Source organism: Triticum aestivum, chromosome 3A, assembly GCF_018294505.1.
Source record: "Triticum aestivum cultivar Chinese Spring chromosome 3A, IWGSC CS RefSeq v2.1, whole genome shotgun sequence".
Classification (NCBI taxonomy): Eukaryota; Viridiplantae; Streptophyta; class Magnoliopsida; order Poales; family Poaceae; genus Triticum; species Triticum aestivum.
This window is the reverse complement of record NC_057800.1, coordinates 129422853-129494941: the sequence shown is the minus strand read 5'-3', so window position 1 is coordinate 129494941 and position 72089 is coordinate 129422853.

The window sequence follows — 72089 nt, the reverse complement described above, 5'->3', positions numbered from 1 at the left end:
CGCGACAGAACATATAAGATGTTCCAAGAGTTGAAATTTGTATTCCAGACTCATGCCCGAGTCAAGAGGTATGAGACCTCTGATAGTACTTTGCCTACAAGATGGAGGAGAATAGCTCAACTAGTGAGCATGTGCTCAAATTGTCTGGGTACTACAATTGCTTGAATCAAGTGGGAGTTAATCTTCCAGATAAGATAGTAATTGATAAAGTTCTCTAGTCACTACCACCAAGTTACTAGAACATAGTGCTGAACTATAATATGCAAGGGATGACGAAAGTACTTCCCAAGCTCTTCACGATGCTGAAATCGGTGAAGGTAGAAATCAAGAAATAGCATCAAGTGTTGCTGGTTAACAAGACCACTAGTTTCGAGTAAAAGGGCAAGGGAAAGAAAGGGAACTTCAAGAAGAATGGCAAGCAAGCTGCCACTCCCATGCAGAAGCCCAAAGCTAGACCCAAGCCTGAAACTGAGTGCTTCTACTGCGAAGGAAATGGTCATTGGAAGCGGAACTACCCCAAATACTTGGCAGATAAGAAGGATGGCAAAGTGAACAAAAGTATATATGATATACATGTTATTGATGTGTACTTTACTAGTGTTCATAGTAGCCCCTGGGTATTTCATACTGGTTGAGTTGCTATGATTAGTAACTTGAAATAGGAGTTACAAAATGAACAAAGACTAGTTGAGGGCAAGGTGACGATGTGTGTTGGAAGTGATTCCAAGGTTGATAAGATCACCATCACACTCCCTTTACCTTTGGGATTAGTGTTGAACCTAAAATAAATGTTATTTGGTGTTTGTGTTGAACATAATATGATTGGATCATATCTATTGCAATACGGTTATTCATTTAAGTCAAAGAATAATTGTTTTCTATTTACATGAATAAAAACCTTTTATGGTCATACACTCAATGTTAATGGTTTATTGAATCTCCATCGTAGGGATACACATATTCATAAATATTGAAGCCAAAAGATGCAAAGTTAATAATGATAGTGCAACTTATTTGTGGCACTGCCGTTTAGGTCATATTGGTGTAAAGCGCATGAAGAAACTCCATGCGATGGACTTTTGGATCACTTGATTACGAATCATTTGATGCTTGCAAACCATGCCTCATGGGCAAGTTGACTAAGACTCCGTTCTCCGGAACAATGGAGCGAGCCACTGACTTATTGGAAATAATACGTACCAATGTATGCGGTTCAATGAATGTTGAGGCTCACGACGGGTATCATTGTTTTCTGACATTCACAGATGATTTGAGCAGATATGTGTATATATACTTGATGAAACACATGTCTGAAACACTTGAAAAGTTCAAAGATTTTCAGAGTGAAGTAGAGAATCATCGTACCAAGAAAATAAAGTTTCTACGATCTGATTGTAGAGGAAAATATTTGAGTTACGAGTTTGGCCTTCAATTAAAACAATGTGGAATAGTTTCACAAACTCATGCCACCTGGAACACCACAGCATAATGGTGTGTCCGAACGTCATAACCGTACTTTATTGGATATAACGCAATCTATGGTGTCTCTTACCGATTTACCACTATCGTTTTGGGGTTATGCATTAGAGACAGCTGCATTCACGTTAAATAGGGCACCATCTAAATCCGTTGAGTCGACACCTTATGAACTATGGTTTGGCAAGAAACCCAAGTTGTCTTTTCTTAAAGTTTGAGGCTGCGATGCTTATGTGAAAAAGCTTCAACCTGATAAGCTCGAACCCAAATCAGAGAAATGTGTCTTCATAGGATACCCAAAAGAGACTATTGGGTAGACCTTCTATCACATATCCGAAGGCAAGATCTTTGTTGCTAAGAATGGATCCTTTCTGGAGAAGGAGTTTCTCTCAAAAGAAGTGAGTGGGAGGAAGGTAGAACTTGATGAGGTAATTGTACCTTCTCTCAAATTGGAAATTATTTCTTCACTGAAATCAGTTCAGGTGATGCATACACCAATTAGTGAGGAAGTTAATGATGATGATCACAAAGCTTCGGATCAAGTTACTACCGAACCTCGTAGGTCAACCAGAGTACGTTCCGCACCAGAGTGGTACGGTAATCCTATTCTGGAGTTCATGTTACTTGACCATGACGAACCTATGAACTATGAGGAAGCGATGATGAGCCTAGATTCCGCGAAATGGCTTGAGGCCATGAAAATCTGAGATGGGATCCATGTATGAGAACAAAGTGTGGACTTTGGTTGACTTGCCCGATGATCGGCAAGCCATCGAAAATAAATGGATCTTCAAGAGGAAGACAGACGCTGATAGTAGTGTTACTATCTACAAAGCTAGACTTGTCGAAAAAGGTTTTTAACAAAGTTCAAGGTGTTGACTACGATTAGTTTTTCTCACTCGTAGCGATGCTTAAGTCTGTCCCAATCATGTTAGCAATTGCCACATTTTATGAAATCTGGCAAATGGATGTCAAAACTACATTCCTTAATGGATTTCTTAAAGAAGAGTTATATATGATGCAACCAGAAGGTTTTGTCGATCCTAAAGGTGCTAAAAAAACGTGTAAGCTCCAGAGATCCATCCATGGACTGGTGCAAAGCATCTAAGAGTTGGAATATATGCTTTGATGAGTTGATCAAAGCATATAGGTTTATACAGACTTGCGATGAAGCCTGTATTTACAACAAAGTGAGTGGGAGCACTGCAACCTTTCTGATAAGTATATGTGAATGACATATTCTTGATCACAAATGATGTAGAATTTTCTAGAAAGCATAAAAGGAGTGTTTGAAAGGAGTTTTTAAAAGAAAGACCTCGATGAAGCTACTTACATATTGAGCATCAAGATCTATAGAGATAGATCAAGACGCTTGATAAGTTTTTTCAATGAGTACATACCTTGACAAATGTTTGAAGTAGTTCGAAATGGAATAGTCAAAGAAGGAGTTCTTGCATGTATTGCAAGGTGTGAAATTGGGCAAGACTCAAAGCCCGACCACGGCAGAAGATAGAAAGAGAATGAAAGTCATTCCCTATGCCTCAGCCATAGGTTTTATAAAGTATGCCATGCTGTGTACCAGATCTATTGTATACCCTACACTGAGTTTGGCAAGGGAGTACAATAGTGATCTAGGAGTATATCACTGGACAGCGGTCAAAATTATCCTTAGTGGAATAAGGATATGTTTCTTGGTTATGGAGGTGACAAAAGGTTCGTCGTAAAGGGTTACGTCGATGCAGGTTTTGACACTGACCCGGATGACTCTAAGTCTCAATGTGGAAACATATTGAAAGTGGGAGCAATTAGCTAGAGTAGCTCCGTGCAGAGCATTGTTGACATAGAAATTTTCAAAATACATACATATCTAAATATGGCAGACCCGTTGAATAAACTTCTCTCACAAGCAAAACATAATCACACCTTAGTACTCTTTGGGTGTTAATCACATGGCGATGTTCACTAAGATTACTGAGTCTAGTAAACCCTTTGAGTGTTGGTCACATGGCGATGTGAACTATGGGTATTAATCACATGGTGATGTGAACTATTGGTGTTAAATCACATGGCGATGTGAACTAGATTATTGACTCTAGTGCAAGTGGGGAGACTAAAAGAAATATGCCCTAGAGGCAACAATAAAGTTATTAGTTATTTACTTATTTCATGATAAATGTTTGTTATTCATGCTAGAATTGTATTAACCAGAAACTTAGTACATGTGTGAACACATAGATGATACGTCCATTTTGCATCATGCTTTTATATCAATATTTATTGCATTATGGGTTGTTATTTCACTTTATGTCACAATACTTATGGCTATTCTCTCTTATTTTACAAGGTTTACGTAAGGAGGGAGAATGCCGGCAGCTGGAATTCTGGGCTGGAAAAGGAGCAAATATTAGAGACCTATTCTGCGCAACTCCAAAAGTCCTGAAACTCCATGGAACGTCTTAAAATAAATAAAGAAAAATCCTCGCCAAAGATGAAGGCCAGGGGGCCCACACCCTGCTTACGAGGGTGGGGGCACGCCCCCTACCTCGTGGGCCCCCTAGTGGCTCTCCGATGTCCATCTTCTCCTATATGAGGTCTTTCAATGAGAAAAAATAAGAAGGAACTTTTCGGGACGAGACTCCGCCGCCACGAGGCGGAACCTTGGCGGATCCAATCTAGAGCTCCGACAGAGCTGTTCTGTCGGGGAAACTTCCCTCCGGGAGGGGGAAATCATCACCATCGTCATCACCAACGCTCCTCTCATCGGGAGAGGGCAATCTCCATCAACATCTTCACCACCACCATCACATCTCCAAACCCTAGTTCATCTCTTGTATCCAATTCTTGTCTCAAAGTCCGAGATTGGTGCTAGTAGGTTGGTAGTAGTGTTGATTACTCCTTGTAGTTGATGCTAGTTGGTTTATTTGGTGGAAGATCATATGTTCAGATCCTATATGCATATTATTACCCCTCTGATTATGAACATGAATATGCTTTGTGAGTAATTACGTTCGTTCCTGAGAACAAGGGAGAAGTCTTGCTATTAGTAGTCATGTGAATTTGGTATTCGTTTGATATTTTGATAAGATGTATGTTGTCTAGCCTCTAGTGGTGTTATGTGAACATCGACTACATAACACTTCACCATTATTTGGGCCTAGAGGAAGGAATTGGTAAGTAATAAGTAGATGATGGGTTGCTAGAGTGACAGAAGCTTAAACCCTAGTTTATGTGTTGCTTCGTAAGGGGCTGATCTGGATCCATATGTTTCATGCTATGGTTAGGTTTACCTTAATACTTTTGTTGTAGTTGCGGATGCTTGCAATAGAGGTTAATCATAAGTGGGATGCTTGTTCAAGTAAGAACAGCACCCAAGCACCAGTCCTCCCACATATCAAATTATCAAAGTATCGAACGCGAATCATATGAACGTGATGAAAACTAGCTTGACGATATTCCCATGTGTCCTCGGGAGCACTTTTCCTATTATAAGAGTTTGTTCCGGCTTGTCCTTTTCTATAAAAGGATTGGGCCATCTTGCTGCATTTTATTTACTTTTGTTACTTGTTGCTCGTTACAATTTATCCCGTCACAAAACTATCTGTTACCACTCATTTCAGTACTTGCAGAGAATACCTTGCTGAAAACCGCTTATCATTTCCTTCTCCTCCTCGTTGGGTTCGACACTCTTACTTATCGAAAGGACTATGATAGATCCCCTATACTTGTGGGTCATCAAGACTCTTTTCTGGCGCCGTTGCCGGGGAGTGTAGCACCTTTGGTAGGTGGAATTTGGTAAGGAAAAATTTATATAGTGTGCTGAAATTTACTGTCACTTGTTACTATGGAAATTAATTCTCCGAGGGGCTTGTTCGGGGTATCTTCACCCCGTCCAGTAGAGCCAAGAGTTGCTCCTCAACCTACTGAACATATTGAAAATGAAACTCCTTTTGAATTTCCTTCGGGTATGATGGTAAAACTGCTAGCTAATCCTTCTACAGGAGATGGAACAAAGCATCCTGATGAGCACTTAATATATGTGGATGAAGTTTGTGGATTATTTAAGCTTGCAGGTATACCCGATGATGTTGCTAAGAAGAAGGTCTTCCCTTTATCTTTGAAGGGAGACGCATTGATATGGTATAGGCTATGTGATGATATGAGATCATGGGACTATAAAAGATTGAAGTTGGAATTTCATCAAAAGTATTATCCTATGCATCTAGTTCATCGTGATCACAATTATATATATAATTTCTGGCCTCACGAAGGAGAAAGCATCGATCAAGCTTGGGGGAGGCTTAAATCAATGTTATATTCATGCCCCAATCATGAGCTCCCGAGATAAATAATTATGCAAAGTTTTTATGCTCGGCTTTCTGATAACAATCGCACCATGCTCAATACTTCTTGTGCTGGCTCTTTTATGATGAAGACTATTGAATTCAGATGGACTTTATTGGATAGAATTAAACGCAACTCTGAATATTGGGACCTTGACGAAGGTAAGGAGTCAGGTATGACACCTAAGTTTGATTGTGTTAAATCTTTTATGGACACCGATATTTTCCGTAAGTTTAGCACTAAATATGGACTTGACTCTGAGATAGTAGCTTCTTTCTGTGAATCTTTTGCTACTTATGTTGATCTCCCTAAGGAGAAGTGGTTTAAATATCATCCTCCCATAGAAGTAAAAGTAGCTGCACCTATTAAAGTTGAAGAAAAGACTGTCACTTATAATGATCCTATTGTTCCTACTTCTTATGTTGAGAAACCACCTTTCCCTGTTAGAATAAAGGATCATGCTAAAGCTTCAATTGTTGTTCGTAAAAGCAATATTAGAACTTATACACCTCCTGAGCAAGTTAAAGTGGAACCTAATATTGCTATTGTTAAAGATCTCTTGTCTGATAATATCGATGGGCATGTTATTCAGTTCGAAGGTGAAACTGCTAGAATTGCTAAACCTTGTGATAAAGATAAACATAGACCTGTGGTAGGCCTGCCTGTTATTTCTGTTAAAATGGAGATCATTGTTATCATGGCTTATGTGATATGGGTGCAAGTGCTAGTGTTATACCGCATACTTTATACGAAGAAATTAAGAATGAAATTGCACCTGCTAAGTTAGAAGGTATTGATGTCACAATTAAACTTGCTAATAGAGATACTATTGCACCAATTGGAATTGTTAGAGATGTTGAAGTCTTTTGTGGGAAAACTAAATATCCTACTGATTTTCTTGTTCTTACTTCTCCGCAAGATAGATTTTGTCCCATCATATTTGGTAGACCCTTCTTAAATACTGCAATGCTACCATAGATTGCACAAAGAATGTTGTTACTGTTGGCTTGGATGATATGGTTCATGAGTTTAATTTCCCTAAATTTAGTAAACAACATCGTGAGGAATAATTACCTAGTAAGGATGAAATTATTGGTCTTGCTTCTATTGCTGTACCTCCTAGTGATCCTTTAGAACACTATTTGCTAGACCATGAAAATGATATGTTCATGAATGAAAGAAGGGAAATAGATGAAGTATTCTTTAAACAGGAACCTATTCTGCAACACAATTTGCCTGTTGAAATCTTAGGGGATCCTCCTCCACCCAAGGGTGATCCCGTGTTTGAGCTTAAACCTTTGCCTGATAATCTTAAATATGCTTATCTTGATGAAAAGAAGATATATCCTGTTATTACTAGTGCTAACCTTTCAAAGCATGAAGAAGAAAGATTATTGAAAACTCTGAAGAGGCATCGTGCTGCTATTGGATATACTCTTGATGATCTGAAGGGCATTAGTCCCACTCTATGTTAACATAAAATAAATTTGGAAGCAGATGCCAAACCAGTTCGTGATCCTCAACGACGTCTGAATCCTAAAATGAAAGAAGTGGTAAGAAAAGAAATACTAAAGCTTCTGGAGGTAGGTATAATCTATCCCGTTGCTGATAGTGAGTGGGTAAGTCCTGTCCATTGTGTCCCTAAGAAGGGAGGTATTACTATTGTTCCTAATGATAAAGATGAATTGATTCCACAAAGAATTATCACAGGTTATAGGATGGTAATTGATTTCCGCAAATTAAATAAAGCTACTAAGAAAGATCATTACCCCTTACCTTTTATTGATCAAATGCTAGAAAGATTATGCAAACATACACACTATTGCTTTCTAGATGGTTATTCTGGTTTCTCTCAAATACCTATGTCGGCTAGAGATCAATCAAAGACTACTTTTACATGCCCTTTTGGTACTTTTGCTTATAGACGTATGCCTTTTGGTTTATGTAATGCACCTGCTACCTTTCAAAGATGCATGATGGCTATATTCTCTGACTTTTGTGAAAAGATTTGTGAGGTTTTCATGGATGACTTTTCCGTCTATGGTTCCTCTTTTGATGATTGCTTGAGCAATCTTGATCGAGTTTTGCAGAGATGTGAAGAAACTAATCTTGTCTTGAATTGGGAAAAGTGCCACTTTATGGTTAATGAAGGTATTGTCTTGGGGCATAAAGTTTCTGAAAGAGGTATTGAAGTTGATAAAGCCAAGGTTGATGCTATTGAAAAGATGCCGTGTCCCAAGGACGTCAAAGGTATAAGAAGTTTCCTTGGTCACGCCGGATTTTACAGGAGGTTCATTAAGGACTTCTCAAAAATTCCCCGGCCTCTGACTAATTTATTGAAAAAATATATACCATTTGTCTTTGATGATGATTGTGTAGAAGCATTTGGAATACTTAAGAAAGCATTAGTCTTTGCACCTGTTGTTCAGCCACCTGATTGGAACCTACCCTTTGAAATTATGTGTGATGCTAGTGATTATGCTGTAGGTGCTGTTCTAGGGCAAAGAGTTGATAAGAAATTAAAAGTTATTCATTATGCTAGTAAGACTCTAGACAATGCTCAAAGAAATTATGCTACTACTGAAAAAGAGCTTTTAGCAGTTGTATTTGCTTGTGATAAGTTCAGATCTTATATTGTTGATTCTAAAGTAACTATCCAAACTGATCATGCTGTAATTAAATATCTTATGGAAAAGAAAGATGCTAAACCTAGACTTATTAGATGGGTTCTCTTGCTACAAGAATTTGATTTGCATATTGTTGATAGAAAGGGAGCTGAGAACCCCGTTGCAGACAACTTGTCTAGGTTAGAAAATATTCTTGATGACCCACTACCTATTAATGATAGCTTTGCTGATGAACAATTAAATGTTATAAGTACTTCTCATAGTACTCCATGGTATGCTGATTATGCTAATTATATTGTTGCTAAATTTATACCACCTAGCTTCACATACCAACAAAATAAAAAGTTCTTCTATGATTTGAGACATTACTTTTGGGATGACCCACATCTTTATAAAGAAGGAGTAGATGGTGTTATTAGACGTTGTGTACCTGAGCATGAACAGGAACAGATCCTACACAAGTGTTATTGCGAGTCTTATGGAGGACACCACGCTGGAGATAGAACTACACATAAGGTATTGCAATCTGGTTTTTATTGGCCTACTCTCTTCAAGGATGCCCGTAAGTTTGTCTTGTCTTGTGATGAATGTCAACGAATTGGTAATATTAGTAGACGTCAAGAAATGCCTATGAATTATTCTCTTGTTATTGAACCATTTGATGTTTGGGGCTTTGATTATATGGGACCTTTTCCTGCCTCTAATGGATACACACATATTCTAGTTGCTGTTGATTACGTTACTAACTGGGTAGAAGCTATTCCAACTAGTAGTGCTGATCATAACACTTCTATTAAAATGCTTAAGGAAGTTATTTTCCCGAGGTTTGGAGTCCCTAGATATTTAATGACTGATGGTGGTTCACACTTTATTCATGGTGCTTTTCGTAAAATGCTTGCTAAATATGATGTTAATCATACAATTGCATCTCCTTATCACCCTCAGTCTAGTGGTCAAGTAGAGTTGAGCAATAGAGAGCTCGAATTAATTTTGCAAAAGACTATTAATAGGTCAAGAAAGAATTGGTCTAAGAAACTTGATGATGCATTATGGGCTTATAGAACTGCCTACAAAAATCCTATGGGTATGTCTCCATATAAAATGGTTTATGGAAAAGCATGTCACTTACCTCTCGAACTAGAACATAAGGCATATTGGGCTACTAAAGAGCTTAACTATGATTTTAAACTTGCTGGTGAGAAGAGGTTATTTGATATTAGCTCACTGGATGAATGGAGAACCCAAGCTTATGAAAATGCCAAGTTGTTTAAAGAAAAAGTTAAAAGATGGCATGACAAAAGGATACAAAAGCATGCGTTTAATGTAGGTGATTATGTATTGCTATACAACTCTCGTTTAAGATTTTTTGCAGGCAAACTTCTCTCCAAATGGGAAGGCCCCTATGTTATCGAAGAGGTCTATCGTTCCGGTGCCATAAAAATCAACAACTTTGAAGGCACAAATCCGAAGGTGGTAAACGGTCAAAGAATTAAACATTATATGTCAGGTAATCCTATAATTGTTGAAACCAATATTATTGAAACCGTAAGCCCGGAGGAATACATAAGGGACACTTTCCAGAATGTTTCAGACTCCGAAAAGGAATAGGTATGTGGTACGGTAAGTAAACCGACTCCAAAACAATTTTGAAGGCAATATTTCTCCGTTTTGGAATATTTAGAAAAATAGAAAAATAAGTAGCAGTCTGGGAAGGACATGAGGGCCCCACGAGGGTGGTGGGCGCGCCCTACCCCCTTAGGCGCGCCCCCCTACCTCGTGAGCACCTCGTGTGCCTTCCGGACTCTGTTTTCTTGCACATTACGTATCTTGGTCGATAAAAATTCATTATATATTCTCCCGAAGGTTTTGACTCCCGTATCACGCAACTTCCTCTGTTTTTGTTTTCGAGTTGTTGCTACTGCAGATTAGAGCAAGATGTCTTCTCAAGAGTCTATCGGGGAGAGCCGGGTATCTAATCCGGCACCAGAACCAAAGGCAAACAGCGAGGCTGACCACTTTGGGCCAGCAACGGAGGAGGAGATGGAGGCTGACTTGATGAGGGTAGATGCCATGGAGGATCAAGAAGTCACCTCTCGCTTCCGAGCTGGATTCACGATGGGGGAACCACAGAGCTCAGCCATTCCAAACTCGGTTATCCCTTCCAATGTTAGATTTTTTTCTTATGAAAATATGAAGAGGAGTGTCACTTGTTCTCCCGCAGCTATGCAACACCCTTGGGTGCAAGGAGCTTTAGCTGTCGCAGGAAAGCTTCGTAAGGAAATAATGGACCTCAAACATCAAGTCAATAAGCTCAAGGAGGAGAACCGCGTCCTGAGGGGAATCATCGCCAAGAATATTACACCGACAACGAAGAAGGAGACATAATCACATGGGTATGGGCACTCCCCTTGGCAACTTCCAAGCTTGGGGAAGGTGCCCCGGTATCGTATCACAATCACAACTCCTATCTTTACCGGTTTTCTTAGTTCGATCCTATTAGTAGTATCTTGATCTAGTAGAATAAAGTTTATGGCATGATCTAGTTTGGAGTTTGCTTTATGATCTCTCTTTGTAATCGAGTCCGTGAGCTATATATAATAAAGATTAGTGTTGGGTCAAGGGCTTGATTATTTTGCCGTGATCTTGGGTGAATAAAAGAAAAGAGAAAAAGAATAAAAAGAAACAAAAAGTTCATATTGATCTTATTGAGAGTAATGACTTCACATAGAAAGAGTATGATGATTAAAAGTTGTTGGGAGTTGGCAAACATAGCTTTGGTCACTATTGCAATTAATAGGAAGTAATAAGGAAAGAGAGGTTTTCACATATAGATATATTATCATTGACATTTTTTATGATTGGGAGCACTCATTAAAATATGACATGCTAAAGAGTTGATGTTGGACAAGGAAGACAACGTAATGAGTTATGTATTTCTTATATCTAAGATAAAGTATGTTGTCATGGATCATCTAACTTGTTGAGCTTGCCTTTCCCCCTCATGCTAGCCAAATTCTCAACACTAAGTAGAAATACTACTTGTGCTTCCAAAATCCCTAAACCTGTTTTGCCATGAGAGTCCACCATATCTACCTATGGATTGAGTAAGATCCTTCAAGTAAGTTGTCATCGGTGCAAAGCAATAAAAATTGCTCTAAATATGTATGATTGATTGGTGTGGGAGAAATTTTTATACGATCTTGTGATGTGGAAGTAATAAAAGCGACGGACTGCATAATAAAGGTTCATATCACAAGGGGCAATATAAAGTGATGTTCTTTCGCATTGAGGTTTTATATATCCAACCATAAAAGCGCATGGCAACCTCTGCTTCCCTCTGCAAAGGGCCTATCCTTTATTATTATCTTCTACCTTATGCAAGAGTCATGGTGATCTTCACCTTTTCTTTTTCATTTTATCCTTTGGCAAGCTCAGCATGTTGGAAAGAACATGATATATATATCTAATTGGATGTAGGGGAGCATGAACCATTATTGTTGACATTACCCTTGAGGTAAAAGGTTGTGGGGCAAAACTATAAGCCCCTATCTTTCTCTGTGTCCGATTAAAACTCCGTAACCACAAGTATCGCGTGAGTGTTAGCAATTATGGAGGACTAAATGATAGTTGAGTATGTGGACTTGCTTTTTAGCTCTGACATAGACTCTTTCCGATGTTATGATAAATTGCAATTGCTTCAATGACTGAGATTATAGTTTGTTGGAGCCCAATAAGGTTTATGATTTATACTTTTGCATTGTGAATAGATCATCACTTGAACATAAGTAATCATATGACAAAATCTATATATGTTGTTGTTATGAGAACAAACATGATGCCTTCATGTCCGTATTTTTTTATCGACGCCTCTACCTCTAAACATGAGGACATATTTATTCTTATCGGCTTTTCGCTTGAGGACAAGCGAGGTCTAAGCTTGGGGGAGTTGATACGTCCATTTTGCATCATGCTTTTATATCAATATTTATTGCATTATGGGCTGTTATTTCACTTTATGTCACAATACTTATGGCTATTCTCTCTTATTTTACAAGGTTTACATAAGGAGGGAGAATGCCGGCAGCTGGAATTCTGGGCTGGAAAAGGAGCAAATATTAGAGACCTATTTTGCGCAACTCCAAAAGTCCTGACACTCCACAGAACGTCTTAAAATAAATAAAGAAAAATCCTCGCCAAATATGAAGGCCAGGGGGCCCACACCCTGCTCACGAGGGTGGGGGGCGCCCCCCTAGGGCGCGCCCCCCTACCTCGTGGGCCCCCTGGTGGCTCTCCGACGTACATCTTCTCATATATGAGGTATTTCAATGAGAAAAAAATAAGAAGGAACTTTTCAGGACGAGACTCCGCCGCGACGAGGAGGAACCTTGGTGGATCCAATCTAGAGCTCCGGCAGAGCTGTTCTGCCGGGGAAACTTCCCTCCGGGAGGGGGAAATCATCACCATCGTCATCACCAACGCTCCTCTCATCGGGAGAGGGAAATCTCCATCAACATCTTCACTAGCACCATCTCATCTCCAAATCCTAGTTCGTCTCTTGTATCCAATTCTTGTCTCAAAGTCCGGGATTGGTGCTAGTAGGTTGCAAGTAGTGTTGATTACTCCTTGTAGTTGATGCTAGTTGGTTTATTTGGTGGAAGATCATATGTTCAGATCCTATATGCATATTATTACCCCTCTGATTATGAACATGAATATGTTTTGTGAGTAATTACGTTCGTTCCTGAGGACAAGGGAGAAGTCTTGCTATTAGTAGTCATGTGAATTTGGTATTCGTTTGATATTTTGATAAGATGTATGTTGTCTAGCCTCTAGTGGTGTTATGTGAAGTCGACTACATAACACTTCACCATTATTTGGGCCTAGAGGAAGGCATTGGGAAGTAATAAGTAGATGATGGGTTGCTAGAGTTACAGAAGCTTAAACCCTAGTTTATGCGTTGCTTCGTAAGGGGCTTATTTGGATCCATATGTTTCATGCTATGGTTAGGTTTACCTTAATACTTTTGTTGTAGTTGCGGATGCTTGCAATAGAGGTTAATCATAAGTGGGATGCTTGTTCAAGTAAGAACAGCACCCAAGCACCGGTCCACCCACATATCAAATTATCAAAGTATCGAACGCGAATCATATGAACGTGATGAAAACTAGCTTGACGATATTCCCATGTATCCTCGGGAGCGCTTTTCCTATTATAAGAGTTTGTTCTGGCTTGTCCTTTGCTACAAAAGGATTGGCCCATCTTGCTGCACTTTATTAACTTTTGTTACTTGTTGCTCGTTAAAATTTATCCCGTCACAAAACTATTTGTTACCACTCATTTCAGTACTTGCAGAGAATACCTTGCTGAAAACCGCTTATCATTTCCTTCTGCTCCTTGTTGGGTTCGACACTCTTACTTAACAAAAGGAGTACGATAGATCCCCTATACTTGTGGGTCATCAATAGACAAAACAAAGTGTCCCTAGTATGCCTCTACTTGACTAGCTCATTTATCAAAGATGGTTATGTTTCCTAACGGGATCAAATCATTAGGAGAATGATGTGATGGACAAGACTGCTACCTCTCGAGCATGCGTTGGTTTTCCCTTGAAGAGGAAAGGGTGATGTAGCAAAGTAGCATAAGTATTTCCCTCAGTTTTTTAGAACCAAGGTATCAATCCAGTACGAGACTACATGCAAGTCGCCTCGTACCTACACAAACAAATAAGAACCTTGCAACCAACGTGCTAAAGGGGTTGTCAATCCCTTCATGGCCACTTGCAAAAGTGAGATCTGATAGAGATAATAAGATAAATATTTTTGGTATTTTTATGATATAGATTGAAAGTAAAGATTGCAAAATAAAAGATTGTGGAAATAGTAAATTGATTGGAAAGCAATATGATGGAAGATAGACCCGGGGGGCATAGGTTTCACTAGTGGCTTCTCTCAAAATAGCATAAATATTACGGTGGGTGAACGAATTACTGTCGAGCAATTGATAGAAAAGTGCATAACTATGAGAATACCCAGGCATGATCATGTATATAGGCATCACATCTACAACAAGTAGACCAAAACGATTTTGCATTTACTACTATTACTCCACACATCGACCGACTCCTGCCTGCATCTAGAGTATTAAGTTCATAAGAATAGAGTAAAGCATTAAGCAAGATGACATGATGTAGAGGGATAAACTCAAGCAATATGATATAAACCCCATCTTTTTATCCTCGATGGCAACAATACAATACGTGCCTTGCTGCCCCTGCTGTCACTGGGAAAGGACACTGCAAGATTGAACCCAAAGCTAAGCACTTCTCCCATTGCAAGAAAGATCAATCTAGTAGGCCAAACCAAACTGATAATTCGAAGAGACTTGCAAAGATAATTAAATCATACATATAAGAATTCAGAGAAGAGCCAAATATTCTTCATAGATAATCTTGATCATAAACCCACAATTCATCGGATCTCGACAAACACACCGCAAAAGGAATTACATCGAATAGATCTCCAGGAGAATCGAGGAGAACTTTGTATTGAGATCCAAAGAGAGAGAAGAAGCCATCTAGCTAATAACTATGGACCCGAAGGTCTGTGGTAAACTACTCACACATCATCGGAGAGGCTATGGTGTTCATGTAGAAGCGCTCTGTGATCGATTCCCCCTCTGGCAGAGCGCTAGAAAAGGCCCCAAGATGGGATCTCACGGGCAAAAAAGCTTGTGGCGGTGGAAATAGGGTTTCGTGGTGCTCTCGGATGTTTTCAGGGTATATGGGTATATATAGGCGAAAGAACTAGGTCAAGGGAGCCACGAGGGGCCCATGAGGGTGGGGGCGCGCCTCCCTGCCTCGTGGCCACCTCGTTGCTTCCTTGACGTCCACTCCAAGTCTCCTGGATTGTGTTTGTTCCAAAAATAACTCCCCCGAAGGTTTCATTCTGTTTGGATTCCGTTTGATATTCCTTTTCTGCGAATCACTGAAATAGGCAAAAAACAGCAATTTGCACTGGGCCTTGGGTTAGTAGGTTAGTCCCAAAAATAATATAAAAGTGCATAGTAAAGCCAATTAAACATCCAAAACAGATAATATAATAGCATGGAACAATCAAAAATTATAGATACGTTGGAGACGTATCATCCTCACGCAACCGTCGACCCAACACACCGACATACATACTCAAACAATGCGTCGACACCAACGAACAACTCGTAGGTTGGAAAGGGCATGGAATCACATGCAACCATGGGGGAGTTTGCACATCCCATCGTAGGCCAGCCCGACGCGTGTGTGTAAGGCATGATCGAAGATCATTTCTCCCATCGAGCCAAGATAGCCATATGTGGCACCCCACCACCAACGCATACGCAAACTCGAGTTACAGGAATTCGCCGGGATAAGTATTGGGCCTTATTGGGCCATACGGTAATAGAGGAGGCACGCCAAAGGGAAGGAGGCATGCGCCCCCCATGGGTTCGAATTGGACTAGGGGAAAGGGGGCGGCGCCCCCCTTGCCCTTTCCTACTCCCTCTCTCTTTCCCTCATTCTTCTCTTCTACTCCGGAAAGGAAAAGGGGAATCCTAGTAGGACTAGGGAGTCCTAGTAGGACTCCCCACACATGGCGTGCCCCCTCAAGGGCCGGCATCCTCCTCCTCCCTCCTTTATATACGTGGGTAGGAGACACCCCAAAGGCACAACAGACAATCTCTTAGCCGTGTGCGGTGCCCCCCTCCACAGTTACACACCTCGGTCATATCGTCGTAGTGGCTAGGCGAGCCCTACACTGGTAACTTCATCATCACCGTCACCACGCCGTCGTGCTGACGCAACTCTCCCTCGACCTCAGCTGGATTGACGGTGTCCTGGACTAGGGGGTACTCACCACATCATCTCCCGATCTGTTATATTGGGCCGAGGACCCCCATGGCTGTATACTCATGGGCCAGTTCGGACAGCTGCCGCATACATGGAAGATTCCATAAGACTTGGTGATCAAGACAAGGACTCCTCCCCACCAGCGTATTCGGCTAGGACTCTTGTTATCCTAGGCGTCTGGTGCATTATATAAACCGAGGCCAGGCGAGTCAATAGATCATATACAACAATCATACCATAGGCTAGCTTCTAGGGTTTAGCCTCTACGATCTTGTGGTAGATCAACTCTTGCAATACTCATATTCATCAAGATCAATCAAGCAGGAAGTAGGGTATTACCTCCATCGGGAGGGCCCGAACCTGGGTAAACATCATGTCCCCCGCCTCCTGTTACCATCCGCCTTAGGCGCACAGTTCGGGACCCCCTACCCGAGGTCCACCGGTTCTGACACCGACATTGGTGCTTTCATTGAGAGTTCCACTATGTGATCGGCAAAAGGATCGATGGCTCGTCTGCAGGTTAACTGCGACATCGACATCTTCGTCACCGGCTCAACTGGTCGCCTTGGCTTGACCAAGGACTGTGCCCTGCCTCCGATCGTCATGTTCGGACGAGGGCCTTCATCAACACCAACTCCAATCTCTATCAAGATCATGGAGGAATCGTCCATGGAGCTCGGGCGCTCAACGTCAACATTGCCCTTGGGTGACCGAGCTATTTTTCTGGATAGCGAACTCGTATCCGCCACCACCGCCTCCTCAAGTGTCGTTTTAACGATTGCTTCAGTGGAATTGTGCGGAATTGAGTCTACAACAACCCTGGAAAAATTCGTGGAGTTCCGATAGAGGAATCTCTGGCAATCCGTGATATACAGGAGCCTTGTCAAATCTGGACGGGAATCTGGACGAGTTTAGGGCGTGGTGTCCAGCTTCTAGCTTGGACGTCCTTTGGAATATCCAATCGTTGATCGGTTGCGGAATTCCTATATCTACCACCCCTCAAAATGTCAGCTTGATCCGACCGTCCAAACTTCGGGAACCTTCCGATTAGTGTATCACTTTTCGGATCTGTTTTCTGCGTGAAAACGAATCCGACCCGAGTTCGTCTTTTTTATGAACTGGATTTCGGACATCCTTTTTGAAGTATGTTTTGTATGGGGTATTGTGTTTTGTTCCAGAACACATCCCACTAACTTTAAAAATCTTTTGAACATGATCTTCACGATCATGCTGGTGTCAAACCAGTCCGGCAATATTGCTCCACGGCTGCCGACCTCCGCTAGACATGTCGTCACTTTGTTGAGCCGAGCTCAACTTCTTTGGATCATCATCTCGGCGAGCCGAATAGGAGTTCAGCATTGCGAAGGATAAATCATCACCAACATCGCCGCCCCACAGATTACATGGAGCGGGCACACCGGCATCGCCGCACGGTCACTTCATCAGGCCGGCATTGGCCACGTCACGACCTGCATCGGCAGGGCCGCACTGTTTCTCTTTCAAGCCGGTGTCCATCACACCGACCTACTTCGACACATCGGCTGACATCGAGGCTTCGACATCTCGGCTGGACCGGGGGCTTCGCCATCTCTTCATCAACCTACTCCGGAGACTTCGGCGTCACTAGCCGACCAGCTCCGTCACGTTAGCCGGACCGAGGGCTTTGCCTCAGCAATCCAACCTTTGCCAGCATCGCCATGCCATCGCTTTATCGCCCATCAGGGAATGGGTGTGCAGATCGAGTCTCAACTTTGGGAATCACCTTTCTTCGGATTGCTACAACAAATAAACCAGGTGCTATTAATCCTAGTGTTTTTTTGCTTGTTTGGGTTCATTTTTCCCAAGGAATTATTACTCTGCTTTGTCCATCATATGTACGCAGGTCTATCAAATGGTGGCCGCATTAACAACGGTCGAATGGTGGTTCGGTCAATTTCCATATGTAGTTCGGCGAACGCCACATCCGGAACTCGGACTGACCTGTGAATTCAGGCTTTGCCACGCCTTTACAGCATCACGCTGACGCCCGACATCGACATTGACTTCGGCGCCAGGCCATATTTCTTTTATTGCTCACTTTGCATAAATTATTTATTATGCAACATTTTTTTCTCCGGTTTGCACCATTTTTTGTGCACAGGAAAATGATCCGGGTCGGTCGTCAACTCGGTGTACTGACATACCACGCCACCTCGGCTAGACGGGGGGCTTCGTCAACACTTCATTACCCCATGTCGGGGACTTCGGCATCACTCTGCCGGCCTGCATTGACCGTGCTATGTCACCACTTCGGAGTGCCGAGCTCTTTGCTCCGCCACCTTGGGACCGGCTTGGGGGGTGGAACCTTGTCCAGCATCAAGCTCGGACCGTGTCATCAATACCGAACACATTAACTAGCTAAGTTGCCTTCATGCTCAAAGTTTTAAATTTTTAACTTGTTTTCGGTTCGACCAAGCATTATACCTTTTTGGAAAAAAGTTGCTTGTAAAAAATCTCCTTGTCAAAACTTTGTTTGTGACACACAAATTCAAATACCCCGTTTACTTGGGGGATTCCTTTGTGAAGCTTTTCCTCTTGCATATGGTTATACTTGTACGGCTTCGTTCCTTGTTCGTGTATTATGCCACAATATGCACCATATTGACTTAAGCGATTTGCAAGCAGGGTTGCCTCGCTCCTGTGTTTACCCCTACGTTCCGGATTGTTTGGCTAGGGAGTAAAGGGAGCACCTCTGCGATTGTCACGATCGGGTCATCCGAGCCGGACCTCAGACTGGGTGAAGCCGAAAGCTAGCGCTCTTATTGTTTTCAATTATGGTCGGCACACAACGGAACTCATGAGTACAAAAAATCTATTGCACAAGTCTCATAGTAACAATGAGCACCGAAGAAAGGTATCGGTGGGGGTACTATTTTCTTCGAAGATGCTTCTTACACTTCATCAGTAATATAGCATAAGTTCCCTGAGCGCGCTTTGTCTATTACATCCTTATGGCCTGATTGCCTGGTTATCGGAAACACCGTCGGTATTGTCGACAGGTGGAGTACATAACACTTTTTGGCCCTTGACCGAAGAGGGAGAAGCCGACGGTCGGTTAAGACGCGTATAAAGTTCGGGTGAACACAGATATGATATTAGTACTTTGGTACATACAATCATTATACATAAAATTATTTTACCCAAGTGACTTGGGGGCTCTTAAAATTATATGAGCCGTTTTATAGTAAGTGTTCTTCCTCTTAGTCATTGCAAAGTTTTTATTTAAAACACGACAGAAGAACTTTTTTTTCTAAAGTCCAATTTTCAGATTGGCACCGAACACTTTATCTAGTTCGGACGTCAGGTTTTCAATGACGTTTTTTGGTTTTCCAAGCCTATGGCACTTTTTAAATATTTGTGTGTTTCCAGCATAAGTCTCGCGGTGCAACGCCGGACACCTTTAGAGATTCAAAAAAAAGAAAAACATTCTCAGACACTACTATATATGCATCGGTTTCGAACTGTGTCTTCGGTCAATAGTTGGGTTGCCCGGCTCCTGTGCTTGACTCCTACGTTCCGCTTTGTTCGGCTAGGTGTGCAAAGGGACAACCACTGTGATTGTACTTCCAGCTCGCATGGTTAAGCACCTCAGTGGAGAAAGCCAAAAACTGACTGTCACAATAGGCGTAAACTGGTCAGCGATCCGATGACTATGTTAAAATGACGGGCCGTTCATAACATTGGCCGAAGTGTTTATGGCTTGACCTCGGATGTTGCCGAACACTAACCGGGGGCTTATAGCTAGTTTCCCTAGTTTAAAGCTCCTATGACTAAGCGAAAGTTATAAACCCCGCATATCTGATTGCCTCGTTTCCGCTAACACAACCGCCTTCAGGCACCAAGACGTCGGCTAAGGGTTGTTTTGTTACTGCGAAAACACCCTGCGTAGTATCTACCAAGGGGTAGAGGACGACGATGGGCCACTTTCAATTGATAAACGGTCGCAATGGAGTCAAAATAATGATGTAAAGTACTTGGATACGTAGAATCATTACACATAATCTTTGATTTTACTCTGGATATCGATCCTTAATTCGACCACCTGTGCCCACATTAAGGCTCGGGGGCTATTGGGCTTTGCGCTCATTATTTACAAATATTAAAGGGGCACATCGATCCCCTGATCTAGTGTTGCCACCCAACCAGTTTCTCGGGGGCTACTGCATTGCCTATTCAATGAAGAAAATTCAAAGGGCTCAGTGTTCGGCTTGATCAAACTATGGGAAAGCGCGTCTTTGGACAACAATAAGTACCATCTGGACCTATCTGGCATCAAGCTAATATATCACGACGACTTCTCACGACCCTCTCTCAGGGGCCTGTTCGCCGATCACTATTATCTCTAATATATTACAATGCATTTTTTATTCCTATGTATGCTGCCGAGCTAGGAGTTGATCCTCAGGCTGATTTCGCGCATCGACCTGAGTCTCAAGGGCTACTGGGAACATCGGTTTTATGCTTGCCTTTAGGTGCATCTCGGGTTTTAGACTGATACACACCTTGAGGGCTACTGGATATACATCGGCAGAGAATAAACTGCACCAGTTACAAATATTCACAAAAAATCAGCCCGCGGTCGGGGTGATGCACCACCTTGGAAGCAGTCTGGCATAAAGCTCGGGCGCTAGCGGCTAGCTCCATAGAGGGCATTTCTGGCATTAAGCTCGGCTAAACTCCTTCAACTTTTTTGGACCAAGATGATCTATGACATCTTGGATATAGTCCGGCGTTGGAGCTTGGACACAGTCCGGCGTTGGAGCTCGGATACATTTTGGTGTTGGAGCTCGGAAGCAGTCCGGCATTGGTGCTCGGCTGCAAAAGATACCTCGAATGCATTCCGTCGTTAGAACTCGGACGCAAGAGGAGACTGCCTCCCGGGAACAACTTCAAACCCGAGGTGTGGCATAAAAATAACAAGGCATTGATAAAGGCCGGAAACTTAAAGGGGCTCCTCGAATACCCGACGTGTAAACTCGTCGAATGCATTTTGGCGATCCTCAAGATCGAAGATGAGAAGATTTGTTGAACTAGTTTTCAAGACCGACAACCGAAGCTGAAGAACAGTTCGTAAGAATCGAGGATCGTCCCTAACTTGAAGATCAGTTCAGGGGGCTACTGACGGTGTCCTGGACTAGGGGTTACTCACCACATCATCTCCCGATCTGTTAGATTGGGCCGAGGACCCCCATGGTCGTATACTCATGGGCCAGTTCGGATAGCTGCCACATACATGGAAGATTCCACAAGACTTGGTGACCAAGACAAGGACTACTCCCCACCGGTGTATTTGGCTAGGACTCTTGTTATCCTAGGCCTATGGTGCATTATATAAACCGAGGCTAGGCTAGTCGATAGATCATATACAACAATCATACCATAGGCTAGCTTCTAGGGTTTAGCCTCTACGATCTTGTGGTAGATCAAATCTTGTAATACTCATATTCATCAAGATCAATCAAGTAGGAAGTAGGGTATTACCTCCATCGAGAGGGCCCGAACCAGGGTAAACATCGTGTCCCCCGCCTCCTATTACCATCCACCTTAGACACACAGTTCGGTACCCCCTACCCGAGATCCGCCGGTTTCGACACCGACATGGATCTAGAGTTCGTGGGACGTCACCGAGCTGAACGTGTGCAGATTGCGGAGGTGACGTATCTTCGGTGCTAGGATCAGTCGGATCATGAAGACGTACGACTACATCAACCACGTTGTCATAATGCTTCCGCTTACGGTCTACGAGGGTACATGGACAACACTCTCCCCTCTCATTGCTATGCATCACCATTATAGATCTTACGTGTGCGTTGGATTTTTTTTGAAATTACTGTGTTCCCCAACAATGCCCCCTCGGGGCACCCCTCTGGTACTTCTTTGGCCCAACGTGTGCCTTCTGGCCCAGAAAAATTCTCCAAAAAGTTTCGCTGCGTTTGGACTCCGTATGGTATTAATTTTCTGCGAAGTAAAAAACAAGCAAAAAAACAACAACTGGCACTAGGCACTATGTTAATAGGTTAGTCCCAAAAAATGATACAAAGTTTCTATAAAATTATTATAGAACATCGAATAATGATAATATAACAGCACAGAACAATCAAAAATTATAGATACGTTGGCGACGTATCGGCCTGCGATGAGAAAGATGCAGTGTGCTCTCTTGAGCACGCCTACCAAGCCGCGGAGGCTAATGAGCCTGACAATGAGGGTGGCGTCCTACCTCTCGAGGCCACCCCCAGGAAGAAGAAGCAACTCCTCCCCAAGAGCCGTCAGGAGGCCAAGGCGCCCGCTGGCGGTGCCTCCGGCTCCGCGCCCACTACTGGGTGCCCCTTCCTCCCGCATAGGGTGGCGTGCCCAGTGCCTCCCTCAAGTCGGGCTCAGGGGCTTCCGTCTGGGGAGCCTCTGACCTGATTGGAGCGACCAGGGAGGTGCTCGGGTAGCACTTGGAGGCGTGCTTTGATGCGCGTCCCCACGAGCAAGGCGCACGACGTGAGGCGCAAGGTGCGCGAGAGTTCATCACCAAGGCGACCGAGGAGCTTCAGGAGGCACGAGCCATGCGCGGCGAATGCCGCCCTACACGTCGTACCAGTGCGGCTGCCGCCCCCGACACGGGTGGCGAGCTACGTGTCTGCCTCAACATCCCGAGCCTCAACAGGGCCGCTTCGCAGGGCCTCTTCTGGCCGTCGCGTGTTGGCTGGAGCAGGGGCTACCCCTACAGCTATGTATGCATGTCGTTTGTCCTGTTGAATGGGGGCGCCTCATACCAACACCTCACGTAGCGTGCTATGGCGTCTCACGAGGCCAGGCGCCAGGCGGTCATGTGTGAGGAGGTCCCGGACCCTTGTGAGCCCCATGGGCCTCATGAGCTCCCCGGGCTTCTGGAGCCTCCTGGCTCGAGAGGAGCAATCTCCACAACATGAGTCTTCAGCTACCTCGACGCCTCTATGACACTGGTGCCAGGTGACTTTTTGGTTTGTTCAAATGAGGGCGCCCTCCGGCTGCATTATCCTTAGTCTATCAGGGCCCGCCCCTACAGATGTATCGTTTTGCGCATGTATCAAAATTGGCTATACCTTTATGAATTTCCTAAGTATTTCAACCTGGATGCCCGGTGCTTCGTCACCATGAATGTTGCTGCACCCTCACAACCCCGTCTGTGGCCGCCGCATGATTAAGGACTGTGACGGTGATGTTGATTGAAGCTACGTCGTGTTTCCCCAAAGAGGAAGGGATGATGCAGCACATCGAAGGTAGGTATTTCCCTCAGATATGAAACCAAGGTTATCCAACCAGTAGGAGAACAAAGCAACACAACATAAACAGCCCCTGCACACAGATAACAAATCCTCGCAACCCGACGTGTTAAAGGGGTTGTCAATCCCTTCCGGGTACGGCACCTCAAGATAGGCAAACAGACGTGAGATAAAATTGTAGTAGATTGATAGTCCAACGCCAAATAAAATAAATAAGAATAAATTGCAGAAAGGTATTTTTGATTTAATAGATCTGAAAATAAATGCAAAGGAAAAGTAGACCGCAAAGGCAAATATATGACAAAGAGACCCGGGGGCCGTAGGTTTCACTACTGGCTTCTCTCGAGAAAAATAGCAAATGGTGTGTGAACAAATTACTGTTGGGAAATTGATAGAACTTCAAATACTCATGACGATATCCAGGAAATAATCATTATATAGGCATCACGTCCAAGATTAGTAGACCGACTCCTGCCTGCATCTACTACTATTACTCCACACATTGACCGCTATCCAGCATGCATCTAGTGTATTAAGTTCATGGAGAAAAGGAGTAATGAAATAAGAATGATGGCATGATGTAGACAAGATCTATCTTTGTAGAGATCGACCCCATCGTTTTATCCTTAGTAGCAATGATACACACGTGTCGGTTCCCCTTCTGTCATTGGGATCAAGCACCATAAGATCGAACCCACTACAAAGCACCTCTTCCTATTGCAACACAAATAGATCAAGGTGGCCAAACAAAATCCAAATATCGGAGAAGAAATACGATGCTATAAGCAATCATGCATAAAAGAGATCAAAGAAACTCAAATACTTTCATGGATATAAAAAGAGATAGATCTGATCATAAACTCAAAGTTCATTGGATCCCAACAAACACACTGCAAAAGAGTTACATCATATGGATCTCCAAGAGACCATTGCATTGAGAATCAAACAAGAGAGAGGAAGCCATCTAGCTACTAACTACGGACCCGAAGATCTACAAAGAACTACTCATGCATCATAGGAGAGGCACCAATGGAGGTGGTGAACCCCATCCGAGATGGTGTCTAGATTGGATTTGGTGGTTCTGGACTCTGTGGCGGCTGGATCAATATTTCGTCGACTCCCCTAGGGTTTTGGGAATATTGGGGTATTTATAGAGCAAAGAGGCGGTCCGGGGGTACCCGAGGTGGGCACAACCCACCAGGGCGCGCTTGGGCCTCTTGGCGTGCCCTAGTGGGTTGTGCTCTCCTCGGAGCACTCCCCAGGCGCAGCCAGGGCCCATTATGTTCCTTATGGTCCAAACAAAATTTCCATAAAGTTTCGTTGCGTTTGGACTCCGTTTGATATTGATTTCATGCGATGTAAAAAACATGCAGAAAACTGCAACGGACACTTGGCACTATGTCAATAGGTTAGTACCAAAAATGATATAAAATGATCATAAAATGATTATAAAACATCAAAGATTGATAATATAATTGCATGGAACAATCAAAAATTATAGATACATTGGAGACGTATCACACTGGGTGTCCTTCCGTGGGACTATTGCATGAGAAGACTGGGCACGGCGTATGTGCTTGGGTACGTCCCTGCAGAGTCGATAAACCGTACGACTGAGCTCTGTCTGGCGGCCGGCCCCGTTCACGTCACCTGCTGGGGTCCTTGATGTTCAGCCTTCTCATGCGATAGCCTCCGGAGGTTCATTCGACACAGGTCTCCCCCACCACATAGGTCTCATAAGTGCGCTTTGCACCGGAAGATTCAGGCGCAACCCGCTTTGAGGTAGGGCCTCGTGAGTCCCGCACTGGCTCACGGGGTGCCTAGATACACCTCCTCCAGTAATGCCATGCTAGCCACGTGTATGAACAGGGTTGCACATGCCCTGGAGTCTCCCCCCCCCCCCCGCAGGGACTCCCACCCATGCCCAAGTGGAAGCCCCATGCTCCGCGCTGCCGGACGGCATGGCCATGCCCATGCCTAACTGGAAGCCCCATGCTCCGTGCTGGTGGATAAACAACTGAGGGCACCCTAGGGGCTGCATCAATGTCAGGATGGCCTCGCAGCCCTTCGCATGGCACTGTCATGCCGCATTCCCTTGGGATGCGCGCGCGAGGGGGCTGGACATGGGGGCTACACTTAGGCCCGGCCTGGCGTATGCCACCTCATTAGGTCCCTTATACCTAGTCTTCTCACGCCCCTCCCAGGTAAAAGCTGGCGGGGTAAGGTATGGAGGACTCCGGATTAACTTCGTCGCTGCCCATTCTTCCTTCATGAGGGCTGCTCGTACGTCAAGGGGACCCCTGAGCATCACAACTCAGGGGCCTCAGTAGTCATGTAGCCTCTCGCCCCTTGTTCTTCTCCTGGTTATTCGGACGCCCCAACGGGGGTCAAGGTATGCGCGGGGCTGGGCCCTACCAACGCAGAGCACAAAGGCAAACAAGAAGGAAATCAAGCGCAAAAAGGAAATCACGGAGTTCTAACAATTATTACAAGCACCAAATGTTCTGCAAATCCAAACAAAGTCTTACGCCTCCACGAGGCACGAAAAATGTCACGGGATAAAATCTAGGGGGAAGCACCATCATTGCCTCGGCTGTCGCCGCCACTTGCCCCAGTCACGGGGAGCTCCTCGTCGATGTCGCTACCGCCATCGTTGCCGCTGGTGGCCTCCATCGCCGTAGGCTCGGTGTCAGGGATGCAGGAGAACTTCTTCAGCAACGTGTCCACCCGATACTTCACAGCCTCTGTAGTAGCGGCGCAGGACTGAGGAGTGAGTGGAAGGATCACCGCGTCGAAGTTGAAGCCCAGATTCTGGAGATGGAGCTGGCTGAAGACGAGCGTCACAGCTGCGGAGAAGAGCAAGCGATGCTCCTCCTCCAGGATGGTGTCCACCTCAGCGGCAACACCTTCTAGCACTTCCGCGAGCTTGGAGGAGAGCCTCATGAAGCCCTCCTCAGGGGTCGTCAGTGCCTCCTCGAATCCTCCCCTGCAGATGAAGTGTAATGCATGGCGAGACTGAGTTCAAGGGAGGGGAAGGAGTCACGCCCCGCGGCCTTCTTCTTCTCAGTAGTGACAAGGGCCTTCTCCCTGGCATCCTGCTGGGTTGTCGCCTTGGAGACATGCTGAGCATGGGACGTATGGGCTTCAGTCACCTCCTTCTTCAGCTTGGCCAGACGCTCGCGCTCTGCAGCCTGATCAACGGTCACCTTCGACAGTGTGGAGTCGCGATCGGCAAGCTTCACCTCGTGGGCCTTGAGATCCTCCTCCCGTTGCTGAAGTCGACGTGCGTGCGTGAACTGCTCCTTCTAAAGCGCCTACAGACTGGCCTCCCGCTCGCCGCAACACTTCCTGGAAGTTGCTGCGTCGATCAGCGCTGCATCGCGAGCCGCCTTGGCGTCGGTGGCCTCCTTCCTGCCTTTTGCAATGGCAGCTTCGGCTTGGCCACATGCTGCCCTGGTGGTTGTGTCGGCATGGAGCCACCCCAAAACAGGCCCCAGGCGCTCCCTCGCGAAGCACATGTCAGCGTCTTGGAGGTCAGTCTGGATTTGGCTCAGCGCGGTGTAGGCCTCCTCCAGGGCCCCGGGCCTGATCAAGGGGGTGCAGTTCACAAGCGCAAGGGGCTGGTGAGGTGGCGGCATCGGTGCATCGATCGACGATGTGGCCAAGGAAGCGGTGGCGTGGCTGGCTTGGGGCACCAGAGGCTCCAGGCTCCCCTCGGGCAAGACGAGGGCGGACGCCTCCGCAACCTGCTGGCCCACGGGGCCGGCTCCTCCTAAAGTTGCATGACCACGCCCTTAGGGGCGAATCTCATCGGGGGGGGGGGGGCAAGGGGCCGCGCCCTCCACCAGTGCCAGAGTTGCCGCGACCATGACAAGGGGTGTGACCCTATGAGCCCCAGTGTCCTCAGTGGACGGCCCCACAAACGGCTTCGGAGCGACGCCAAGAGCAGGCGGTGTGCCTGTACGCTCTAGCACGGCGCCACCCAAGCGCCCAGGGACCACGTGAGGCTGGCGCGGGCATAAGAGCTGCAACCGGAGGCTGATGGCGCCCTCGGCATAGGAGGGCTCCTTTGGCTCGGCACAAGAGCTGCAACCTGGTTTTTAAATTCTAGTAAATCCAAAACTCGTTTGAAATTCATGAAACTTAGCATGCTATCATGGAGCGGAATCAACATGTCGTGGTACAAATTTTCTCCCATTTGGGGCAAATTTGGGTCTAAGCTTCTCACAAACCAGAGCTTCTCACAACAAGCGTGATGGTTTCGGTAGGGAACGTGCCACCTTTGGGGACGAAACGATATCCGTTGATTCTTATTCTTTCAAAAAAATCGAGTGTCAACATAGAACAACAGGAGTGTTGTGTTTAATTTTGGAATTTTTCGGGGTTCGTTTGGACATTTTTATACATTAACTGGGTTTTCCAGGCATTTTATGCGCATAATTCAAATTTGAAATACATGCACATTCTCCAGTGCAAATAAACTGGTTGGAAAATCAAATATGTGTCCTTGGTTGCATGCTTAGGTCCCATGCAAGAAATGAGAATGAATTTCAAACACCCTGCCACCGCCACTCGGCCGCAAACATTGAGATACATGGTTTTTAAATTCTAGTAAATCCAAAACTCGACAGAAATTCATGAAACTTGGCATGCTATCATGGAGTGGCATTAACATGCCATGGTAAAAAATTTGTCCCATTTGGGGCTGGTTTGGGTATAAGCTTCTCACAAACCTTAGCTTCTCACAACAAGCGTGATGGTTTCGATAGGGAACGTGCCACCTTTGGGGACGAAACGGTATCCGTTGCCACTTATTTCTTTCAAAATCTCCCAGCTGTGTGGTGGGTGTTCCGTGCACACCCAACAGGGATGCCACATGCACTACAGTACACCAGGGACTGCGCCGCCGCGTTGTAGCCTCCCAGCTGGAGCTGTCCTCTGATGACGGCGGAGTAGCTGAGCGTCGATGACGGATCAGTGCCATTGGCGATTGTGGGAGAAGCAGACGAGATGAGCTACACGGAGGGAGGGGAAAATGCGACGCAGGACTCGCCGGCCGTGAGTTTTTTTAGCAGGCCGGCAAGCATTGGGATTTTGGGGGATTTCACCAAGTTGGGCAGGAAGCTTGCACAGGAACCTGCGAGGTTGCGCGGGAACGAGCACACCAATGATTCATTGGCGCCACCGTTTTGCCAAAAGAACGCCCCCCGCACGCTGCACAAGCTTGCGTTGTAAGCCATCTGCGGCAGCGGGATGACAAGACGTGCGAGAGGAGGATGAAAGGACACGTACACATATGGTTAATAAAAAAATGTTTGCGATTTAATTACCTACTGTACCCCCGTCCTGGTTTATAAGTAGGATTTAACTAATAAAATACAAATGCATGTCGCCAAAGATTATATTGTTGGATTCGCATTTGAACATAGTTTCCAGCTATACAATTTTGTAACATGCATTAACACTTTTTTGTTAAATTTAAGGTTATATACCAGAAAGCGTTTGCCCACAACACACACGGCTTATTCCATCACAAACAGCTCGGATGGATCAACTGTATGCCACGTATCGCACACGCAACTCTAATCTAATTCGTGCTTGATGTCTCCGACATCGCTCGCACAGTTCGTCTTATTTGCCACATATCACTGTGCCGACCTCTGCTCGCGTCCCCTGGCAAGCTCTGCTCACGTCCGTCGGCATGCTCGGCTTGTGGACAACTTTTCCTTCAACTGCTATATGCATATATATATATATGGTTGTTCACCATTGAGCCGACCGTGGAGCGCTCTGCTCGCGTCCCTCCGTGCGCGCTCTGCCAGCGGTTGGGCGTGCGCGCGATCACATCGGGGCCCCCATATGCATGCGGTTGCGCCGCACGCGTTGCCACACGATGCAGTTACGTGCGGCATGATGGAGTTACAAGTTGCAAATTAGAACTGCCATTAGGGCCTGCCGATATTCCTGGTCGTCCGGCTTCCCCTTTAATTCCCGCAGCCGTTATAACCTTAGTCTCTTCAACCTTTTGATCACGCTCAACAACACAACAAGCACACCATCGACGACACATAGAGAGGGGATGTCCAGCGGCGCTCCAATGGAGTTCGGCGAGCATAGAGTGGAGACCCACATGAGGGAGACGGATCTTTTGGTGGTGTACACCATCGACCCTGCCGTGGTGAACGACTACATCAACTGCGTTGAGCAGTTGCTTGCTCAAGACAAGTACAAGGTGGTCGGCATCGACCTCCAGTACACCGTCGGTCGTCCCGGCATAGATCAGAAGGTTGCCCTCGCCCAGTTGTGTGTGCGCCATCATGTCCTCATCTACCACTACTCCATGGCCACTGAGCCTTGAGAACATTTTAACAAGTTTGTCAACAACACTGACTACAAGTTCGCCACGGTGGAAACCAAAGACGATGTGAATGTTCTCATTGTTACGGGCTTGACCTGCAAGAACCTTGTTGAAATCCGTGACCACTACAGGGTCTGGGGAAGCACGAAGAAGGACTCCCTGGTCGAACTTGCCTCGGCCATCATCGACCCCTACTAGGAAAAGATGAAGCAGGATGCCAAGAGAACAAGTCCCCTATCCTGGCATAGGGCCTGGATGCGGCAACTGGATGAACCTCACCTCAGGTTCGCGGCCAAGAGCGTGTACACATGCTACAATATGCACAGGCGAACCGTTGACATGAGGAAGTGCCTCGTTACCCAAATCGACGAGCCCAGATCGAGCCACAAGCAAAGCAAGCGTCACAAGAAGTAGATGATGATCAGATGATCGTTTATGCTATTTAATCATGCATGTAATATATAGTTACTTTATTGATGTGTGGAAATGTCATGTGTGTAGTAGCCACCTATGTAATTATGCATGTAATAGTTTCCTTTGGTGTGTGCAAATGCCATGGTTGTAGTAGCCACCTATGTAAGTGGATGTTTAATTTGGTTATGCAAGCATGTCCTTATAAGTGTGTGTGTGTCTATATATATTCTGATCACGGGATCAGAATAATATTCTGATCACAACCTGACCTGCCCCGCCAGTAGTACATTGAACTTCCCTATGTACTCGGTTGAACTTCCGCCAACATTGCCCAAACAGGGCTTGCGATATACTGTTGGAAAGCTATGGACAACAATATCATGACCCAGCTTAATTTTTTGGCAAAATATAAGCGGTTTAAGAGCAGTTTTGGAAACCGTTTTTTCTTCGCACAAAAAACGTGAATCATATTTTCGATCGCATTTCTAAACCGTTTATCGAATGAGGCATATAATATAGCGTTGGAAAGCTGCTGCAAAACCGCTCCTTCCACATGTTGAAAGTTTTTTCTAATTCGCTATGGTTAAAGAGTAATTTGAAAAAATGTAAAATTTCGTAAACTGAGTAGCTGAGTTCATTTTTCGATGTCATTTCTAAAGGGCTAATCCAATGGAGGCATATGATATGGAGTTGGAAAGCTTATGAAAATGTGCTACTTTTCCATCTTGAAAGTTTTTTTCTAATTTTGAATGGTTTAAGAGTAATTTAGAAAATGGTCCAAGTCCTACCGAGTTCATATTTTCGAGCTAATTTTTTAACCGTGCGTCCGAATGCAGCAAATGATATGGCGTTGGAAATCTTGAACAAATGCTAAACTTTTTGGTATGTATTGTTTCTCCCAATTCTTTACGGTTTTAAATCCGTTTCGAAAATGGAGAAAAACGTATTTTTGCCGTAATTTCTACAAACTTTATCGGAATTGGGCAAATGATATACCGTTGAAAAGCTACGGAAAATGCGAAACTTTTTCATGTTGATGGTTTTCTCTGATTCCTAGCCGTTTTCAAGTAATTCCGAAAATGGCGGGATCATTCGTTCTGCCTCTATCGCGGAACAGATTCTTCAAAAATGCACAGCGTGAAGAACCTGAACTTCTCGGTGCGTGTACCTGAACTTCACTCTGTTTTTCACGTGATTTTTTTGCTCGTAGATCTTCATTCACTGGTCGTAGATCTCCATCCCACTCACAGAAATTGAGCGGGTGATATACCGATGGAAAGCTGCTGTAAACACGCAACTTTCCCATGTTGATCATTTTTTCATACTCACGACGATTTTGGCAGTTTTTCATCTGAAATTCATTCAGTGTAGTAGGTGAACTTCCTGTTGTTTTTACGTTGAACTTCTATGACGTATTTTTGTTTGAAGTAGTTGAACTTCTGTGTTGTTTTCACCTCTATCACAAGAATTTTTGAACTTTCTCCGGCCGAGCACTTGAACTTCTAGCAAGAAAACTTTAGGCTTTGCATTTTCATTCTTTTTTAATACAAAATGCACACCGTGTACTATGTGAACTTCTGGCAGTTATCGATCTGAACTTCTGAGATCATGCGTTCTGCCTTCATCAAAATAACAGTCTCTCCGAAAAAGCACTTCGTGAAGAGATTGAATTTCTGGATCAGTTCTTTTTGAACTTCACTCTATTTTTCATGTGTTATTTTTTACCTGTAACTCCCCAACCACTTACCAGAATTGAGTAAATGATATATCAATGAAAAGCTATTGAAAACACGCAACTTTCCCGTGTTTATCATTTTTTCATACTTGTGACGGTTCAACATAATTTTTCATTACACAAAAACGTGTTTTAATTGGTATACATGAAACTTTTAAACTGTACATCGGAATGTAACATATAATATACCGTTGGAAAGCTTATGAATAGGAGCATCCTTTTCATATAGACAGACGTTACAATTTTTTGTCGTTTGAGAGTAGTTTTAAAAATGGAAAAAACAACGTCGTTTTTGCCTGTTTTTTACATGTAATTGAAGGTTGCACGTCTCGCACTAGAGATCTCGAACTTCACCAGGAGGAGCACGTGAACTTCTTGCAACAAACTTTCTAAGCTTTTTATTTTTTATTCTTATATTCCTATGTAAAACGCATTTCCGGTACTAGTTGAACGTGTTATTTTCTATTTTCTTATATTCTTATTTTCTATGCTTTTTCTAATTGAACTTCTTTGTTATTTTGAATTGAACTTATTGGTTTTTTTCTATAGTAACCGGAAAAATTTGAGTTTTCAAGTATAATATCAAACTGCTCCATTTTTAAAATTTGAACTTCTTCATTTTATTTCTTTTAGTAATGGAAAAAATGATAGGTTTGTTATAAAACTCGAACCACTCATCTACTTTAATTTGAACTTCTGGTTTTATTTATAAATGAGAAAGACCCATCAAAATCCATTGGAATTGTTTGAACTTTTTTTTGTCATTTTCTTTGAACTCTCCATTTTATTAATTTTGAACTTTCAGAGTTAACAAGTCCATTTATACATGAACTTCTCGACAATATGTCCCGGATCGGCTCAAGTTTTATGCATTCTTATATATACAAAAAAGGAAAGGAAAATAGAAAAAACTGTTGCGTTCTTATGGACACCAGTAACACTTTTTGGGAGCACATTATTCCACTATAATTTATTGCATAATTTTGCCGCAAAAAATGGCATTTTGTTGTTGTTGTTGTCAACATCAAGTAGCATAACTTGATTTTTTTCTGATGGAATTATACTAATAGAACTGATGCAGGTTTTCTTGTTGAACTGCTAGTTAATGATGGAACAACACTTGAAACTCCTTGCATCACACTATGAACTTCTCCTCGGCCATCTTTATTCATTATCGTTCTTTTTCTTACAGAAACACACAAAATTTGCAACCAGGAACATGTGCAAATCGAACTTTTACACATTTTTCAATGAGAAATTTATTTTTAGATAGGAGCAATACATCTGTATATTGTGTCTTCTAGCAAGTAGGAAGATCAGATTTATTTCCTGTACACATGCAGTTTGTTCGGCCTGCTACCATCATTTTGTTTGACCTGCCATGAAAGCTTTGTTTGACCCGCCATAAACATCAAAAGGGCGTTTTCATTCTGTTGGCTAGAATTCAGCATAGAGGGCATAGCTAATGAGGTAACATCGATTGTTTTTTCTATAGGAAACCTCTTAGACATTTTGACGAACACTTACATGGCAGAGCACACGACAAGCCTAGCTTATGGATCGGGTCAACAGAAGAGCACGAATCTGGAGCAGAGTGATGGGGATGGAGTTCACTCACTGCCGTCCAAGGGGTGGGGTGCTCGCCTGTGACGCGTGCCCTCCAGCCACCCTCTCCGCTGCCGACGACGGTGCTGCGAGGCAACGCGACATGGGCAGCTGGGACACGCAGGGGGGGCGGCGGCACGCTGTGGGAGATGAGCCCATCGGTAGCATTTTCAACAACGGAGCCACGTGCATCGGTTTTAGGATGCCGGCCATCGACTGGGTTAGGAGGAGGCGGGAGCGGTTTCGCGTCGGAAGGACAGGGTAGAGACGCGGCAGAAGGATGCGAGGTTGGCGGCTCACCGGAAGGAGGCGGGGGCGGCCTCGCGCCAGAGGAGGTGGGGAGTGTAGCTCGCCAGAAGAAGGCGGGGCCGCCTCACCCGGGAGGTGGGGGGGTGGCGGCTCGCTGCCACGAGGGGTGGGCGGTGGCGCGCCGGGAGAAGGTGGGGGCGGCGGCATGCCGGAAGGAGGCGCGAGCAGCGACGCGCTGAGAGAAGGCAGGGTCAGCGGCGGCGGATTTGGAGAAGGTCGTGGATGGCCAATGGATCGGGGGAGTTGTGATGAGGTATGGGTAGTGGGTGTTCTTTTTTTAGACAAGACTAGTGGAGAAGTTCGAGGAGTTCGGGAACACCACCGCGGCTCCTATATAGGGCGTTGTGATCCAAATAACTATTCTAATCCTGGGATTAGAATAGTGTTGTTCTGTATGCAATCCCATCGCTGAACACACACGTCTTCTTAGCCGCAACCGTCTGTGTTATTATTGGTCTTCACACACATTTCTGATTATAGACATGTTTGCTACGTATCACACACATCTTGTTAAGTTGATCCGTTTCTGTTCTCATGTCTCAACGAAAACAGTTCATCCGAGTGAACCGCATGTCGTATATCGCACACACCTTCATCTGGCTGACCGTTTCTTTTGTGTTTCCTAATGACAAACAGTTCATTCGAGTGAACCGTATGCTGTATATGGCACACTCCTCCATCTGGCTGCCCGTTGCTTTTGTTCCTCCTCATCAGAAACAATTAATTGAACTGAATTGTATGCCCTGCATCGCACACGCAACTAAAATCTGAACCGTGTTTGATGGCTCCGCCATCGCAAATGTTTTGCACCTTTTTAATGGTTTTTTACACCACCGTTTGCGATTATGGCATCACACACAGTTTCATCGGAGGGTCTCTGATCACAATGTCTTGTTAGCAGCATCCTGCAATAGTGCTTGGTGACCCCCTGACCTACTTCTTCCTCCTATATATTCAAATATATTCCCTAACCTCTAGAAGCATCCACGAAAACACTATTCCACTGCCACAACCTTCTGTTCCCGTGAGATCCCATCTTGGAGCCTTTTCTAGCATCCTTCCAGAGGGGGATTCGACCACGGAGGGCATCTACATCAACTCTATTGCCCTTCTGATGAAGCGTGAGTAGTTTATCACAGACCTACGGGTCCATAGCTAGTAGCTAGATGGCTTCTTCTCTCTCTTTGATTCTCAATACCATGTTCTCCTCGATGTTCTTAGATATCTATCCGATGTAATCTTGTTTTGTGGTGTGTTTGTTGAGATCCGATGAATTGTGGATTTATGATCAGTTTATCTATGATATTATTTGAATCTTCTCTCAACTCTTATATGCATGATTTGATATCTTTGTAATTCTCTTCGAACTATCGGTTTGGTTTGGCTAGCTAGATTTGGTTTTTCTTGCAATAGGAGAAGTGCTCAGCTTTCGGTTCAATATTGTGGTGTCCTCACCTAGTGATTGTAGGGGTAGCGAGGCACATATTGTATTGTTTCCATCGAGGATAAAAAGATGGAGTTTACATCGTATTGCTTGAGTTTATTCCTCTACGTCATGTCATCTTACTTAAAGTGTTACTCTGTTCTTCATGAACTTAATACTCTAGATGCAGACAGGAGTCGGTCGATGTGTGGAGTAATAGTTGTAGATACAGGCAGGAGTCGGTCTACTTGACACAGACATGATGCCTATATTACATAATCATTGCCTTGGATATCGTCATAACTTTGCGCTTTTCTATCAATTACTCGACAGTAATTTGTTCACCCACCATATTATTTGCCTTCAAGAGAGAAGCCTCAAGTGAAACCTATGGCTACCGAGTCTATTTTCCATCATATTAGTTTCTGATCTACTATTTTGCAATCTTTTATTTTCAGACATATACAACCAAAAACCCAAAAATATGTTATCTTTTGTTTATTTTTATTTATCTATCTCTATAAGATCTCACTTATGCAAGTGACTGTGAAGGGATTGACAACCCCTTTATCGCGATGGGTGCAAGTGTTTGATTGTTTGTGCAGGTATTGGTGATTTGTGAATTCTTCCCGTACATGATTGATACCTTGGTTCTCAAACTGAGGGAAATACTTATCTCTATTTTGCTGCATCACCCTTTCCTCTTCAAGGGAAAAACCAACGCAAGCTCAAGAGGTAGCAGGAAGGATTTCTGGCGCCGTTGCCGGGGAGATCTATGCCAAGTCAAGACGTACCAAGTACCCGTCATAAACTCTCATCTCTTGCATTACATTATTCGCCATTTCCCTCTCGTTTTCCTCTCCCCCACTTCTAAAACTACTTTCGGAAAGATTTGCCTTTTCTTCGCCCCATTCATCTTTTCATTTGCATTTTGCTTGCTCAAGTGTTGGATTGCTTGCTTTGTCACGATGGCTCAAGATAATACCAAATTGTGTGACTTTTCCAATACTAATAACAATGATTTAATTAGTACTCCGATTGCTCCCGACACTAGTGTAGAATCTTATGAAATTATTGCTGCTTTGCCGAATCTTGTTATGAAAGATCAATTTTGTGGCCTTCCTAGTGAAGACGTCGCATCCCATCTGAAAAATTTCGTTGAGTTGTGTGATATGCAAAAGAAGAAATATGTGGAAAATTATATTGTTAAATTGAAGCTATTTCCTGAAGGAAATATGCTCTAGAGGCAATAATAAAGTTGTTATTTTATATTTCCTTAGTCATGATAAAGTTTTATTATTCATGCTAGAATTTTATTGATCGGAAACTTAAATACATGTGTGGATAAATAAACAAATACGGTGTCCCAAGTGAGCATCTACTAGACTAGCTCATTGATCAAAGATGGTTAAGGTTTCCTAACCACGGACATGTGTTGTCATTTGATAACGGGATCACATCATTAGGAGAATGATGTCATGGACAAGACCCATCCCTTAAGTTTAGCATAATGATCGTTCAGTTTATTGCTATTGCTTTCCTCATGTCAAATACATATTCCTTCGACTATGAGATTATGCGACTACCGGATATTAAAGGAATACCTTATGTGATATCAAACTTCACAGCGTAACTGGGTGATCATAAATATTCTCTATAGGTATCTTCGAAGGTGTTTGTTGAGTTGGCATAGATCGAGATTAGGATTTGTCACTCCGAGTATCAAAGAGGTATCTCTGGGACCTATCGGTAATACACAACATAAAGCTTGCAAGCATATGACTAAGGAGTTAGTCACGAAGTGATGTATTACGGAACGAGTAAAGAGACTTGCCGGTAATGAGATGGAACCAGGTATAGAGATACCGACGATCGAATCTCGGGCAAGTAACATACCGATGGACAAAGGGAATTACGTATGTTGTCATAACAGTTCAACCGATAAAGATCTTCGTAGAATATGTAGGAGCCAATATGGGCATCCAGGTTCCGCTGTTGGTTATTGAATGGAGACGTGTCTTGGTCATGTCTACATAGTTCTCGAACTCATAGGGTCCGCACGCTTAACGTCCGTTGACGATATTGTACTATATGAGTTATCTTGTTGGTGACGAATGTTGTTCGGAGTCCCATATGAGATCACGGACATGACAAGGAGCTCCGGAATGGTCCGGAGGTAAACATTGATATATATATATATATATATATATATATATATATATGATATGGTTGGGCTAAGGGGTAAAGCCCACAGGGCTTTACGTCGATGCAAAAGGAGTTTTGCGGAGGCCAGGGGGCCAAATGCCGGAGACCCTGGCGTCTGGCCCTGGGCCAGATGCCGAGGCCCAAGGCGTCTGGGCCAGACGCCAAGGATTGTGGCGTCTGGTCGTGGAAGTCTGAGAAGGACTCTTCCTTATGGGCAAAACCGACTTTGAGGAAGCTCTTTCTCCAAGTTACGACCCTAGGGCTCAACATATTAATAGAGGGGTAGGGCTAGCACCTGGAACACATCAAGAATCACCAAGCCGTGTGCCGGCAACCCCGTCCCCTCTAGTTTATCCTCCGTCATAGTTTCCGTTGTGCTTGGCGAAGCCCTGCGGAGATTGTTCTTCACCACCACCGTCACCACGCCGTCGTGCTGCCAGAACTCATCTACTACTTCGCCCGTCTTGCTGGATCAAGAAGGCGAGGACGTCATCAAGCTGAACGTGTTCTCAATGCGGAGGTGTCGTACGTTTAGTACTTGATCGGGACAGATCATGAAGGTGTACGACTACATCAACCACGTTGATAAAACGCTTCTGCTTAGCAATCTTCAAGGGTACGAAGATGTTCTCCCCCTCTCGTAGCTATGCATATCCATGGATAGATCATTGCGTGTGCATAGACTTTTTTTGTTTTCCATGCAACGTTCCCCAACATTTCCTTTCTCACTATGAGATCGTGCTAAAACTTGGTTCTCATCTTTGCGTAAAAATAGTATTGATTTATGGAATAAGTGTAAAGATGCTTTTATTTCCAAGTATTTTCCTCCCGCTATGATCATCTCCCTTAGGAATGATATTATGAATTTTAAGCAGATTGATCATGAACATGTTGCACAATCTTGGGAGAGGATGAAATTGATGATACGAAATTGCCCTACTCATGGTTTGAATGTGTGGATGATTATACAATTTTTTATGCCGGATTGAATTTTGCTTCTAGAAATCTTTTAGATTCGGATGCGGGAGGTACTTTTATGGAAATTACTTTAGGAGAAGCTACTAAACTCCTATATAACATTATGGTTAATTATTCGCAATGGCATACCGAAAGATCTTCCACTAGTAAAAAAGTGCATACGATTGAAGAGACTAATGTTTTGAGTGGAAAGATGGATGAACTTATGAAATTATTTGCTAGCAAGAGTAATACTATTGATCCTAATGATACGCCTTTGTCCACTTTGATTGAGAATAATAATGAACCTATGGATGTGAATTTTGTTGCTAGGAACAATTTTGGTAATAACGCGTATAGAGGTAACTTTAATCCTAGGTCGTTTCCTAGTAATTCCTCTAATAATTATGGTAATTCCTACAACAATTTTTATATAAATTATAATAAGATGCCCTCTAATTTTGAGAATAGTATTAAAGAATTTATGATTTCGCAAAAGAGTTTCAATGCTTTGGCTTAAGAAAAATTGCTTAAGATTGATGATTTGGCTAGGAGCGTGGATAGAATTTCTCTTGAGATTGATTCTTTGAAACTTAGATCTATTCCACCAAAGCATGATATTAATGAATCTCTAAAGGTTATGAGAACCTCCATTGATGAGTGCAAAGAAAGAACCATTAAGATGCATGCTAAGCGAGATTGGTTTGTAAAAACGTGTTCTTCTAGTTTTCATGAAAATAATGATGAAGATCTTAAAGTGATTGATGTGAATCCTATTGATTCTTTGTTTTCTAATATAAATCTTGATAAATATGGGACTGGAGATGAGTCAACTTTAGCTAGAAGGCGTCCCAATGATTCAGAGTTTATAGATCTTGATGGAAAAATTGATAAAAGTGGGGTTGGAGTGGTCAAAAATTTAAGTAGCAATGAACCCACTCTTTTGGATTTAAAGGATTTTAATTATGATAATTGTTATTTAATAGATTGTATTTCCTTGTTTCAATCCATGTTGAATTCTCCTCATGCTTATAATGAAAATAAAGCTTTTACTAAACATATTGTTGATGCTATGATGAAATCTTTTGAAAAAAAATCTTGAATTGGAAGTTTCTATTCCTAGAAAACTTTATGATGAGTGGGAATCTACTATTAAGATTAAGATTAAAGATTATGAGTGCCATGCTTTGTGTGATTTGGGTGCTAGCGTTTACACGATTCCAAAAACATTATGTGATGTGTTTCGTTTCCGTGAATTTGATGATTGTTCTTTAAATTTGCATCTTGCGGATTCCACTATTAAGAAACATATGGGAAGGATTAATGATGTTCTTATTGTTGCAAATAGGAATTATGTGCCCATAGATTTCATTGTTCTGGATATAGATTGCAATCCTACATGTCATATTATTCTTGGTAGACCTTTCCTTAGAACGATTGGTGCAATTACTGATATGAAAGAAGGAAACAATATATTTCAATTTCCATTATGGAAGGGCCTGGAACACTTTCCTAGAAAGAAAATTAAGTTGCCATATGAATCTATTATGAGAGCTACTTATGGATTGCATAACAAAGATGACAATACCTAGATCTATATTTTTTGTGCCTAGCTAGGGGTGTTAAACAATAGCGGTTGTTGGGAGACCCAGTTTTATTTTTTTGTTTTTTGTTTTTCTACTGATCTTGAATAAAATACACATTATTACCTTTGTAGTAATTGTGTTTTGGTGTTTTAATTAGTTTTTGTGCCAAGTAAGACCATTGGGATAGCTTACGATGATAGTTGATTTGATCTTGCTGAAAAATAGAAACTTTTGCACTCAGGAAAACAATTCTAATTTTTAACAAAAGCGCGATAAAATAATGATTCTTTATGCAGAAGATTAATATACAAATTGCCTCTATTTTCCTAATTTTTCATAATTTTGGAGTTATAGAATTATTCGAGAGTTACATATTACTACAGACTGTGCTGTTTTTGACAGATTCTGTTTTCTTTGTGTTGTTTTCTTATTTTGATCAATCTATGGGTAGTATTGGGGGGTATGAACCATGAAGGAGTTGGAATAAAGTAGATATTACACCAATATAAATAAAGAATGAGTTCTCAACAATACCATAAGTGGTGATTTATTTTCTTATACTAACGGATCTCATGAGATTTTCTGTTGAGTTTTGTGTTGTGAAGTTTTCAAGTTTTGGGTAAGGATTTGATGTACTATGGAATAAGGAGTGGAAAGAGCCTAAGCTTGGGGATGACCAAGGCACCCCAAGGTAATATTCAAGTACAACCAAGATCCTAAGCTTGGGGATGCCCGGAAGGCATCCCCTCTTTCGTCTTCGTCTATCGGTAACTTTACTTGAGGCTATATTTTTATTCACCATATGATATGTGTTTTGCTTGGAGCGTCTTGTATGATATGAGTCTTTGCTTTTTAGTTTGCCACAATCATCCATTCTTTACACACCTTTTTGAGAGGGACACACATGAATCGTGATTTATTAGAATACTCTATGTGCTTCACTTATATCTTTTGAGCTAGGCAATTTCGCTCTAGTGCTTCACTTATATCTTTTTAGAGCACGGCGGTGGTTTTATTTTATAGAAATTGTTGAACTCTCCTACTTCACTTATATTATTTTGAGAGTATTTCCAAAGAGCATGGTAATTTGCTTTGGTTATGAATTTAGTCCTAATATGATAGACATCCAAGAGGGATATACTAAAAACTTCCATATAAAGTGCATTGAATACTATGAGAAGTTTGATCCCTTATGATTGATATAAAGCTGGTGATATTAGAGTCATTCTAGTGAGTAATTGTGGATTGTAGAAATACTTGTGTTAAAGTTTGTGATTCCCGTAGCATGCACGTATGGTGAATCGTTATGTGATGAAGTCGGAGCATGATTTATTTATTGATTGTCTTCCTTATGAGTGGCGGTCGGGGACGAGCTATGGTCTTTTCCTACCAATCTATCCCCCTAGGAGCATGCACGTAGTACTTTGTTTTGATAACTAATAAGAGTTTTGCAATAAGTATGCGAGTTCTTTATGACTAATGTTGAGTACATGGATTATACGCACTCTCACCCTTCCACCAATGCTAGCCTCTCTAGTGCCACGCAACTTTCACCGGTACCATACACCCACCATATACCTTCCTCAAAAGAGCCACCATACCTACCTATTATGGCATTTCCATAGCCATTCTGAGATATATTGCCATGCAACTTTCCACCGTTCCACACACTTCATCATTGTCATATTGCTTTGCATGATCATGTAGTTTCCATCATGTTTGTGGAAAAGCCACCATTCATTTTTTTATACATGTTACTCTTGAGTCGTTGCACATCCCGGTACACCGCCGGAGGCATTCATATAGAGTCATATTTTGTTCTAGTATCAAGTTGTAATTCTGGAGTTGTAAGTAAATAAAAGTGTGATGATCATCATTATTAGAGCATTATCCCATGTGAGGAAAGGATGATGGAAGCTATGATTCCCCCACAAGTTAGGATGAGTCTCCATTCTTCACAAAAAATAAAAGAGGCCAAAGAAGCCCAACAAAAAAACAAAAAAATGAGAGAAAAGAGAGAAGGGGCAAGGTTACTATCATTTTTCCACACTTGTGCTTCGAAGTAGCACCATGATCTTCATGATAGAGAGTCTCCTATGTTGTCACTTTCATATACTAGTGGGAACTTTTCATTATAGAACTTGGCTTGTATATTCCAATGATGGGCTTCCTCAAATTGCCCTAGGTCTTCGTGAGCAAGCAAGTTTGATGCACACCCACTTAGTTTCTTTTTTAGATTTCATAAACTTATAGCTCTAGTGCATCCGTTGCATGGCAATCCCTACTCACTCACATTGATATCTATTAATGGACATCTCCATAGCCCGTTGATACGCCTAGTTGATGTGAGACTATCTCCTTCTTTTTATCTTCTCCACAACCACCATATTCTATTCCACCTATAGTGCTATGTCCATGGCTCACGCTCATGTATTGCGTGAAAGTTGAAAAGGTTTGGGAACATCAAAAGTATGAAATAATTGCTTGGCTTGTCATCGGGGTTGTGCATGATTTGATTATTTTGTGTGATGAAGATGGAGCATAGCGCAGACTATATGATTTTGTAGGGATAATTTTCTTTGGCCATGTTAGTTTTAGAAGACATAATTGCTTTGTTAGTATGCTTGATGTATTATAGTTTTTATGTCAATATTAACTTTTGTTTTGAATCCTATGGATCTGAACATTCATGCCACAATAAATAAAATTAGATGGATAAGTATGTTAGGTAGCATTCCACATCAAAAATTCTATTTTTATCATTTACCTACTCAAGGATGAGCAGGAATTAAGCTTGGGGATGCTTGATACGTCTCCAACGTATCTATAATTTTTTATTGTTCCATGCTCTTAGATTATCTGTTTTGGATATTTTTAATGCATTAATATGCTATTTTATATTATTTTTGGGACTAACCTGTTAACCTAGAGCCTAGTGCCAGTTTCTGTTTTTTCTTGTTTTTTTAGCTTCGCGGAGAAGGAATAGAAAACGGAGTCCATACAGAATAAAACCTTCGCGATGATTTTTCTTGGACCAGAAGACACCCAGTAGACTTGGAGATCAAGTCAGAAGAGCCATGAGGCGGCCACAAGGGTGGAGGGCACGCCCCCCTATGTTGTGGGCCCCTTGGTGACTCCCTGACCTACTTCTTACTCCTATATTTTCACATATATTCCCGAACCTCCAGAAGCATCCATGAAAACACTTTTCCACTGCCGCAACCTCCTGTTCCTGTGAGATCCCATTTTGGGGACATTTCCGGCATCCTGCGGAGAGGGATTCGATCATGAAGGGAATCTACATCAACTCTGTTGCCCTTCCGGTGAAGCATGAGTAGTTTATCATAGACCTACGGGTCCATATCTAGTAGCTAGATGGTTTCTTCTCTCTCTTTGATTCTCAATACCATGTTCTCCTTGATATTCTTGGAGATCTATCCGATGTAATCTAGTTTTGTGGTGTGTTTGTCGAGATCCGATGAATTTGTGGAGTTATGATCAGTTTATCTATGAATATTATTTGAATCTTCTCTCAAATATTATATGCATGATTTGGTATCTTTCAAATTCTCGTCGAACTATTGGTTTGGTTTGGTTTGGTTTGGTCAACTAGATTGGTTTTTCTTGGAATAGGAGAACTACTTAGCTTTGGGTTCAATCTTGCGGTGTCCTCAACCAGTGACAGTAGGGGTAGAGAGGCACATATTGTATTGTTGACCTCGAGGATATAAGGATGTAGTTTACATCATATTGCTTGAGTTTATTCCTCTACATCATGTCATCTTACTTAAAGCGTTACTCTGTTCTTCATGAACATAATACTCTAGATGCAGGTAGGAGTCGGTCGATGTGTGGAGTAATTGTAGTAGATACATGCAGGAGTCGGTCTACTTGACATAGACGTGATGCCTATATTACATAGTCATTGCCTTGGATATCGTCATAACTTTGCGCTTTTCTATCAATTGCTCGACAGTAATTTGTTCACCCACCGTATTATTTGCCTTCAAGAGAGAAGCCTCTAGTGAAACCTATGGCCCCCGAGTCTATTTTCCATCATATTAGTTTCCGATCTACTATTTTGCTATCTTTTATTTTCAGATCTATACAACCGAAAACCCAAAAATATTTTCTCTTTTGTTTAGTTTTATTTATCTATCTCTACTCCTAATGGAGCAGTTGGTAGTCTCGCTTCCAGGTTTTTTTTCGTCCCACCACTTTCGTCCTGGTTTTTTTCGTAGGTTAACCGTCGTAGATTTTTTTCGATGTTGGTTTCTTATTCACCGGTTTATTTACCCCTCAGCTCTTTCCTTGCAAATCAGCACTTTCCAAACGTGCATGCAATCACGGATCTAAATTTACTAACTTATCCAAATCAACCGATACCTTCCATTATTGCAAATTTCTTTAGGAAACAAATAATAGATTTTAAGGAAACAAATAAAAGATTTTAAAGATGCATCATACTTTACTAACAATCACTAAAAATCAAATCTAAATTAATTAACCTTACCTTAAATCACTCAATCACTTTAATTAGAAAACATTTTCTTTCCTAACTGCACCCCGCTTAGTGTGCAAATAACAATCCGAAGTAATTAGAGTCACATGATTGAATCCATTTATTTAGAGCGACATGATTGCGTTCCGGGATGGAGGCCATGATTTCGTCGAGGTCGTTGCTGCCTCCTACACTCAGGGTGTGTCGCCGAGATCGAGGCGAGCATGAGGAGCTGTGGCCACCGCCATGGTCACCCCATCGCAGGGGATGGAGCACGCCGTCGGCCTACAGCTTGTGGAGATCACTATTGCTCTTCAGGTCGCGTGGTGACCGGATCTTGCCGATGTGTCCCTCCCCGACGACCTCCTCTTTGCCCGGTTGGCTGGCATGGATCTCGCCACTACTGCCCTCAACTTCTCTGCCTCGAGCTCGACGGTCAGCCACCATGGATCCCCCAGCTGGAGGGTCACGTGAACCAGCCGTCCTCCCAAGCTGCAGCGGCGAGAATGTGACATGGCTCTCCGTACACGAAGAGTGGAGTTCGGTCAAGTACTTATATACTTGGCCTCTACTGCTGATCCATGTACATGGAGAAGAATAGGCAACCGCTCATTCATGCTTCGTTCCACTCCTTTGCGCTACATTACTGGAGGTGACATTTTTCTATCTCTCTATGTTGTAACAAGCCTGCTGCCTGCATAGTTAATTGATTTTTTATTTAAATTTATCACTGCTTAGTGCTTTGTTGCAATTGTTCACCCAAAATTCTTATATATAATCTGAGCGTATGTAGGCATACTTAGCTTTGCTATTCCATTTTTTTCTGGCGCATAGAAATAAGAGTATTGTCCAGGTTAGGTATTCAATTGAGTATGGTATTTGGATTGCTATCAGAATGTCTTTTCTATGCATGTGATTTCTCATATCTGATTATAATATTTGTGAAGTCGTGCATTGCACGTGCACTTGGAAGCGGGCCCGTGGCCCGCGCTGGACGGCGCCGACGCCGACCCGAACCACCTCGTCCGCGTATTCTTGGAGTTGTGGCTGGTCGATTTACATGAAATTAATTCCCTCAATTCTGGTGGCAAATATAATACACATAATCCATATTGTTATGCACTAACGTGTATGTGTGAAATAGATGGATTATGGTCCCGTACCCAATAAGAAGGATATGTGTGTGTGTTAGAGCGAGAGGGAGACGGGGATAGAGAGTGAGGAAGAGGGAGGGAGAGTGTGGTTCTGTGTGTGTGTGAAGATTTGATGGTAAAAAAAGTCGCCAATGTTGTAATATTGAACTCTTAAAGTTAATGTGGCCCCGTTGCAATGCACGGGCGTTCTTCTAGTCTCTATAAGATCTCACTGTTGCAAGTCACCGTGAAGGGATTGACAACCCCTTTATCGCGTTGGGTGCAAGTGTTTGATTTTTTGTGCAGGTATTGGTGATTTGTGCGTTCTTCTCCTACTGGATTGATACCTTGGTTCTCAAACCGAGGGAAATACTTATCTCTACTTTGTTGCATCACGCTTTCCTCTTCAAGGGAAAAACCAACACAAGCTCAAGAGGTAGCAAAGGGTCTGAATCTTATAGTTGTCGAGGACGGTGTAGAAGAAGTCTGAGAGGGACAGGACAAGCCCCGTGAAGATGCTTTGGAGGAAGAAGGGATAGACCGTCTGTGCTAAGGTCCTCTGCTCGTCGGAGCCGGCCCATATCACGGTCTCGCCCCACTTGTTGTCTTCGCTCGCAATCTGCGGTAGAACGGGGTCGAGATGCCCACCTCAGAGATGGAGGATGCGCCAAGTGCTGGAGAAGGATTGGAGGAGCTCGTGGCCTGGAACGCGGGCTTTGGCTTGCCGGGCGCCATTCATGGGGATGCCGATGTTGGAGAAGGAGAAGGAAGGGGGCGGAGTTGCGGTTGGATCTGGAGAAGCTTTCGGCTGATGGCTCTACGGTGGGCGCCAACGTTTTGCCAGCGCGGGCAGTTGCCGAGGCGACGTGAGGGAGTGGAGGCATCCGTGTTCCATCGAGCACCACATGTCATGCCGGGCCCGCGGGTGATTGGGGGCCCATGGCGCTTTGTCCTTCACTCCTTGGCTTCGCCTCGAAGCCAGCTCAAGCGCGCCTTGGGCCCAGGGGCTACTATTGGCGTTCTGGGATCGGGGGTACCCAGATCTGCCTGCCTGCGGCCCATGGCGTGGTTTCCATGATGGCCTGGTACGGCCTAGTTGTACGTCCCCTCAAGTCAATAACCTCGCGAGGGCCTCGGCCTTGCGTGGAGAGCGACACCAGGACCTCCCGAGGGGCAGTTCTCTGAGCCTGCCTCCCAATGAGAGGAGATTCCTATGTAGGTACCCAGCCTCACAAGGCTATCCCTGACGTAAGCCATGACGACCAAGGCCAGGCGGGCGCCAACGGGCGCGGAGGAGGAAAGTTTCCTCTTTGGTTCTAAGGAGGCAAGGATGAATGCGGGTTCCCAAGGAATCCCCCAAAGGTTTGTATTCCGGTGCAACAAGACCAAGACCACGAGCTCGGCAAGACAGATGTCACCGTTGAGCCCACCGTAGTGTCACGACTAGAAACTTTGCACACAAAGACCACCTTTCGTCAGGATTAGATGTACTTCTTGTCCCCTTTCAAATGGGTTGCTGTGGGATCCCTTCCCGCCTAACTTATGAGGGAAGAGGATCAGGGAAACTATGAATATAGGCTAGCTTCTACCATAAGAGAGGATTGGACCCATTCCACCCTCACTACTCGAGCCCTCGCGAGGTTGCTCATCCACTGTACTAGTTCATCCTCAACCTTCTCGTGAGGCCAATCCACCACAAAGTGGGAGTAGGGTTTTACACCGCAAGGTGGCACGAACCTGGGTAAACTACCATGTTCATTTTCTTCCCTACTCAGCATCCTCGATGAGGCTAGGCCGTAGAGTGGCGAGCTTGAGTTTAGGATATATAGGAGGAGATCTTCGCACATGCCCAGAGTTCGAACCTTATTGGGTCCGTGGAGCCCTGAATCCAGCACTAACAGTGTATGCAACTAATTGATCATGTTCGACATAGGAATGCAAGGTATGTTATTGGTTTGGAGAAGAGCAACAAAATATACTGTGTCCTGTTGTGTCGCTCCGTCGAATAGGATATGGGCAGACTGGGCGCCTCCTCTACTCATGCTTGTCTGTGCCCGCTAGAGCTGTGGCGAGTGACAAATGTTGTCCTCCGTGCTTTCTTAGCAGAAAAATATCTGGAACGGCCCAATCGGTCGTCAGATCGACCTCTATGGCAGGCGGGCCAGATGACGCCTTCCTTGTCGGCAGCTGGATGGAAAGGGTTCGGGATCCGAGTGTGTTAGAGGGAATACTTCCTCCTCGAGGTCCACCAGCATAACTCCCTGCGACACCGCTTCCCTCTCACGTTGCCTCCTTCGCCGGTTCCTCCAGGCGATGTTCTCCGTCTTGTAGGACGGAGGCCCACGGATGTGGCCAAGGCAACATCTGTGGCGGTGGTTGGGAATGACCTGGAGAAAATCTAGGGCGGTGGATGGGGGTTGGCGTCGCGGATGGGGGATAAGGGTGGATGACGGCTATGGCTCAGACACTAGAGGAGGGCGGTGGGTTTGGTGGACTCGGTCATTTTGGTGCAAAAGGTAGTGGGTCCAGCCTGTATGCCCAACGTAACGGACCTGTCCGGGCATGCCCGGGCCTCCTAATACCCGCCCCATATTTGGGATGGATATGAGAGATACCAGTCAACCTGGGCGTTTAGGGCCGGTATGAGGAGCCCGTCTGGGTCACAATTTTTTTCCCGGTCAGTGACTGGCCCATCCGTCCATGCGTATAGGGGGGTTTGGGGCACCCGACTATAGATGCTCTAAGGACGTGTAACACCCTCGATGCGACTATAGCTCCCACCTGTCGAGGCACGACTTAGAGACATAATCGCATTGAAGGCATATGTCGCAAGTTAGGCAATCTTCACAACATCCCATGTAATATAGATAATAAAAGGGGAGATAACATAGTTGGCTTACACTCGCCACGTCAATCAGATTACATAAATAGCATTACAACATCCAAACACTTATGGCCCGGCTACGGCGCCAAAATAAAAGATAACCCAACCTGCGACACGGTCCCGATCACCCCAACTGGGCACCACTACTGATCATCAGGGAAAGACACATAGTATCATTGAGAGTCCTCGTCGAACTCCCACTTGAGCTCGAGCGCGTCACCTGGAGCGGAATCATCAGGCCCTGCATCTGGTGTAATAGTAATCTGTGAGCCATAGGGACTCAGCAATCTCATACCCTCGCGATCAAGACTATTTAAGATTATAGGTAAGGCAAGGTAATTATGTGGAGCTGCAGCAAGCAACTAGCATGTACGGTGGCTATCCTGTTCGCAAAAGAGAGCGAGAAGAGAAGGGAAAGCACGAACGCATAACTAAAGAGGGCAAACCCGCGGCAAGCATTACTCCAACACCGTGTCCACTTCCCAGACTCCGCCGAGAAGAGGCCATCACGGTAACTCCCACGGTTGATTCATTTTAATTAAGTTAAGGTTCGAGTTATCTACAACCGGACATTAACAAATTCCCATCTGCCCATAACCGCGGGCACGGCTTTCGAAAGTTCAAATCCCTGCAGGGGAGTCCCAACTTAGCCCATGACAAGCTCTCACGGTCAACAAAGGAATAGACCTCCTCCCGAGACGTTCCGATCAGACTCGGTATCTCGGTTCTACAAGACACTTCGACAGGTTAAAACAAATCCAGCAACACCGCCCGAATGTGCCGACAAATCCCGATAGGAGCTGCACATATCTTGTTCTCAGGGCACACTCAGATAAGCAATCCGTACAACTAAAACCAGCCCTCGAGTTTCCCCGAGGTGGCGCTGCAAGGGGCTCTAGGTTGGACCAACACTCAGAGGAGCACTGGCCCAGGGGGGTTAAATAAGATGACCCTCGGGCTCCGGAAACCCAGGGAAAAAGAGGCTAGGTGGAAAATGGTAAAACCAAGCTTGGGCATTGCTGGAAAAGCTTTAATCAAGGCGAACTATCAAGGGGTTCCCATTATAACCCAACCGCATAAGGAACGCAAAATCCGGGAACATACCACCGATATGACGGAAACTAGGGCGGCAAGAGTGGAACAAAACACTAGGCGAGAGGCCGAGCCTTCCACCCTTTACCAAGTATATAGATGCATTAAGATAACATGGCAATATAATGATATCCCAACAAGTAAATAATGTTCCAACAAGGAACAGTCTCCAATCTTCACCTGGAACTAGCAACGCTATAAGGGGGGCTGAGCAAAGCGGTAACATAGCCAAACAACGGTTTGCTAGGACATGGTGGGTTAGAGGCTGAACATGGCAATTTGGGAGGCTTGAAAGCAAGTGGTAGGCATCATAGCATGGCATAGCAAAAGAGCGAGCATCTATCAAAGCAAAGATAGTAGTGATTTCGAGGGTATGTCATCTTGCCTGCAAAGTTGTCAGAGTTGACTGGATCCTTGAAAGCAGACTCAACAGGCTCCTCGTTAGCGAACTCGTCTCCTGGCTCTACCCAAACAAGACAAACAAGGAAACGGAGCACAATCAACCATGTGTAAACTCAAACAACATGATGCAAAGACGGTATGCTATGCGGGATGCGATGCGGGATGCATATGCAAGATTTGACAAGGATTGCATGAACCTGGCCTCAACTTGGAAAACCAAGTGTGCCACTGGAAAGATGAGATGAAATCGCTTAAAAACGATATAAAGAACGCCGGAATCGGAGTTACGGTTTGGAAATGGCAAGCAATTCAAATATGACCACGTTCTGCGATTTACAGCAAGTAGCCATCTAAATGCAATGAGATGAACATGCTACAGCACCCAAACATGGCATAAAAATACATGGAAGGAATCCATTCATGATGCTTAACAAAAGTCTAGCACTGAGCTACGGCCAAATCATCCATTAACAAGTTCAAACAAGCATGGAAAAAATGCATTTGACAAACAGATTTCAGACTTAGTGAAATTGACACTTGTCTGGAATTTCAGATCAGATAGCACACTTCGGAGCAACAAAACTACATGCTACAGGACCTGAACATGGAAAAGTAAAGCATGGCATGGAGCTACTCAAAGAGCTTAACAAAAGTCCCTTAGTGACCTTGAGCCAAAAGGGATCAGAAAATACAATTGCAAGCCTGTAAACATGGCAAAAACATAATCAGTTCTCAGACTTGGTGAAAACTGAAGCATGCTGAAAACAGATATCAAGTAGGCATGTTTACGAGCTCGATGCACTCACTACAGAGCAAGTCATGATAAGCTAAGAATACACCCATCAGGAATACACAAAATTCAAGCTAGACGTGGCAAGAACAATAACATAGCATGCACGGATCAACTACAACATCCTCGGCAAAATCGCTAACAAGTAGACAATCTGCCCAGATTCACGAAATGACAAAAGTAGAGCTCGATTGACTCAAGCTAGGGTGCTCCATAATTGCAAACAAAGACATGGATGGATAGAGCACTACACGATTAACAAAACATCCTTACTGATCATCCTCAAAAGAGGCACGGATCACTAGGAAACAACATGAACATATGGCCATATGAGATAAACAGCTCAAGGACTTAGTGGAAATGCTAAGTCCCTGAAATCAGCATTACCAAGTGCCTCACTTTGCAAGCTTGTGCTAGTCACCACACACATCACAAAAATACATGGGTTGCACCTCCGGAAAGATGGCAAAACCCTTAACAAAACACATGTAGAACTCATGGGCATATCATGCACACAATAATCATGGCAAAAATGACAAATAGCTAAATGGAGCAGCAGATCTGAAAAATAACTCAAGTAGCACTCTATTAACAGCATTTCGGGCATCACGATGACCTCAAATGAAAATAATGCAATGGAATGAAATGATGTGCTCTCTGAGACGAACATTTTAATATGCTATATGCCAAAAACGGAGATACGGATGCAAAGTTACAATGCGATGAACAAGGGCATATGAACTAGGGTTTCGGGAGAAAGTCAACCCGCGGTGGATCTGGATCTCAGATCTGGCACTGTAGCAGCTCGGCGTGCTACTGTTCACCGGTTGACCCCGAGGTTGCCAGAGGCTCGCCAGACTCCGGCAAAGTGGTGAGGGCGCGGGGGAGGCAGGAAGAGGCTGGAGATGCCCGGGTCCGGCCCGGGACGGCGCTGCGGCGAGGTGGAGAAGGCCGGGCGGCGAGGAGGCGAACCGGGGCGGCGGAGGCAGCACGGCGACTCGCCGGCGTTGACTGCGAGACGGCGGCGGGGCACGCACCGGCGCGGGAGGCGGCGAGCGAGGGAGGATCCGGCGGCGGGGAAGAAGCAGGCGGGCGGCGGCGGACGAAGCTGGGCCGCGGGGGCCTCCCGCGGGCTCGGGCGGGCCAGCGCGGCGGCGGTGATGTAGGCGCCCGCCCGGGACAGGTGGCAGCATGGGATTGGTCGGTGGCGGCGGCGGACAACGTCCGGCGGCGACGGAGGAGATATTTTTTTAGGGTTTCGAGGAGGGGATCCGAGATTTGGAAAGGGGAAGGTATATATAGGCATAGAGGGAGCTAGGAGAGTCCAAATGAGGTGCGGTTTTCGGCCACGCGATCGTGATCGAACGCTCTAGATGATGGAGAAGGTTTAGGTGGGTTTTGGGCCAACTTGGAGGGGTGTTGGGCTGCAACACACACGAGTCCTTCTCGGTCCCTCGGTTAACCGTTGGAGTATCAAACGAAGTCCAAATGATACGAAACTTGACATGCGGTCTACCGGTAGTAAACCAAGGCCACTTGGCAAGTCTCGGTCCAATCCGGAAATGTTTAATCCCCACACACGAAAGAAAGGTAGAAATGGCCACCGGAGGAGAACGAAGCGCCGGAATGCAAAACGGACAACGGGGAAAATGCTCGAATGCATGAGATGAACACGTATGCAAATGCAATGCACATGATGGTATGATATGAGATGCATGACAACGATAACAACACACGGAGACAAAGACCCGAACCCGAGAAAATAAAATAACTTCACACTGGAAACGGCAAGAGTTGGAATACATGTTGGGTAAATCATATTCGGGGTGTTACAGGACGTGAGATGGATATTCATTTCTTTATTTCCACTCTATATAGTGTTTGTTTATGGTCGGCAACGTGCTACCTTGCCAAGTTCTAAGGAGAACTCCAACCAGCCGACGTAAACGGTTGGCAGGAGGCGCACTGTTTGGCCGTGTCCGCCCAAATTTGGCTGGTGCGCCTGTCGTGGACTTAACACGGCAGATGCCCTAGCAAAAGGACTTAGGTGTGGAGCCATCGCACCTAGGTCAGCTTGAAGGGGTTAAACGGGACAAAGGACACAAAGAGTTTACCCAGGTTCGACCCCTCTCAACAAGGTAAAAGCCTACTCCTACTTTAGGTTGTACTGCTTGAGTTTCAATTACTAGGGAGCGAATAGGCTTGACCTAGTTATCGATCAATTGTTTCTTGAGTTAACCCACCGCCGGGTCACCCCTTTATATAAAGGTTGATGCCCGGCGGCTAACAGAATCCCGGCCGTCTCAGACACAACGTGTCTGGCTCGGTAACTAACTAAGCTTGCCTTACAATACAAGTTAAACATATGGCAGCTCACACCCATGGGCCTCAAGTCGTCCCCGGGTCTTGGGCCTTCAATAAGCTTTCTATATGAACCACCATCTTCATCTCTTCTTGGGACTCTTCATCTGAAGCCGCTAGTGGCATGATCCGGCCCCTCCTGGGTAGGTCATATCCAATAGTTATATCCCCAACATTAGGCCCCAGGTTGATTTGAACTTGTCCGCATCAATCTTCAGCACATGAACTAGCAGAATCTTCCATCACTAATCCCTTACCAATTCATTATGACCCGCCAAGACGTCATCTCGCATTAACTTCATACGCTGTCCTGAAAATCGAGGCGTTCGCGTATCCACATAATCATTTTCTCGGCCTCCTCGATTCTAGCGCATGCCATTTATCCATCTCATTATAAATAGGGATAGGGGCCCTTTTCATTTTTTTCACCCTTGCCCCCTCGTCTTCGTCTTCCTCCTCACAACGCCCCCGCGCGCCCGAGCTCCGCCGCGGTCGGCCTTCGTCAACTGCCTCAACTCCGGCCGCTGCATCAACCAGAATGGACTAGAGAACTGTTGTCGGATTTCGGGTTCCGGCAGACCCTTAAGGTTTGAACTCTGGGGTGCGCACAGAGATATTTCCCCTACCGACTCGCGCTTCTATGGCTTGCAAGAAATCTCGGTCGGAAAGAAGAACACACAAAGGACACGAGGTTTATACTGGTTCGGGCCACCGATGTGGTGTAATACCCTACTCCAGTGTGTGGTGTGGTGGATTGCCTCAGGGGCTGATGATGAACAATACAGGGGGAAGAACGGCCTCGCGAGAGGTGTTCTTGAGCTGGTGTGGTGTGTTCTACTTGGTCCAGATCTCTCTCTCTCTCTCTTTCTCTTTTCTCTTTTCTCTTCCTTTTCTCACTTCTCTCTTCTTTTTTCTCGCCTCTCTCTTCCCCCCTTTTTCTCTTCGGGGGCTAGTCCTATTTATAGAGGCCTTGGTCCTCTTCTCAAATAATGAGCGGGAAGGGACCAGACAATTGGCCATTTTGAAGGGCAACATCTAGTACAAGTTATCCTGACCAAAGGTGGTCTTCGGCTGCCAAAAGCACTGGTGATGACGCCGTCTTGGGCTCCATGGTGACCTCCGTCCTGCCACTCTGCTGGTCTTGGTCTCATTGCACCGGAATGGTAACCTTTGCTCGATGCCTTGGACTGTGCTTGTTCCCTTTGCACCGAAGGGGAAACAAGGACACTGCACAGGCCAGCGCCCGCCTCATCTCGATCGTCATGGCTCGCGTCACGGGCTCCTCGCGAGGTGCCCCTGCCTTGATCTCTCCGCCTCCTCGCGAGCCTGCTTGATGAGGCTGCTCCCGAGGAAGCCTCCTGTCGTCTGCCCTGCAAGGCTTGGCCCCTTGCGAGGATCTTGAGCTTGAGCTGATGAAGCTGGGCTGCATTGGGCCCCCACTCGATCCACGCCGCAGGCAGGCAAGTCTAGGGACCCCCGTTCCCAGAACGCCGACAGTAGCCCCCGGGCCCAAGGCGCGCCCAGGCTTGGCTTAGCAGAGAAGCGAAGAGGCAAGCGTGAAGCACCGCAGGCCCCAATAGCCTGCGGCCTTGGGCGCCACGTGGCAATTGATTGGACGCGGGCGTCTGTGCTTCCCCATGATGCCTTGTTACACGCCTGACTAATCGGACCCGTAGTTGCACACAGTTGTTCCCCTTTTCCGCTGCTCGCTCGCCTCCTACCTTTCCTTCTTCTTCGAGCTCCAACCTCCACTCCCAATCCGGCTCGAGCTCTTCCCTCTTTCCATCGCCCTGGCGCCAATGAAGAAAGGAAAGGGAAAGATGCCCGCGCCTTCGCCCCGCTCACCTCCGGTGGTGGCCCCCGCCGTTGATCGGTCGATCATACCCAATCCAGAAGCCTTGAACAAGGTCCGCTCTGCCCTTGCCACTATCTTCAACGAGTGCGGCAGGACCACAGTCTGGCCTGCGTCACATGCCTCCCTTGATAGGATCGTCACGGAGGTCCGATTCTTCGCCGATGCCCTGTGGGCGGGTCTGGTTCCCCTCTTTTCCACTTTCTTCAATGCGGTGCTCTCCCATTATCAGATCCGCATGATGCACCTCGGGCTCGAGTCCATTACCCTTCTGGCTGTCTTTTCTTTTGTTTGCGAGGCAATGGTAGGCATTCCTCCTCCGTTGCCCTGCTGCGCCACTTTCTTTTCTTTGCGCTTGAGTGACCCCACTCAGTGCTCAGGGTGCATGGGCTTCTTCGCCGTGCCAGAGACGGCCGCTTCAGGGATCGACTTCGACCTTCCTCCTTCTGAGGCCAGGTTCAGAGAGCGGTGGCTGTAAGTGGACGTTGGAGTGCCCAACCCTCTGCTCTCGCACCCGACCTCGCCTGATGTTCCCCGCTCGGGCTGGGACCATGAGATGCTCGCGAGCCCCCGGCTCGCCTTCGTTTGGCGCCGCTTCCAGAGTTTGAGGGCGCTCAATGTGACTACACCCAAGGTGATGAAGGAGTTCCTTCAATGCCGCATTGCTCCTCTCCAGCGCCACTCTCGCCGGATGTGGGACTTTGCGGGGCACAGAGACCGCATGCGACTTCAGGAGGAGGACTTGGCGCCTGAAGTGCTGCAGATGGTGCTCAGGGTCTTGACTGGCGATCCTTCCCCAAGCAGCCTTCGGTGTGATGGTGCCCTTTTGTATCTTTGCTCTGGCAGGGCCGATTTTGTGAGGCAGATGCCCAGCTTCGACGAGTGGGGGCTGCGCCCGGCTGGCTTCACGGGGCCCCGCGAGAACCCAGCCGATGTGGTTGCTCCCCCTGTCGTCCACAGTGGTCCTTCCTTGGGTAATAGAGCGGGGAGACGAGAACCGGCGGGAGCTGAGGCGACTGATGCCGAGGTGCCGATGCCGCAAGAAGCCCTGAAGGCGGCGCCTCCCTAGGCCTGCCCTGGAGCGGCGGCTGGCGCGAAGTTGCGGCCCTCGGCTCTTGAGGCCGGGGCTCCCGAGGCCCTGGCCGTTCCTCGCGAGGCGACGCCTGATGGCGTCCCCCAGGCTGGCTCCTTTGGCGCTGATCATCTTGACGCTTCTTCCGCGCCCCAGGCCGACCCCTGCGTCGGGCGCTTAGGTCGGTTCTGTGTAGATTTCGAGGCCCTCCGCAAGAGGAAGGAGGCCTTGGGTGGCGATGACCGCCCTTGCCACTTGTTGAAGCGCAGGAAGTACTTCACCATGGACGAGTAAGTCCTCTTCTTTCTCTGCTCATTTAGTTTACTATCCCTGCGGCTGATTGTAGCCTTTCAGGCCCCGTCCTACCAAATTTGTCGAGTCGGCCGGGGAGCCAGCCCCCAAAGATTCGCCTTCTCCGCTGGTTCTGGGCGCGCCGAGCTCGAGCGGCACCCCCGCCGCTGGACCGGTCGGTGGAGTGGTCCATTCCACCGGGCACCTTGAGCCTACGCGCTCGCTGTCCTTTCTTCATGAATCCTCCTGGGGCATATCCGGCTTGCCCCGCGTTCCTCCTATGATCATAGAGGGTGAATGGTTGAAGTCTGCCTTCAGCTCCTCCTCCGTTGGTGGACTGATGCCAAGCTGGATTCCCAGATGGGTCCATTCAGCGATGGCTAGAGCGCCAGCCCCCAGCCCCGCGCCGGGAGGGGGCATGCCGCCTCGGGGCCCTCTGCATACTCTGGTGGAAGAGGGTGATGCGGAAGACGTGTTGAGGCGCGCTCGGGAGCGTCACGCCCTTCGCCAAGAGTTCCTCCAGGGGCGGCGGATGCGGTGAGCCGGATCGGGGCAGAGCTTGCTGGCGAGGATGCACGCCTTGAGGCTGAAGGTTTGCGCCTTGCTGAGGAGAGGCGCAAACTGAAGGTAGCTGTCGCCCTCGCGCGTCACCAACGTAATCTTGACAACACGAAGGCTGAAGCGTCGCTGGTGGCTTTGCGGGAGGCCTGCTCCCAGGCTGTTGAGGAGGCTCGGGAAGCAGACCATCGGTGTAGAGATGCGGAGGACCATGCATGGAGCTCCAAGCCTGGAGCAACTCCCTAGAGCAGTAGGTGGAACTGCGCCAAGCGGCCCTTGAGTCGCTGAAGGGGGCCTCCATCGACCGGGCGGAGCTGCTGAAGCGCGAGGAGGCGCTGACGCTGGAGGCCACCGAGCCCAACCTTGAGCGTGAGTGGTTGGAGACGAGGGAGCGCCTGGTGGCTCAGGCGGAGGATGACGTTGCTACGCGCGAAGTCCGGGCCCAGGAAGAGGTCGACCGCCGCGTGGCGGAAGCTCGCTCGGCCTTCGAGCGCGAATATGAAGCGAGCTTGGAGCTGATCAAGGCCGAGGCTGAGGGTAGGACTGCGGCCCTTAGGGCCAGACTGGCTGAAGTGACGCAGCGTGCGGACTCATCCGCAGCCGCCCTTGGCATAGCGCAGGCGGAGCTGGCCTCTTCCCGGGCCAAGCTGCTTCTTCTCCAACAAAGGGTTGATGACGCTGAGGCCATCGCGCAGCGAAATGAGGACAAGATCCGTCAGCGGCATGTTCTGGAAACACGTGCATGCCCCCATGTTTCGAACGCTCAGGGAGAGGGCTAACACAGCTTTGGGCAACATTTGCGAGGCTGCCGCTAAGGAGCCGCATGAGGCCAGCTACGTCGGCAACCTCCACTTTTTCACCGACGTGGTGACGCTTCTGGAGAACCGTTCCGAGAGGTCCCGTTGGCTTGTCGAAGAGGGAAGCCGAGCCTTGCTCGGGCGTGCCTTCTGCCATGTCTTCAGCTATCTGCAGGGCAGGGACCCCCACTTCGACTTCGACGCTGCCATCACACCCGTGCCCATAGCCGTCCGGGGCGACCTGGCGCAATGGGTGGAGGACAACGTGGACGACCTCGTCAGGGCCTTTGCGTCTGACGATGACGGCATGATCGTGGCCGCCAATGAAGGCGGCGTTGTGGACGAGCCTGGCGCTGTCGGAGGTGTTGGCGGTGGCGGCGATGATGTCAGCGACGCCAGTGATGCCTCCGGGGGTGCCCCAGAGGATGCAGTGAGTGATATGTCTGACTGACCGTATGTCGCTGCTGTTTACCTTGCACGAAGAAGGTTCGGGCTCGGCCCTGAAGAATGTAAGAGCATTTTGGGAGGGGAGGCCCCTCATGTAAAGGTTTGCGATCAGTACCCTGGTAAACACAACGTTGCGTGTGAGCTTAGCTGCTAGGCCAGTGATGGGTCAGCTGACTTGTTTACCTTTCGACTCCGACGAGTCTCGAGCAGGCCTGCGGGGGCCGCCGCGCCTCGAGTGTCTTCTGATTATCCTGTTGATCTTGCGATGAGAACCTCCGGAGAGGGTGCGGTGGCAGCGGTCCCGTCTATAGACGTGCCTGGCCCGGCCCGGCTCGCGAGGGGCTCGTGAGGGGGGGGGGGCAGCCAACGCTAACTTTGGACGCAAAGCCGAAATCAGAACACGAGAGATTGCTCGAACGAGACTAAACACCCCTTCCCCAAACACACGCAAGTCTCGAGCTCAAATCCAACTTAAATCCAAATCGAAGAAACTTGTCAACAAGGAAGAAGCGAAACGCAAAAGGCCGCGCCCGGCACCTAGTCTAGTCTTCGATGTCTTCTCACTAGCGCGGAGCTAAGTGCTGCCACTGGGCGTGGGCGGGAGCCCCCGAGGCCCGAGGGCGGCTCTTCGGAAACTCCGGGGCATGTACAACCCCACTCATTATTACGTGAGAGTGTCACGGGCGGCGAGCTTCACAGGCACTAGGCCTTCTTCACAGGTACAGGCCTTGCTTCATATCGCCTGACGAAGGCCCCGCCTTGCGCCTCACTCTACCGCCATTGACGGCGGCTGAAGACCAAGGATGACGCCAATGGGGTAGAGCTGTCGCCAGTGGTTCCCCCGACGACCACGGGTCCTCTGCTGGGGGCAGGCCCTGGGGCACCTCCCCGGCAGAGGGCCTACCTCCTGAGAGCGCCTTGCTCCGACCGCCGCGGGGGCGAACCCGGATCTCGGCCCCTCTCCTACAGCCCCCTGTGCCCTCCTCATGAGGGATAGGAGGCTGCAGCATTGGGGCAGCCATCTGCTACGACGACCTATATCTCCTGCGACCCATGGTTAGCATAAGCATGCTCCTGAGAAATGAGTGGTACCCGATAGTTGCTGCCGCTGATGCGGTTGTCGAGGCTCTCTTGGGGTTCCTGAAAGAGCTCAGCTTCTGGCGCCTCCTCGCCCCAGCCTGGCCCGAGGAATGAGCCATGATCTTCTTCCAGTGCGCACCCCTGATCCACCATGCGGGGCACATAAGCTTCTGGGGCCACCGCCCCGTGGGCCTCGCCGTAGTGCCCCGCATATCACGCAGTGCGCCTTGCAGCGTCGTCTTGGGGGTGATGGCGCGGCGGTCCGCCGAAGCCGAAGGCCGCGGCATGCACCCCTTCGCTGGTCGGAGATGGGGCCAGCGCGACTTGTCGCCCGGTGTCGACGGAGGCGTTGGCGCTAAACAGGGCCTGGAGACCGCTTGAAGTTGCGTGAGCACGTATAATGCCGCCATACGGCCCGCCCTGGATCTGGGGCGGCAGCTAGACGCAGAAAGGAGGTGCTCCAGAGGCGGCGGTGTCCAGGAGCTCGGCTACTCGCTCCAACAACACATCGTGGCCGCTCTCCAGCAGTCGGCACCGTAGCAGCTCTCGGGCCACCGTGAGCGCGGCCCTGGAGTTCACCTATTCCCGTTGGGTGTGCGGCACTGTGGCCGCGGCATGGTTTGAGGCCCTTGCTGCGGCCCACACCTGCCGTGGTGTGAGGGCAGGCGGCGTCTGCCCGCGTCGCCCATGCCCCGCAGTGCCCTGCGGAGCGCGGGCTGCCTGAGGTGCAAGGTTGAGGTCGCCCTGAGCTGGCGACACGGCGTGGGCAGGCCATGCTGCCTAGCGGTCGGTGTTGGCAGCCGGGTCGCTTGACATCTGAACGGCGAGGCGACGGAACGCGACACGGAGGAAGAAGGATTCCGGCGCACCCCTACCTGGCGCGCCAAATGTCGGATTTCAGGTTCCGACAGACCCTAAAGTTCGAACTCTGGGGTGCGCACGGAGATCTTTCCCCTACCGACTCACGCTTCTATGGCTCACAAGGAATCTCGGCCGGAAAGAAGAACACACAAAGGACACAAGGTTTATACTGGTTCAGGCCACCGATGTGGTGTAATACCCTACTCCAGTGTGTGGTGTGGTGGATTGCCTCAAGGGCTGATGATGAACAATACAGGGGGAAGAACGACCTCGCGAGAGGTGTTCTTGAGCTGGTGCGGTGTGTTCTACTTGGTCCGGATCTCTCTCTCTCTCTCTCTCTCTCTTTCTCTTTTCTCTTTTCTCTTTTCTCTTCTTTTTATCCCTTCTCTCTTCTTTTTTCTCGCCTCTCTCTTCCCCCCTTTTTCTCTTCGGGGGCTAGTCCTATTTATGGAGGCCCTGGTCCTCTTCCCAAATAATGAGTGGTAAGGGCGCCAACAATTGGCCATTTTGAAGGGGAACATCTAGTACAAGTTATCCTGACCAAAGGTGGTCTTTGGCTGCCAAAAGCACTGGTGATGACGCCGTCTTGGGCTCCATGGTGACCTCCGTCCTGCCGCTCTGCTGGTCTTGGTCTCGTTGCACCGGAATGGTAACCTTTGTCCGATGCCTTGGACTGTGCTTGTTCCCTTTGCACTGAAGGGGAAACAAGGACACTGCACAGGCCGGCGCCGCCTGGCGCCCGCCTAATCTCGATCGTCATGGCTTGCGTCACGGGCTCCTCGCGAGGTGCCCTTGCCTTGATCTCTCCGCCTCCTCGCGAGCCTACCTGATGAGGCTGCTCCTGAGGAAGCCTCCTGTCGTCCGCCCTGCAAGGCTTGGCCCCTTGCGAGGGTCTTGAGCTTGAGCTGATGAAGCTGGGCCGCACTGGGCCCCCACTCGAGCCACGCCGCAGGCTGCAGGCAGGCAAGTCTGGGGACCCCCGTTCCCAGAACGTCGACAACCGTGGCGCACCTCCGCTGTTCAACAGCATCAGTAAGTACCCCCCCCCCATTCCTCGTAGCAGATCTCCATTAGGGTTTACCCAGTTCTTCAGAGTTCTTCTATGTTCTTCTTTAGATCACGTAGTTGAATCTGAACATGATATTGAAGACGTGCGGTAGTAGCTTAGCATCCCTTTTCCAATCTCAGTAGATACTTTTTCTGTATAAGATCCATCCGAACACATGAGTTCTTCCACTGCCTTCACTTTAGGTCTAGAATTTATTTTATTTTCTGAACTCATGCAGATCCAAAATCCTATCAACAATCTGTGGAATTTGTTCGTCCATTACTTGGCAAAAATTCACTTTCAGATCTGTCACATTGCGATCATACGGGCGGCTTATATGATAAACCATAACCCGCCATATAGCATTAGTCCCCTTGTTAAGCCGCCAAAATGCGCTCATAATTTGCGTAACCCGGCATCACCTTCCGGATTAATCATGTCAACCGTTGTAGTACTTACTTTTTGATCATTAGCCGGCTTACTCAGCATAGTCTTAAATCGGCAATCTTTTCTTTCTAGGCCTTCATCCTCAAAATGACCAAGACTGTTACTTGATGCAACTGGGATGTCTCCCAGGTTACCGAGGAAACTCTGAACGAGTATGTTAAAATGGGCGTTTTAGCAAAAAAAGATGATATCCATTGGAGGGTTCTAGACATAGAAATCCCTCCTAAGCCCAAGGAAGGTGAAGTGATTGTCTTTACTGATCATCTTCTCCGGGGTTTTACCCCACCCGGCTCATAGTTTTTCCGTGATGTACTGCACTTCTTCCAGGTTCATCCCCAAGTCGTCGGTCCCAACTCCATCTCAAAAATTTGTAACTTTCAAGTGTTTGGTGAAGTATACCATCAACAGGAGCCCACTGTAGGGCTGTTCAGGGAATTCTATTACCTGAACCGGCAGACCAATCTAGCAGATGGACCCAGCCTAGAGTTAGGTGGTATTTCAATTCAGAGGAGGAAAGAATCCACCTTTCCAGCCGCCATTTGCCTAGTCACCCTAAGGACTGGAACCAAACATGGTTTTACTGCCAAGATACCTCTCCAGAAGGGGAAAATCCTCTGTTGGGTTATCGTGAAAACCAGCTTAGCAACAGGCAGCACCTCCCGGAACAGATCAACGTAGAAGAGCGGGCCAAATATATGCCCATTTTTTCAAAGATCAGAGCCTTAATGGCTAATGGCTTGACTGGTATCGATCTAGTTCGATGCTGGGTCGCATGGAGAATTCTGCCCTTAAGCCACCGCCCCGGCTTAATGTGTGAGTATATTGGAAACATCAAAGACCCTCAGCGCCACTATTAGATTGAACTGACTGATGAAGACATCAATGATACGACAAAGACTCTGCTAAACGAGAGTTTGGAACATTGCAGGAAGACCAGCTTAGGCCCTTTTTGTACCCTTAACAAACCTCCAGCTGTAAGTATTTGGAACAACTTTCGGTTTACTCAGTTCTTCACTTAAAAATTGCCTTCTTAATCATTTTAATTTCTGCAAGCCGATTCTCCTTTTTGGAACAAGAAGCTGCAAGACAAGCCAGCCAAGAAGACCTAGACAAAGAACAAGGCTCAGAAAAAGCCTGCCAAGAAGAAGACCACCCCCGCTGAGTTATTTAACTTGGATGATGATGAGTCGGAGGTAGAACTTAACTCCCTTGGCTCATTGTTTGTACATCTTATTGACACTAAAAACTCTCAGGATGATGCGGAACGAAGCCAAGCAGACGGTGAAGAGGTAACTATCCTTTCCTATGACTCTGAACCTCTGATTAGACCGAAAGTGCGTCGGGCGAGCCGAAAAGTAAGGTTTTCTCACCCTTTAGCTTACTTGGATCCCAACTTTGTTTTGAAGAAACAACAACATGAATCTCATGGCACAACTAGGAACAGCGGCGGTGGGATACTATCTTCCGGCTTACCCAACACATCGGTTCCTCGCAAGCGCCAAGCAGAGGTTTCACAAATTTCCGACTTAGCTTTTCCAAAGGCGGGTCTTTTTCGACAACCTCTTAACCCTTCTGATTCACACTCAAGGAACCTCTCACTCTTCTTCTGGCGACTCGACTGGGACTCCGGTCCCTCTTTTCAAGACTGTCCTTGGGTAAGAACACTTAAGTCTGCTTGTTTTAACACCTTATTGAATTGATTTACTTGTCCCATCATGTATTTCTTTCAGTGCTATGGCCAAACCTAGCAAGAAGCTAAAAGTAACTAAGCCGGCCGAAGATCCCAAGGTCACTGATCTGGAGAAGCAGACAATGTGTGAGTCTTTGAATCAAACTTCTGAGGCAGCCATGGATGATCCGCCACCAGAAGAGCACCCTGTCACCATGGACCCCACGAATATTGATCCAGAGAATGCTAAGCCGCCTAGCACCTCTCAGCCGGCTCAGGAGACTGAAGACATATGATTACTGGGACAACTTATACAGCACCAGGAAATCCCACTCTCCTATCCAAGCACAACGCCAAAGAAGAATTTTCTGTTGTTGATAAGGGCAAGTGGAAATTGTACTTGCAAAGCTATGCCCGGTTCAATGCTCAAGATATTCACTCCAGTTATTTGAACTGCCTTCACACCAGCCGTGACTTTGAAGCCGGCCTGGTTAACCTTATGAAGGAATGTTTTGAGGTAAATGCTACAATCTTCTTCATATAAATATATCTCTGCCAGCCGTCAAGTCTACTTGATATGATAGAATGGAATATGTTGTAGACTTTTAGGTAGCCTCTTTAACCTGATACCGATAACATTGCATGTTTGGAACTGCAGAATCAACACAAGTAGCCCCTAAGGGCCGGCTTAAGCTGCATAGCTGAAGCCGAGACTTCAAATTGTAGTTCTCAACTTCATATATGTAGCCCCCAAGGGCCCGCTTAAACTGACAAGTTAAGCCGGGACTTATCACCATATTTATGAACAAAATCCAAATATGTAGCCCCCATGAACCGACTATAGTCGTAGAGAACTTAGCCGGATCATTAAAGATTTGTCTTCAAAAAGAGCAATGTGCATTAACCCCCAAGTGCGAAGTAAAATACCAGTATTATGCTTGGGACTTCAAATAAAGTGATTATCGTAACCATATATTGTTGCTGACTCAGCTTCTCTTATAGGCTGAATTGAATATGAAAGAATCTCAAGTGGTGGACCTGAGGCAAAACATCCAGTCCCAACAAGCAGAAACTTCCAAGGCCAAGCCAGAACTGAAGACCGCTTTAGAAAACATTGAAAAGCTAAGAAAAGGACTTCAGCACTGAGAGAACCGGCAGGGACACCGAGAAGGCAACTCTATTAAAAAGAGCAGAAGACGCCGAAGCTGCCCTTAAGCCGGTAACCGATGAATTGTCCGGCTTAAAATATCAAATCAACGGCATGACGGCGGCCATCTTTGGTAAGTAATAGTATACTTCAATATTTCTTCATCAATGTTCAACAACCATTGAGCCGGTTCATAAACATACTTGCCAATGCAGGTTCCAGAAGCTCCAAGCTAGGTGATGATATGCGCATAAGGCTAAAAGCCGTATATACCGTGTGGAGCAGTTGTACACTAGTGCCCAATGGGCTATTTCTTCTGCCTTGCATAAGAAGCAACCACCTTCCTTTATCAAGGAAGTGTTGGAGAAGTTGTCTGTGCTGCCACAAAGGGTTTAAGAATTAAAGCAATCAGCCTCCAGAGCCGGTGCCATCACTGCCTAGAGCCACGCAAAGGCATGGCAAGCTAAACTTGACCCGAAAGAGATATCAACCAGTTGTCCTAGTTTAAAAGAAGCTAGGTATCCTTTTAGCGCTGATGACTTTACCCAAATAGTAAGAGAGATGCATCCTTGGGCAAGCAAACTAGCCGAGGAGACGGACCTCTCCAAGTACCACCCGATTTATGATGTTGAGAACACAAAAGTGAAGGCGCCGGTCATGAAGCTGTGGATCTTATCCCGCCCACACATAAGCACACCTTCGCTCCTGACATTGATCCATCAAGCCTTATAGATTATGAAGTTGTGTTTAGAGATTTGACCGGGATCGACTGGGCCACATCCGACTTCCATCCAATGGGTGATCAAGAAGAAGAAGAGCCAGTGCAAGATGACCCGGAAGTATCAACACGTGAGGGCCAAGACAACTGATCCAAGGGTCGGTTTATCATCCACAACATTGGAGGTTGTGCGTAAAAAACACTTATTCTTTTCGGCTCAGGGAGCCATCTAATAGGCTAGATGAAAAACCATGATCTATCATGCCATCGTGCATGTTTATGCGTATAACATTTTGAGCCACCCGATCTGATGGTGAAGATCCGCTGCTTATGCTCATAATTTTTATTAATCATGTTGATCATGTTATCATAAGCCCTGTACACAAGTAAACAACATGTGCCTTGGCGGTTCACACCAGGTCGGGTCATGATGTCCCATATAAAAGCCACTGGAGACTGTATAGTCCATAACCAGGGCGGGTTATCAAAATCTCACATATTCATACAACAAGTAAACAACATACCTGTGAAATTTGTTCACACTGCCAGCTTATCACGCCAGATGCAGCAAGGGTAGCATCCCAAAGACTTAGAGCGCAGAACTCTAAGTGCATAATCAAAGCATACTGGCGACTTATTGTCCAAAGCCAGGCCGGGTTATCAAGAGACCTCAAATATTCTCAAATATGAATCATAGAGATTAAGGCTACATGGCCTGAATCATTTTAAACCATATGTCAATATGGTACAAAAGATGAACTCAAAAATATTCAAATAAAACGACCAACCAGAAAAAACAAGGCTTTCATAAGCTGCTAAACCTCAATATCAAGTGTTATTCAAGGGCCGCACAGCCACTGAGCTAATCCTTTATTCAAACTTGTAAGCCGGGTCTGACATGACCAATCGCCGTTTTAACTTTGACAAGTTTAGGGTCTTTATAAGAGTGACTGCCAAGAGTTTGGCGAGTCATTCCAGGATTACCTGGGCGGAGTGGCAGACATACAAAGGTAGGATAACCTGGATTTTTGGTGAATACACCTGGCGTCCAAGCCAATCAAAAGGGTAAATATAGCTATGTTCATTGAACAAGAAGACCCCAAGTAACCTTTAACAAGCCATCAAGGAATGTTACCTATGTTTGAACTACATATTATAGCAAGTTCTCTTTGGCAACCATTCAACTTGACCAAAAAAAAAGTCATTTGCAACAAGGCGTATAAGCCGGATCAAAGGGTAATTATAGCTATGCTCGGTGAGCAGGAAGCCCCCATGTTATTTGGAACAAGGCGTGCAAGACGGATCAAGAGGGTAATCATAGCTATGCTCAATGAGCAAGAAGCCCCCAAGTGATCTTTATGAATTGACAATAAAGACTCAGATAATCAGAAATGAAACGACAGAGGCCATGAATTATCAGGGATGCCAGCTTTATTATACTAATCATAACATATACATTACTAGAAGTATGTACATCACAAGAGCCAGTGGCTCAGGTGTAATAAGGCCGAAGATGAGCAATGTTCCACGGTCGGCGGGTCTCCTCCTCAGACGTGCGTGAGTCCTTGTGCTCTCGAACATCAATGAGGCAGTATGACCCGTTGTTCAGATTTTTGCGGACGACAAAAGGCCCTTCCCAAGGTGGGGACAACTTGTGCATGTAGTTTGATCCTGGATGAGCCGGAGCACCAAATCTCCTTCTTGAAAGGTCCGGGTTTTAACCCGGTGGCTATGATAACGACGCCGATCTTGCTGGTAAATCGCCGAACGAGCTGCCGCAAGGTCACACTCCTCATCCAAAAGGTCAAGAGCATCTTGACATGCTCTTTCATTATAAACTTCAACATAAGCCGCCACACGGGGCGAGTCGTGATGGATGTCACTCGGAAGAACTGCCTCGGCTCCATAAACCATGAAGAAAGGCGCGTAACCCGTAGATCTATTGGGGGTAGTATTGATACTCCAAAGCACTGAAGGTAACTCCTCTACCCAAAAACCCGACGTCCTTTGCAAAGGGACCATAAGCCGGGGCTTTATGCCTCTCAAGATTTCTTGATTGGCTCTTTCAGCTTGACCATTGGACTAGGGGTGGGCCACGGATGAAACATCAAGACGAATATGTTCACGTTGACAAAATTCTTTCATAGCACCTTTAGACAGATTAGTGCCATTATCAGTGATGATGTTGTGAGGGTAACCAAAACGGAAAATCACCTTTTTGATGAATTGAACCGTCGTTGATGCATCACACTTGCTGACCTACTCTGCCTCAACCCACTTTGTAAACTTATCAATCGCCACCAAGAGGTGAGTCCTTTTGTCTTTGGATCTTTTAAAAGGTCCAACCATATCCAGCCCCTAGACTTCAAACGGCTAAGTAATTGGAATCATCCTCAACTCTTGAGCCGGCACATGAGCTCGTCTGAAAATTTCTGACAACCATCACACTTGCTAACCATATCCTCTGCATCAGCATGAGCCGTCAGCCAATAGAACCCATGAAGAAAAGCCTTATCCATGAGAGACTTAGAGCCGGCATGTTGGCCACAATCTCCTTCATGAATCTCTCGTAGAATCTCACGGCCCTCCCCAGGAGAAACACAACGCTGAAACTGTTGGGGAATGTAGTAATTTCAAAAAAAATCCTACGTACATGCAAGATCATGGTGATGCATAGCAACAAGATGGGAGAGTGTTGTCCACGTACCCTCATAGACCGAAAGCGGAAGCGTTAGCACAACGCGGTTGATGTAGTCGTACGTATTCACGATCCGACCGATCAAGTACCGAACACACGACACCTCTGAGTTCAACACACGTTCAGCCTGATGACGTCCCTCGAACTCCGATCCAGCCGAGTTTGAGGGAGAGTTTCGTCAACACGACGACGTGGTGACGATGATGATGTTCTACCGACGTAGGGCTTTGCCTAAGCACCGCTACAGTATTATAGAGGTGGACTATTGTGGAGAGGGGCGCCGCACACGGCTAAAAGATCAAATCAATTGTTGTGTCTCTAGGGTGCGCCCCTACCCCCGTATATAAAGGAGCAAGGGGGAGGTGCAGCCGGCCAGGAGGAGGCGCGCCAGGAGGAGTCCTACTCCCACCGGGAGTAGGACTCCCTCCCTTCCTTGTTGGATTAGGAGAAGGGGGAAAGAGGAGAGAGAGAGGAAGGAAAGGGGGGGCGCCGCCCCCCTCTCCTTGTCCTATTCGGACTAGAGGGGGAGGGGCGCGCGGCCCTGCCCTAGCCGCCTCTCCTCTTGTCCACTAAGGCCCACTATGGCCCATTAAGCCCCGGGGGGGTTTCGGTAACCCCTCGGTACTCCGGTAAAATCCCGATTTCACCCGGAACACTTCCGATATCCAAATATAGGCTTCCAATATATCAATCTTCATGTCTCGACCATTTTGAGACTCCTAGTCATGTCCATGATCATATCCCAGACTCCTAACAACCTTCGGTACATCAAAACCCATAATATAACCGTCATCAAAACTTTAAGCGTGCGGACCATACAGGTTCGAGAACTATGTAGACATGACCGAGACACGTCTTCGGTCAATAACCAATAGAGGAACCTGGATGCTCATATTGGCTCCCACATATTCTATGAAGATCTTTATCGGTCATACCGCATAACAACATATGTTGTTCCCTTTGTCATCGGTACGTTACTTGCCCGAGATTCGATCCTCGGTATCTCAATACCTAGTTCAATCTCGTTACCGGCAAGTCTCTTTACTCGTTCCTTAATACATCATCCCACAACTAACTCATTAGTTGCAATGCTTGCAAGGCTTAAGTGATGCGCATTACTGAGTGGGCCCCGAGATACCTCTCCGCAATCGGAGTGACAAATCCTAATCTCGAAATACGCCAACCCAACAAGTACCTTTGGAGACACCTATAGAGCACCTTTATAATCACCCAGTTACGTTGTGGTGTTTGGTAGCACACAAAGTGTTCCTCTGGTAAACAGGAGTTACATAATCTCATAGTCATAGGAACATGTATAAGTCATGAAGAAAGCAATAGCAACATACTAAACGATCGAGTGCTAAGCTAACGGAATGGGTCAAGTCAATCACATCATTCTCCTAATGATGTGATCCCGTTAATCAAATGAAAACTCATGTCAATGGCTGGGAAACATAACCATCTTCGATTAACGAGCTAGTCAAGTAGAGGCATACTAGTGACACTCTATTTGTCTATGTATTCACACAAGTATTATGCTTCCGGTTAATACAATTCTAGCATGAATAATAAACATTTATCATGATATATGGAAATAAATAATAACTTTATTATTGCCTCTAGGGCATATTTCCTTCAGTCTCCCACTTGCACTAGAGTCAGTAATCTAGATTACACAGTAGTGATTCTAACACCCATGGAGTCTTGGTGTTGATCATGTTTTTCTCGTGGAAGAGGCTTAGTCAACGGGTCTGCAACATTCAGATCCGTATGTATCTTGCGAATTTATATGTCTCCCACCTGGCCTAGATCCCGGATGGAATTGAAGCGTCTCTTGATGTGCTTGGTTCTCTTGTGAAATCTGGATTCCTTCGCCAAGGCAATTGCACCAGTATTGTCACAAAAGATTTTCATTGGACCCGATTCACTAGGTATGACACCTAGATCGGATATGAACTCCTTCATCCAGACTTCTTCATTTGCTGCTTCCGATGCAGCTATGTACTCTTCTTCACACGTAGATCCCGCCACGACGCTTTGTTTAGAACTGCACCAACGGACAGCTCCACCATTCAATGTAAACACGTATCCAGTTTGTGATTTAGAATCGTCCGGATTAGTGTCAAAGCTTGCATCAACGTAACCATTTACAATGAGCTCTTTGTCACCTCCATAAACGAGAAACATATCCTTAGTCCTTTTCAGGTATTTCAGGATGTTCTTGACCGCTGTCCAGTGATCCACTCCTGGATTACTTTGGTACCTCCCTGCTAGACTTATAGCAAGGCACACATCAGGTCTGGTACACAGCATTGCATACATGATAGAGCCTATGGGTGAAGCATAGGGAACATCTTTCATCTTCTCTCTATCTTTTGCAGTGGTTGGGCATTGAGTCCTACTCAACTTCACACCTTGTAACACAGGCAAGAACCCTTTCTTTGCTTGATCCATTTTGAACTTCTTCAAAACTTTGTCAAGGTATGTGATTTGTGAAAGTCCAATTAAGCGTCTTGATCTATCTCTATAGATCTTGATGCCCAATATATAAGCAGCTTCACTGAGGTCTTTCATTGAAAAACTCTTATTCAAGTATCCCTTTATGCTATCCAGAAATTCTATATCATTTCCAATCAACAATATGTCATCCACATATAATATCAGAAATGCTACAGAGCTCCCACTCACTTTCTTGTAAATACAAGATTCTCCAAAAGTCTGTATAAAACCAAAGATCACACTATCAAAGCATTTATTCCAACTCCGAGAGGTTTGCACCAGTCCATAAATGGATCGATGGAGCTTGCACACTTTGTTAGCTCCTTTTGGATCGACAAAACCTTCCAGTTGCATCATATACAACTCTTCTTCCAGAAATCCATTCAGGAATGCAGTCTTGACATCCATTTGCCAAATTTCATAATCATAAAATGCGGCAATTGCTAACATGATTCGGACAGACTTAAGCATCGCTACGGGTGAGAAAGTCTCATCGTAGTCAATCCCTTGAACTTGTCGAAAACCTTTCGCAACAAGTCTAGCTTTATAGACAGTAACATTACCGTCAGCGTCAGTCTTCTTCTTGAAGATCCATTTATTCTCAATGGCTTGCTGATCATCGGGCAAGTCAACCAAAGTCCATACTTTGTTCTCATACATGGATCCCATCTCAGATTTCATGGCCTCGAGCCATTTTGCGGAATCTGGGCTCATCATCGCTTCTTCATAGTTTGTAGGTTCGTCATGGTCTAGTAACATAACCTCTAGAACAGGATTACCGTACCACTCTGGTGCGGATCTTACTCTGATTGACCTATGAGGTTCAGTAACAACTTGATCTGAAGTTTCATGATCATCATTATTAACTTCCTCACTAATTGGTATAGACGTCACAGGAACCGGTTTCTGTGATGAACTATTTTCCAATAAGGGAGCAGGTACAGTTACCTCATCAAGTTCTAGTTTCCTCCCACTCACTTCTTTCGAGAGAAACTCCTTCTCTAGAAAGGATCCATTCTTATCAACGAATGTCTTGCCTTTGGATCTGTGATACAAGGTGTACCCAATAGTCTCCTATGGGTATCCTATGAAGGCACATTTCTCCGATTTGGGTTTGATCTTATCAGGTTGAAGCTTTTTCACATAAGCATCGCAGCCCCAAACTTTAAGAAACGACAACTTTCGTTTCTTGCCAAACCACAGTTCATAAGGCGTCGTCTCAACGGATTTCGATGGTGCCCTATTTAACGTGAATGCAGCCGTCTCTAAAGCATAACCCCAAAATGATAGTGGTAAATCAGTAAGAGACATCATAGATCGCACCATATCTAGTAAAGTACGATTACGACGTTCGGACACACCATTACGCTGTGGTGTTTCGGGTGGCGTGAGTTGCGAAACTATTTCGCATTGTTTCAAATGTAGACCAAACTCGTAACTCAAATATTCTCCTCCACGATCAGATCATAGAAACTTTATTTTCTTGTTACGATGATTTCCAACTTCACTCTGAAATTCTTTGAACTTTTCAAATG